This window comes from Centruroides sculpturatus, unplaced genomic scaffold, assembly GCF_000671375.1.
Source record: "Centruroides sculpturatus isolate CEXI.00-Female unplaced genomic scaffold, Cexi_2.0 scaffold1126, whole genome shotgun sequence".
Taxonomy (NCBI): domain Eukaryota; kingdom Metazoa; phylum Arthropoda; class Arachnida; order Scorpiones; family Buthidae; genus Centruroides; species Centruroides sculpturatus.
The window spans coordinates 301,185-365,677 of record NW_019385768.1 but is presented as its reverse complement, the minus strand read 5'-3'; the positions used below and the strand labels follow the sequence as shown (position 1 = coordinate 365,677).

The window sequence follows — 64,493 nt, the reverse complement described above, 5'->3', positions numbered from 1 at the left end:
TGCACCGATAAATCGGTAAGTAATCGGTAATCGGCCGTATCGGCCACTTCGCCGATTAATCGGTATCGGCCATTTCCCCGATTAATCGGTTTCGATAATCGGCCAATTTTACATTTTGGTATTTTTGTTAGAATGTTACGTACAATGCTAGTAATAAAACCTAATAAATTTCTGTTATATACTTATTATTTATTACATGACAAACTGAATATTAAAAAAATTTACAATTCAAATTATTCCTTTCATCGATACATATTATTAGTATAATATAACGTATAATACTGTATAAAGTTTAAACTTTAAATTAAAAACAGCGTATTGAATATGTTAAGAAGATAAATTATATTTTTATTTGTTTTATATTGTTTTAAACATATAAAACAAATAAAAATTTAATATTCAAACTGTAAAACCCTTAAATTGTAATGCAAAAACATGAGAATTTCACCATTATCAGGGCATAACCTATTTTTTGCCGGCTCATAAATGTTACCTCCAGTGCTGAAAATTTTTTCACTTTCAATGGAAGATGCTGGGGCTCTTAAATATTTCATAGCTATTTTGCTCAAATTAGGAAAAAGTTCTTTTAAACTTTTCCACCACAAAAATAGGTCACTATGTCTTTGTTTAAAGGGTAAATATAAATATGTTTCTAATTCTTGATCGAAACGTTTGTTCGTCTCTTTCGTTTTTTTTTTTTCTTTCTTTTTAAAAACATGCTATTCTTCATTCTTTTGTTTACCAGAAGCTAATTCATCAAATAAATCAGAAAAAACTTAGAGATTCACCTCCATCTTGATCACCTCCAGAAGTAGAAATTGCCCATATTTTTATTTCCTTTACCATATCCTCTTTTTGAAATTTCATTTTGAATCTAATAAAAATAACAAGCATAAAGACTTCTTTTCTATATATGCTGTAAATCTTTTTTTTTATTATTGAATTTTCTAGTTCTTCTGTTGTGGTATTAATGCCACTAAAGGAACTACTGATCTTTGCCTTTGATAAGAATAATTTAAGTTTTTATTATGGGAATTATTGAAGATAAAGTGGCTTCTCGTTTGCTGGCTTTCCACAGTAATTTCTTTGAATGGTTTTACAAGTAGAACAATTGTTTCAACGAGAGACTACTGATATGAGCTCAACGTAGGAATTTTATTATCTGTAGCATATGTGACAAGGGCCTTTTGCTAAAGTATCCTAGATGTTCCTACTCGCTGGAATTTTACATGTAGTGTGTAGAATTCCAGCGAATAGGGACATCTTGAATTAATTTGTGTTTCTGCAAATCTAACTTTTCTTGCAAATCTTCCAATTTGATTACAGCTACATCAGAATGATTAAAATCTGTGACAATATTTCTATTAACTGTGATTATAGTTTTTACATCTTGTTCAGAAAATACGCATTCGTTTAGTGTCAGCTGCAGCGTATATATAAAGCATGATAATGCTTCTAAGTTGCAATTCCTAATTCAAGCTACCAGATTTGCTGCAGAAGCTCTTAGTACTAAGAATATCTTATCACTTGTCAACTTATACTGTTCAAGAACAATTTTTAACTGTTCACTGATACGTATAGCTGTGTGGGAACCTTGAATGGGAACAACTTGCAAAACAGCTCTTTCCTGCTGAGAATCATCATTCAACCAGTGGGCTGTTACACTTAAAAAAAAAAAAGAATTGTTTGTTCTTGCTGTCCAAATATCAGCGGTTAAAGAAATATATTTTGTTTCTGTTAAACACAGAAACACTTCAGCTTTTTAATATACAATGTCGAAGTTTCCATGCATCAACAATTAAGTGTTGAGATTTATTTTAGAAACAAAGGAAGAGATTGTTGATTTTACGAGGATATTCGATCGTCTCTTGTTTACCTGACCTGAGGGAGATGGAAATACCAGGTGGAGAAAAATGGGTTTTTTCCACATTATAATTAACTGTATAATTAACTCCAGGATCTCACACTAGTAATGCAATAAATTATTAACACTAATCGGCCGATTAATCGGTATCGGCCGATAATGCATGGCCGATTAATCGGTAATCGGTAATCGGCCATTTTGCTTATCGGTGCATCCTTAATAGTAACTTAAAATACTGTTGTAATCCTATTTATAAAATTTTAATTTTGTATTTTTAAAGAATGATTCTAAAGCTATTTACTTAATTAGATAGGATAGGATAAGTTTAACTCACCAAAGATGTAAACCGAGATATTTGGAAACTCACAACCGTAGAACCGAGGATCATAACTAATAATAGAATAGATATTGCAAAACGCATGAAAGCATCAAGTTCGAAGAAAAACAATGCGCAGAAGAAAAAACTTGTCTGATATATTTCAAAACAATATGCAGCTGGAAGATATGCTTCAAAAACTACATTTATTTCTTGTATATAAGTCCATAAATCCCAATGAGTTTGAATCAATGTTTCGATTTTAGTTTTGAGGAAATTTTCTTCTTTCGTCAGTTCATCAACTACACCAGATAAATACTTGAATCTGTTCGAGAGCATAACGACACCTACACATATTACAATAACCCAACAATCTAATTGTCCAATTACGTAAATGCACATTAATGTGATATTCAAATTACAAAATGCGAGCTCAAACTGTGATTCAGTTATTCGTTTTAATGCAGGATACAGAAAGAAATCAATTATGGTAATAACTGTGATTATTGAAAAAAATAGATCTGTAAAACCGGCTATAATAATCATTTCAATATTATCTGCTATTTGTTCCTCTTTTTCATATCCACTGTTGTTTCTAGGAAAATAAAGTCTCTTTCTCCTAAAGTAACTAAATTGAAAAGCTAGAAATATACCAAACGTAGCTATAATAAATTTTACTAACATTTGATTATTAGAGAACATTTGGATCCATCCGACACAAACCAAGTTGTCTGTTATCTCTTGAGCAGAAAGAATTAGGTTAGTCCACATAAATACCTCTATAGCAGATTGGTACAAAGCATATAACTTTGACAGATATTTCGACTTTTCGGCAGACTTCTTACAGTTACAATACACGACGATAATTCCAAATATCTGTAAAGTCGCGAGGATTGGTCTTAGAAAACACACAATGCATAAATTACGTTTCGCGTAACCTGAATACATGTTTTATTCTTAACTATCTGAGAACATACAGAAAATATGAAGAATTTTAGGCGTCGATTAAGATTATATTTCGTGGTTTTATTGTACAATATTTCGTTAGAAAACCTGCATTTGGTTTATGTTAAAAGAGAATATTTTGAATAAGATATGACGTAAACAATTGATTTCAGTGTTTGTCTTGAAGTCACATGACTGAAAGTGCACCAGCGACCTTCACTAGTAAGTGTATTATGTAAATTGCTTAAAAGCATCTGCTTTTATTTCTAGGATTTAAATATTTTGTTTCAAATTATTCTTTATTTAATATTTTTCTTGATACAAGACAATGGAGTCAATTACAAATTTATTAAAGCTTCGAAAATTATACAAAAATGTATTAGTATTTCAAATTTATTTTTAATTGTAGAATTTCGTCGAATGACAAATTTTATGAAAAGTAATTTGAAGACACAGTCTGTTTAAACCTGGAAACTTGCATTTATTTACTTATAGTGCTCCAGAATATGAACATTTGACGATTTCTCTTTTCTTTTTAGGCTGCTTGGCCGTGAAGTTTAAAAAACATTTTTTAAGAACTCTAAAAAATATTTAATTAAAATTTCAAGATTAAAATTCCACACTTAAAACTTTTGAAAAGATTCTCCACCAGGGAGAAGTTAAGAAAATGTACATTTACCCCGCTTTACTTCAGTAGATATAAAGCTCAAATATCCCAAGTGGTAAGGATTCGTGTCGGAAAAAGAGCCTACACGGATAACATCTTCGTATTAAACTATTAAGAAGATGAAGAAGTGGTAAGGATGACAAGAAAACGAAGATATCCTAGATACGTCAGTTCCAATTTTAACTTTGGAAAATATCAAATTAAAATTACAATGTTTTTTCAACTTGACGGCCAAGCAGTTTGAAAAAAGGTTGGGTCGTTAAACACTTGTATTCGGAACACTGGAAGTAAATTCATGGTAGTTTCCAGTTTTGGACAGATTGTGTCTTCAAATTAATTTTCATAAAATTCATTTGTAATAAAATTGCACTCTCTTTGTTAAGTACTGCAAGAAAACTCTCTTTGTTAAGTACTGCAAGAAAACTATAAATGAGCTTCTTGTCTGGAAAATTGTCGAAACTGACATAGTAGCGATAACAGAGACTAATCACACTGCTACTGGTAACATTAAAATAACACTTCTATCGTCAAAATGCAACTCGATTACTGGTAGGCATTTCGGTACACAAGTTTCGCATTAGCCATGCATTAAAATATACAGGTATCTAAAAAAAATATATTTTGTTTACAATTAAAATAATATAATAAGTGTAAGATTTCATTACAAAATAAAATTTTTCTATACTAACTTGAAGAAACAATTTCGCAGAGAAACCGACAACAATTACAATCTACAATTTAAATTTACTGTAAGAAAACTTTAATTAAAATTTCAATCGTTGATTCGTTTTAATTGATTTATAACACGATTCATCGCGGACTGATCTTGTAACGTCTAAATGTAAGCAAATATTTTTGTGATTATCGCATTATTCATAGAAATTTAACTTACTTCTTAAATAACTGCTTGTCTTTCGTCGAATTATTGTTAGTTTTAAAGCTATAGATTTATATTTTAGATTTCCCGATAGATATATTGTTTTTATTATTGTTTTTACTAAAAATGTGGCTTGAATACTTTCAAAACTGAAATTATGTTCACTGCGTAGTTGACCCTTTTCCATAGTATCGATATACGGTAATAGACAAGTCGATACTACTATATACTATATACAGTATAATGACCGTACATTCGACTGCCTGGTATGTTGGGAGAGGGCGACTCTGCCCATCACCCTTTGTGTCAATGGGCACATAGTNAACATTTCAGACATTGTTATAAATATTTTTATGTATTTCGATTTTAAAAATGTTCGATCCGTTTTAAATTCGAATTTGTTATTGCATATTGGTTCGATTATAGAACGATTGTAAACGTACCAGAAAATTGATCAAATCGAAAATAGTTCATTTGATTCTCGGCAATTTTCATCATTCTCAGCGGTAGGTGTTATATAACAATTACTATGGTTGTTGAAATACTGAATATAAATGGGGTTTACTTGCAAAATCCGAGCGGGCAAAGCCATTGGTAACAGCTAGTCTATATATAAAAATGAGAATGTTTGTTCGCTATAGACTTCTAGGCCGTTTAACCAATTGCTACGAAATTCGGCAGTTACGTTTTATATACACCTAACTTACATAATGTCGTACATTTTATCCCAAAATATGTATTCGATTTCTGTAAAACAATTAATTTCTTTCCATCTTTGAAATGCTGATTTACACAAACCGTTATCTATTGGCAAAAATTTTAACAACATAATAAACTAAATATATTTCTTATGAAAAGGATATAATTTTAAAATGTATATATTATATTAAATTAATTACTGCGAGAATGATATAGCGCGAAATAGACGCGCTATATAATTACTGCCACAGATAGCATATAGCACTTGCCTGCGTGCAATAAAGTGTTACCCTGTGAAAAATCTGTATTTAATTTTTCACATCTAACGACTCGGCTTTTTTCATTTTTGAAGGGTACTTTCTTAATTATAATAAGCTCCTTCCAGTAGCCGAATGCATAAAACCACCGAACTCTTGTAGATAGATAGTCGTGGGTTAAAACATGGAAAAAGAGCTGCCCACTTGGAGTTTTCCCGCTAAGTAGGGTCAAGCTTCTCATAATAGTCTTCCTGGGTTGCATCCTCCCGGTAGATCTCTCATCTGTGGCGTTGCCGTAACCAAATAAAGCAAACTAATTCTAACGAGCGCCATTAGGAACGCGGAGGGAGGCATGTGTGGTGGAGTGGATCCCCGCCACACAGAAATCCCGATTAACGAAGAGGCCGATAAAGAGCCGAATGGACCGGTTTGGAAAACGCTGATGCCGAGGGACGTGACTCGCGTTGAATGGGCTCGCGTAGTCCGCAGGTTGACGGACATTTGGTCGACCGAGTTAAGGGGAAAGGGCAGGGACTATTCCGTCCTTTTGCCTCTTGGTACTACCATTACGCATCGAACAGGAGGATGGAGACGTTACTGGCCCGGTTGAGTAAGGAGACGGCCCCATTGAATAGTTTCCTATATTCCAGACGGCTACATTAACATATTCAAGTAATAAAATGGAAGTTATATGTATTAAAGATATTGATTTTGTAAGTTGTTTTTCTCTTATTGAAGGCCTCAGATGCAGTTTTCCGCTACGTGACCTACAATACAAACTGAAATCAATCGTTTCGTAATATCCTATTCAAAAATATTTCTCTTTCAAGAAAATCTGCATTCGGTTTATTTCAGGCTGCGGATATTAGCGATATAAATCTTTAATGAAAATAAAGCTATTTTGTTGTATTAAATCTCTATTTCTTTAAATGGTTCAGTGTTGTTATTGCTAAATGCAGCAAATAACATTGTACAGTTAAACGCCGGGTTTTTTGAACTTAATTCGTGCCTAAAAGTTGTTCGAAAACTAATTTGTTCTAAAATTGAAACAAATTTTCACATAAGAAACAATATAAAATTTATTATTCCGTTTCCGACCCAAAAACAAAGCCATTTTTTTACTTTATTTTTTGCTATACTTTATGCATTAAAATGCATACGAATGTAATATATTGTATTGCATTCTATAATATATACATATAAAATTTTATATATACATTAGTAGTATATTTAAATATATAAAATTACTTGTGATTCATCATCGCCCAGAGCAAACCGCTGAATCTAAAGAGGTGAAATTTGGTACACAGTTAGGGTACATCATGAAAACGCACACTAAGAAGGGATTTTTCAAAATTCCCCCCAGGGGGGAGAGGGAGAGCATTGGGCATAACTGGAAAAACGGCTTCTACTGTACTATTTTAGATGCGATTTTTTGTTTTTATCTGCGTTTTAGTAGGGTACGTCATGGCAATGCACATTAAGAAGGGATTTTTCGAAATTCCCTTGTGAGGGAGAAGGAGAGGATTAAGGCTTAACCGGAAAACCGGCTTCTACTGTACTATGTAAGATGCGATTTTCTGTTTTTATCTGCGTTTTAGTAGGGTACAGCATGGCAATGCACACTAAGAAGGGATTTTTCGAAATTCTCCCGCGGGCGGGAGAGGGAGAGGTTTTAGTCTTCATCGAGTACTTAGGTGTATTAAATTAATAACATTTCAGACATTGTTATAAATATTTTTATGTATTTCGATTTTAAAAATGTTCGATCCGTTTTAAATTCGAATTTGTTATTGCATATTGGTTCGATTATAGAACGATTGTAAACGTACCAGAAAATTGATCAAATCGAAAATAGTTCATTTGATTCTCGGCAATTTTCATCATTCTCAGCGGTAGGTGTTATATAACAATTACTATGGTTGTTGAAATACTGAATATAAATGGGGTTTACTTGCAAAATCCGAGCGGGCAAAGCCATTGGTAACAGCTAGTCTATATATAAAAATGAGAATGTTTGTTCGCTATAGACTTCTAGGCCGTTTAACCAATTGCTACGAAATTCGGCAGTTACGTTTTATATACACCTAACTTACATAATGTCGTACATTTTATCCCAAAATATGTATTCGATTTCTGTAAAACAATTAATTTCTTTCCATCTTTGAAATGCTGATTTACACAAACCGTTATCTATTGGCAAAAATTTTAACAACATAATAAACTAAATATATTTCTTATAAAAAAGGATATAATTTTAAAAATATATATATATTTTGAATTAATTATAATTTATTTCGCTTCAAAATTAAATAATAAGTTAATAAAACATATATGTGTTCAACACATATTTAACAGATTATCAAGCACTTGCCTGCGTGCAATAAAGTGTTACCCTGTGAAAAATCTGTATTTAATTTTTCACATCTAACGACTCGGCTTTTTTCATTTTTGAAGGGTACTTTCTTAATTATAATAAGCTCCTTCCAGTAGCCGAATGCATAAAACCACCGAACTCTTGTAGATAGATAGTCGTGGGTTAAAACATGGAAAAAGAGCTGCCCACTTGGAGTTTTCCCGCTAAGTAGGGTCAAGCTTCTCATAATAGTCTTCCTGGGTTGCATCCTCCCGGTAGATCTCTCATCTGTGGCGTTGCCGTAACCAAATAAAGCAAACTAATTCTAACGAGCGCCATTAGGAACGCGGAGGGAGGCATGTGTGGTGGAGTGGATCCCCGCCACACAGAAATCCCGATTAACGAAGAGGCCGATAAAGAGCCGAATGGACCGGTTTGGAAAACGCTGATGCCGAGGGACGTGACTCGCGTTGAATGGGCTCGCGTAGTCCGCAGGTTGACGGACATTTGGTCGACCGAGTTAAGGGGAAAGGGCAGGGACTATCTCCGTCCTTTTGCCTCTTGGTACTACCATTACGCATCGAACAGGAGGATGGAGACGTTACTGGCCCGGTTGAGTAAGGAGACGGCCCCATTGAATGGTTTCCTATATTCCAGACGGCTACACGACACGCCGAACTGTCCTCACTGGTCGGAGAGGGAAACGGTAGCCCACTATTGGCTACAATGCCCACAGTACGCAGAAGCCCGCAGAGTCATGGGCGAAGCTCTGAAGGTAAAATTGACAAATAATAGCACACTGATGTCGATATATGAGCCGTCGACGAAGATAGCTCCCCGCCACTTAGTGGTGGCGCTAGAAACCTATGTCGCTCGAACCGGACGGTTTGCGTAACCATCCCAGAGCGACGCCGCATTGGAGAAAGAGCCTAAGAAAAGCTAAACTCTCCATTTAAACTGAGAAGAAGAGTGCCATTAGGATATTTCTACCAGAAACAGGCGGCAGCACTGTCCATAAGAGTCATTTGGCGCCAAACTTCGTAAAGTGTGGTGCGCTCCTTTTCGATAACTGTGAAGTTAGAATTTGTTTCAGAATATGTTACTTTATAGAAACAAAAGTTGAGAAATATTTTATTTTCGGCAATTACCGAGAACTGATCTTTGGATATAATGCTTATAAGTCAAGGTATGTATTATACTTATTCATATGTGCATACACAGTATAATTATGGTAAGTGTCTATCCTTTATACAGTACATGGGGCGTGTTTTTCTAATTTTGCTTTCTTAACGAACTCGATTTTTAAGGTTTTGAGACCTCACTATAACAATAACTCCGGTATAACAATACTGTTTTCCTGGCCCCAAAATATCGCTGTAGTGAGGTTCGACTGTACTGTATACCTAAAACGGTTTTCGGTAAATGAGAGGTGTCTTAAGAGAGCAAAATTAGAAAAAACGCCTCATGTACAGTACAAAGGATAGACATTTACCTGCTTATAAACAAGGAAATTGTATTACATTCTTTTGAACTTTAAGTTGGCTTAAAAAGTTTGTCATTTTGCTTTGACTCATTTTTTTGCAAGCTGTGGTTTACAAATGATTAACGAACTGCATCAAGAGCAGCTAGTTGCTTGTTTCCAATTCCAGGAATTGTGTTGAATTATTTCCATTTGAGAAATAACTTCCAAGATACTGGGGAGTTTACATAAAACTGATTCTTCTTCCTGCTTCCTCATCTTGGACATTGGTCCCTAACTCTGCCAGAATTGCCTCGTCTGTGCCATCTGTAAATAAATATAGCTTTTTGTCAACAGAAATGGATTTTTCTGCCATCATGTCTACTCTGTTGCCTGTAATACTGGAATATTTTTGGCATAGTTTCTGGAGATCTCCACTTTGTGACATCAAAAGCACATTACCAGTCTCGCTGTTTGACACCAGGTCATCATTCTCATTGTCAGATAACATAGGTATATCATTCCTTGAATGAAGACAAGTTTTGCTTCATTTCAGCAGTTCCTAATTGTAACAGGTTGCGAATTCCACCAGCTGCTGGCAACCATCTCATATGCTTGCTTGTTAATTGAAAGGAAATTAAATTCATATAACAGCTTACTAAATGGAATATGTATTGATACTTGGCTTTAAAGCTCCAAATTATTCCCATATCTAGTGGTTGCAACATTGACATACAATTGGACAAAAATAGCATATTTCAAACTGTGGTACTCATTCCATGTTCTGTAAATTTGCCCCAAGTTTTCTGCAGAAAATTTTTTAAAGTTTTGATTGCAAATTTGTTCTAATTAAATGCAAATTAACATATTTGAGGATTCTAATATGCAAATCAACATATTTGAGGATGATTCCATGTTTACTACTTCATTCATTATAATAAACTTTATTAGTTTATTGCGTTATGGTTTTGAGAGAATGAAATTACTTATTGGTTTTTTGAATATCTTGATGGTAATGCTCTGCGATCAGAAAGTATATGAATGGTGTTCTGTCACCTCAGAAAAGTTGAGAACAACTTATTGTAGAGTGGTGTTGAAGCCAATGAAGTTTTTATTTATTTTAAATTTAAGAACGTTATTTAAATCATTCATTTAAAATAATTTCAACTCACTGTATTTTATTATACAAAATTCCATTTCCATCATTAAAAAATATATATATTTATTTTTTCAATAATTAAACTTTACAATAAATTATTTAAGTTAAGTAAATTGATTGATTGGTGATGTCATGCACCACTACATTAATGTTATATGGCCAATCACAGTTATAAACATAGACAAGCCTAACTTCACCAGTGTGATCAGCATCGATGCGGAGTTGAGGAATAATGTCTTGATCTGTGCCCATGGGCCAGATTCATCAAAGTAATTAAATCTATAATTTTATTATTATATACAAGTTTTTATTACTGCTATATAATCTTTCATCAATCAAAATTTCTTCAAATGACTTTGAAATTTTGATATCACACAGATTAAAAATATAGAAAAAATATCAAAGATTTCATCCTTTTCTTTATTTGCTAATTATGGAAATATTTTTATGAAATAATATATCGCATTTAGCCCTTAAAACTATTTAACAATTAGTCTAAATCAACAAGAAGACAGACACACAGTATCTTGTTGATTTAGACTAATTGTTAAATATTTTTATTTTTATGTCAAACTGATAGAAAAATTCCATAATATTAATAAAGAAAGGATGAATTAACCTCAGCAGCCAGTTACTATTGGAGATTTACCAGATCTTTTTGTAATATTTAATTTAACTATCTCTTCGGCAGTTGTCGGGTGAATTCCAACTGTTTGATCCAAGTGCTGTTTTGTCATACCACATCTAAAAATTAATACATTAAAAAATTCAGATATTTCCATTTCAGTTCAATTAAGTTAAAACTTCTTACTTCATTGCTGTAGCAAAACCTTGAATAATTTCCCCTGCATGTGGTCCAGTAATATGTAGACCCAGAACTTTTTGAGGAGCATCTCTTAGACACACTGCCTGAAAAACATCTTGATTTAAGAAATACAATACATAAAATAAAATAGAACAAGAAAATGTTTTTTATATTTATTTTAGAAAATTGTTCATTTTGTTAAGAGCAATTTATATATAACATGTATATACACTCATGTTTGTGAAAATTGCAACACCATGAAGGAATTGTGCAAATTGAACTAAACTTACAGGAAATGTAAAGTGAGGTAAGATGTGCAAATGAATAGAATTACAAAGCGATTGCACATGCGTGGAACAAGAACCAGCTCCTTATCATCTGCTTGATCCAGGTATATAAAGGACTGTAAGGATGCATTGAAATCCGTTTATCTTCCTCTGTCTGCGGTAAATGTTTCATTGGTGGTCAATATGCCTCGTCAAAAGTGGAGGAAGCCATACCAACGATTAACGGAGTTCGTACAAGGCCGCATTGTCAGTATGCGAGAGGGTGGATTTTCGTATCGCGAAATCACAGCCCACACGCAGTGTAATGCCACAACAGTGATGCGTGTTTGGAAGAAATGGACAGAGGAAAACTAAATAAGGCAAAAACCTGGCAGTGGGGAAGCAATAGCACAATGGCACAGGACAACAGACACCTCATCCACATGGCTGTGATGGACCGTACAGCATCCTCTCATGTGTTAGGACAACATTGGAGCATGGCTACAGGTGTTTTGTTGTCTAGCTCCATGGTTCTTCGCCATCTGGTGCAGCATCAACTGCATGCAACGATTCCTCTGTGCAGGATTCCCCTCTTGCTGATTCACAGACACCTTTGACTTTAATGGGCTCAGCAACACAGCGCATGTCATGCCCAGTTGCAACAAGTTGTTTTTTCCGACGAATCTCACTACAATCTGCAGTACAATGATGGAAGAGTACCTGTCAGACGTTACAGAGGGGAACGTCTGCTCCCACAGTGTGTTATCCCACGTCATACTGCACAAACGCCTGGCATCATGGTGTGGGGAGCTATTGGGTATAATTGTCGATCCCATCTAGTGCACATTGCAGGCAATCTGAACAGTGATCGCTACATATGGGAAATTGTGGAGCCAGAAGTTCTCCCCCTTCTTTGATGCATTCCAGGTGCTGTATTTCAGCAGGATAATGCCCGTGCACATGTTTTTCAGACTGCACAAGTCTTTTTCAGTGCACAACAGGTTTCATTTCTTCCATGACCTGCTTATTCCCTGGATATGTTGCCCATCGAGCATATCAGGGATTTCATTGGTCGGCAACTCGCTCATACAGCTAGTGGGACACACAATAAGACTGAACCTTGGCATCAAGTTGAAGCCATCTGGAATGTCATTCCCCAGGATTACATTCAGAACCTGTATGATTCAATGCCATGACGTGTACAGGCTCTCATTGCTCAGCGTGGCAGACACACAAAGTACTGATTTCTGACGTTCTTTTTGTTTTTTTGTCTTGTAAATTTGATCATTTATTTGTATCACTATCAGTAATATGTGGAATAAATTTCATTAATTTCTGACAATTCCTTCATGGTGTTGCAATTTTCACAAACATGAGTGTATTAAAGACTGTATGATTCAAGAAAGGTACCAGCAGATTATAAGCATACTTTCCACCTTTAGAATGGAAAATAGTAAAACATTGGTTTTTAAATAAAAATGCTGGCAGCATAAAAATCAAAAAAAATTTTTATTGCCATAAACAATGTCAAGAGTATGGCAATAGCTTTATACTCTTTAACATCACAATTTTAAAAAATCTAGCAACAAGAGTTGCATAACTTTCCAACTGTTAAGAGTTTTTTTAAATAAAAATTTTTATGTAATTAAGCAAAAAAATAAAATTGTGTGGGGCACCATCGGTTATCAGATTTTGTTATAAAAACTTTTTATATTTTAATTACTACAGAGTGGCAAAAAGCCTAATTTTTAGGTAGGAATGAGTTTTATAAAAAAGTGTAAATGTTAATAATGAACAAAATCTTTGTTAAGTCCCACACCTCTACATGACTCCCACTCAACCTTTCACTACCAAAATTTAATAGCATCAATGCCCCTCATACAAGCCACTTTGCCAAATTTCAATTCTTAATCTTTATCTCATCCTGAGATATTGAATGAAATAAATGCCAATAGACACAATCCATGGAATTTTTTTTGCTGTTTTTTTGACTGTTTCAGGTTCAAGGGTCTCAAAATGTAGAGACTTGCAAAAACTTGGAATTGTGTTAAATTTTATCTTCAAATACTTTCCCTTGTTATGTATACATAACAGCCAGGAAAGTAAACAGTTAAGTATTTATGGGATACATCATAAATCTACATCCAGATTTATTGGGTGTTCGATTTTGATGTGTCATGAGTTGATATTACATGATGAGTGCCTCTTGTTATATGCCTTTGTGCAATGTTTTATTTTGTTAACAATTTCTTTTATTATAGTGTACTCGTGACAGTTGCTATCAATCAGTCTATTGACTTTCACTGAAATTATTAAGGACAATAATTTTTCTAGTTGTGATTTATTTCCTATCTCTGTCTTACTTTTCCTTATCATACTGAATACCTTTTCTTTTTGCTACACAGCAATGCAGAAGAAGCCTGCAATGCTGTGTGGCAAAACCATGAAACACAAGATGGTAACTTTGTGTCATGAGGAAAACTTTTGTGTAATAGTTTTATTTTAAAAAATAGTATAATAATGGAACCAGAAATGGAAAAGTTTGAAATTACTGATTGTGATTTGGAGAATGAATTTAATCCAAATAGGATAAGACCTCAGTCTAAACATAAGCAGATTTATGGAATTTGGGCTAATGATGACAGTGATGATGATTGACCCAGTTTTAGTAGTAAAGGCAAAAATGCTGTTTCTGCTCCAATTAGTTTTATTAGTGGAGGTATTAAAAAATCTGGTCAAAAAGAAGAAAAAGATGGCAATGATGATGAAAATTCATCTTCAGATGAAGTACCTCAAAAATCTAAATATTATCAAAGAAATTTATTTTCTGGAAAATCATTAGCAGGAATGAGAGGTGTTGACATATCTTATAAAGAATTTGGAGGTTGGAAAAAGTATACTAAAGGAATTAGAGTTAGACTCTTATTGCAGATGGGTTATCAGGTAAAGTTTAGGAAAAGATTTGAAAAGGATAATAACTCCAATTGAAGCAAAACAAAGAAAAGGTAAAGGAGCAATTGGACTTTATGGGCCTGAACATAAGCAGAAACCTACAGCAGCTGCAGATATTGAAGAAAAAGAACTAAAAATATTGTTACATCAGTGGAATAAACAAGATGGTGAATCACATAAAACAAAATATGTTTATAGAACAATTGATGATGTCAAATCTGACAGTATTGGTAAAAAATTTCTTGGCAATCCCAACAAATTGAGCAAGGTAAAAGTAATATATATGACAGGCCCAGAACAGAGGGTGTTTGCAGGTTATCATCAAATTCATCAACAGCATAGTAAACCAAAGGAATGGGAAGATACTGATAAGATAAAAAAAAGAGGACATCATTTTTCACTCCCAGAACAAGAAATTATTCATAATGATAGACAGTTATCTCATGAAAATGATTATATAGTTAATTTGAAACATGAAAAATTAGCAAAAGTTATGAAAGATGAAAAGAAACAAATTGAAACTTTAAAAAGTGTAATGTTGGTAATTGATGAACTATATGACAGAAATAAAAGTGATTGTGCAAATCCTTTAACTTTTGAATCAACTATGGAAGCTCTTAAGAAACTTCAGCAAGAATTTTACAAAGAATATGTCAGGTATGGTTTAAATGATATTTCAGCTGCAATTGTATATCTCCTAATGAAGAAACATTTGGAATCAACAGATCCTTTGAGGGATCCTTTATTTTCAATATATTTATTTAAAGAATGGCAAAATTTATTACAGATTCAAGGTCTTCATTCAGGAAAATTATCTGGTGGAATGGATGAAGATTGTCATCCATATGTGGATTGTATGGATGCATTGTGTACGTAAAGCTTTCCTTTCGTGGAATGTTTGACAATGTGATTCTGTGATCGAACTACTTGAAAATTGGATGCAGCTCTTATCTGCCTAGATAATGGATAACATTCTTGAGCAGTTCTTTCTGCAATCTTTGAAGAATTAAGTTGAAGATTGGAATCCTTTAACTGATACCATACCAATTCACACTTGGTTACATCCATGACTTCCTTTAATGGGAAACAAATTACAACCATTATATGCTCCTATTTGCAATCAATTAGCACATGCTTTGACTAATTGGCATCCTAGTGACTGCTCTGCAAAATTAATTCTTGAGCCTTGGAGAGCTGTTTTTCCACTTGGGACAATGGAATCATTTGTTGTTGCTAATATTGTTCCAAAGTTAGCTTTAGTTTTACAGAATTTTATCATAAATCCACGTCAACAACATTTAGATGTTTGGCATTGGGTAATGGCATGGGAAGATATAATACCTTTACCAATCTTGGCAAATTTATTTGAAAAAAATTTTTTCTCCCCATTGGCAGCAAGTGTTCTCTAACATTTTGGCTTGAGAATAAGCTTCAACTGTAAAATTTTGGAGTGTATTTACAATATATGCTATAGGTGATGACCCAATGGAGCAGGTTCTGAAATTTAAAGCTAAGAATTATTCTTAGAAGCATGCTTCATTAACACACAACAAATTACGAAGTTACAAAATGGTATATGGGATGGAAATCAATATTTTCAGAAGCTCTCTTAAATTATCCATTATTAAATAACAGTTTAGACATGCATTAGATATTATGAACAGAGCTGTAACATCTCCACAAGGATTACTCAGTTATCTACCTGGAGCTAGAGAAAGTATTGTATATTTAAAAAGAGAAGAAATGGATAACCTACCCGACAGAACCAAAAGAGATTAAGATTCAATTGCTCAAGCAATTTGAGGGTCATCGTGCTGCTTCTCTCTCTATGAATTTTAAAGATCTTATTGAAAAGAAAGCAGAAGAAAAAAACATTATATTCATGCCTGTACCCAATCATTTTCAGGAAGGAAAACAAGTGTATCGATTTGGGCAAACCCTTTTATATCTCGATCATAGTATAAAATTTGTTTTTAATGAAAAAACATGGGTACCAACTTCACTGCAGACATTACTGGACACTAATTAAAAAACTTATTGATGTCTTTAAAAAGACAGACAAAATTATTTAATTTTTCAACATTATTATTTTACAAGACTTTAAATCTTTGTAAGATCTCCCAAATCTCAAAGAATCATCTGGTTTCCTTTCTTCATAAAGTTCATACCATATAGCATGTATGAATCAGTTGTTTCTTCATTTTGGGTGGAGAAATTATAATGCTGCTCAATAATTTGGTCTAATTTTGTGAAAGTAACTAGTTTCCTTCTGCTGATGAATCTGCCATGATTGATTTAACAGCCAATGTGATGTCACTAATGTTGTCAGACTAATGTTGGCAATTTATCATATCTGCCATTTAAAATTATCACATTTGAACTGAAATTCTCATACATAAACCAGCATGCATATATATAAACATATCAACCTTGGTTCTTTTGCAATTGAATGAATCTGAAAATGTTCTGGTTAGATTCATTCATTCATAATAAAATACATACAATGTCTTTGGCATGTATATTGGTATTAGACTCATTAAATAAAGAGTTTGTGATAATATCAGATTCTTTAAAAATGCTGACAAAAGGAAGAAAGAAGCCTGTTCACTGACAGAGCAAATAAATTGCTGCTGGTCAATGCCAAATGCTGATGGTTGGCAATTATGTTTAAGCTATATAGTTGGCCTAATTATAACTATTATAGCATTGGCCAGCATGAGTCCAACCCAGAGATAGGAATGGTGTCCTGACCTGTATTGTCTGTGTATGTGTTGAAAAATATATTAACATTTATTCAAAAATATACATAAATATTTAAAGAAATATTATAGAGTATAAAAATGCTATAATATACAGGGTGGGTGGAAAGTAATTAGGCATTGAGAAATAGTTAAGTTTTGTAATAATAATACAATTATAATAAAATTTGTGTGTGCATGTACATCAATCAATGGAGTTTTATAATTCATGCATTGATGGTGTCTCAGTTACTATGGGCTCAATAGTAATTGAGACAGGCTGCAGTGGTAGAAAAGATGGCTGACTGCTTGTCTGTTCAGGAGTGAGTTCAGAGTGCTGCATGCTATGAGATGTGGAAATAACCAGTGGTTGCTGTTGCAGAGATGGTGATGTATGTAAAAAAGGACATCATGCCACAATCTGTCCAGAAACAATCAAGAATTGCCATTCAAACTAAAGACTAGGTTTGGTTGTGGACACATAAAGAAGTGACTTTCCATTCACATCACAATCCTTGGTCATTTGAGGAAGTTGGTAGATACCACTAGTGCCTACATTTAATTTTAAGGTATGCATCTGTATTTCTATTTAATAAAGACCATGAAAAGTGTGCAAAATTTTACATGTGAGATTTAAATGAATATACAATTTATAAAACTGTGACATTATCTTTGGATAATTCAGATAATTACTATAATTTTGAGATCAAATTGCTAAATTGAGAAGAAATAAAGAATATAATTTTAAACAAGACTATATGAAAGTACTCATTTTGAAGAAATTACATCATATATAACAAATATACAATATTTATAAAAGAAAATGAACCTATGAAAAGGAGAGTGATATTTTACTTTTATTACTGAACTAGCAAAGAATGCCCTGTCTGTGTTCCCTGAGAACTCAGGAAGAGCATTGAGTTGTCCTTGTTATATGGTGGCAGAGAGTAACTATGCAAAATTTGGAAGTTTAATAAAGCCCACAAGGCAATGAAAGAATTGACCTTGAATGGAACAGACAAACTGCAAAATTTCTCACATCATTGTATTGTTGTAAGAATGTCTTTCTTGTACATTTTCCTTTTCTAATATGAAAACAGTATACAGGTATACCTCGCCTTACGTCGGTAATTAGTTCCAGGAGAACGACGTAAGTCGAAAAACGGCGTAAGTTGAATTTACTTGTCTCTGAATCTACTTATCACTAGGCTAAACCGTAAATTACCATTCCCGGTTCTGTATTTTATTTATTAATGCATTTTTAATAATATATGGTTAATAAAAANTATTTTATTTATTAATGCATTTTTAATAATATATGGTTAATAAAAATCTATTTTAAGCTTACAAACAAATAAATTTTAGTTTTTAATATAGTACAGAAAAAAAGTAATCTAAATTTACGAATGCATGTACTGTAAATACAGTACATACTTGTATATATTTTAATATGATTTTATGTGCTTTAAACGTTTTTCTAGTGATATTACAACTTCAATATTTGTAGCGGAAAGACGTAAAGTCGAATAAAATGACTTAAACTTGATTTTTATTTTTCCATATACTTTTTTGACAAACGATGTATAATCGGGAACGACGTAACTCAAAACGACATAAGTCGAGGTATGCCTGTATAGCTTATGTTCATCTGAAAAGAATAAGCTTTCCAGTAGTGAAAGAATTTAAAAAATTGGTTCAGTAGATTCAGAGATTACCTCTAGCAAACAAACATTCTCACTTTATAGATTAGTATAGATTTAGGAGAAAAATTAAGGTTTCAAAAATTATCTGTGTGAATTCATTTGTCAGATGATGACATAAAATCTTATCAAGTATTTGTTAAAACCATAACAATTATTACAATATTTGTAAACAATTTCAAAGGAGACGAATTTCTGTTAAAATTCAAGAAAAATTTATATTTAAAAATTTTAGTTCAGATTATATATGCTTGTAAGCATTAACAATTATAAGCTCTATATTTTATTGTTCCAAATTAATTTAAAAGCTAATTTTTAAGTGTTTTTGTTACCTAAGAGAAGTACTTAACAGTTACTTCTCTTAGGTAAATGATTACATCAGTCAGTCTAAAATACTTACTTTAATATAACAATGAGATGTTTCCTCTCCTGTCACTACGCTTTCCAATGGTTTGTAAAAAGCATGATATATTTCAATTTTCTCCTCTTTATGTAATTTAACAGCTGTTTCTTCTGAAAAACCAACACAACCATATTCTAAAGGTGTAAAAACAGTTGTTGGCACCTAACAAAAGTTTAATTAATATCTTAGTAACAAATAAATTATATTTTGTATTTTCTAAAAGAGCAAAAGTTGAAAAGTGATTTTATAAAGTGAATAATAATATATTTACATTATTATAATCCATTTGAATGGTTGAATTACTAAATAATCTTTGAGCAAGTAATCTTCCAGCTTTAATTGCAACAGGAGTTAACTCAGGTTTATCCTAAGTTAATATTCAAACTGTGAGATAAGATATTACAGAAACATACAAATTTTATTATTTTAAATATATATTATATAATAATAGCTGAAATTAAAAATATCGAAACAAATTGGATTTATTGTTATATTAGACATTATCAAACAAATCAGCAGGTCTCTAGGATCAGCAAATGTTGAATTAAATTCTTCAAGAATGGAAGTGTAAATTTCTTACATAACATTTGATTAATTAATCAATATGAAGCATCAGCACATTAAGACTGTATGACCACTCACAATTATTCTCATTAAAGAGAGCCAATCCAAAATGGTATCAACCAGCATGTATGACAGATGTGGAATGATGCTTTAATCTGTACTATTCATGATAAATTGTCTTACTGAGTTCAAATCAAGTTCCTCATATCTGCAAATTGTCATCATTTTGTAACCATTCAAAAACAATAGTTAAGTTTAAGCTAAATGGCCATGTTATAAGATATAATATAGTAAAACTGTTACTGTTTGTACAGAAGTTTATCAATGTTAAATATGTAGTCTATTATTAGTTTTTTGTATTAAATGCATTAAATAATTTGTTAAACAATTTTATAGATAGATAATGCTAATTTCTAGGAGGCAAATTTATATGAAATGGAAAATTGAACAATTTAATATTTTTATAATGGCTGCTTTTCTACTAAATTGACTAAAATGCAAGATTTAAATAAAATTATTATTAATTGCACATGCTTTTGATGAATTCAGCAGTAAAATGAGCTTGTTTCAGGTCTGTAAATTTGTTTGAAAAGTGTCCTAAAGTTTGTTGTAGTAGTCATAAACAATATATTGGCACTGTGGGCATGTTACTGTGACTGGTGACATCTTAAAAATATCAATTTTGCAAATAATAATAATAATAATTTTTCTATAAATTCTCATTGAATAGCAAACTTTAAACTAAATTTCATGAATTTCTAATATCATAACCACAGATAAGACCAGTTAACTGAGGCTAGGTTATCATTTGAACTTCTAATAATTTTAAATTTTTTATCCAAGTTTAATCATCTCAAGATATATTTTAGACATAAGGTGTCTACTCTAACAGTTATACTACAATTTTTACATAGGATTAAAATATGTTACTTTCAAGCAATCACCAATAGCATAAATGTTATGAATTGATGATTGCTCATTTTCTCCTATAATCTTTCTGCTTTCCTTGTCTACTTTTACTCCTATTTTTTCAAGATTCAGATTATCAGTCTGTGCTTTTCGTCCTATAAAAATATAAAAGTAATCATAAAATGTAAAATGTCTTTTTATTTTTGTTTTTATGAGTAAATATTTAAATTTGTCTACCAGTTGCAAAAAGAACTGTATCAAATGTATCTTTTCCTTCTTTTCCATCTTTATCTTGCCACAAAACTTCTAATTTTGAATTTTCAAGCTTGTTAATTTTTTTTATGTTATAATATTGAAAAATGTGTGTTCCTTTAGATTTCATATTATCAGCAACAAGTTGTGCCATTTCCTAATTAAGAATTAATTAAAAAACTTCTTTAAACAGAAAATTTTTATTTAATATTAAAAATGAATTATTGAAATAATTTTAAAGATGATAAAAAAATAAAAAATAATTCAGAAAAGAGAACAAGTCTTACCTGATCAAAACCTCTTAAGAAAATAGATCTCACAAGCAGTGTTGTATCGAAATTTAAGCCAGTAAGAAATCCTGCACATTCTAATGCCACATCTTGGTATAATTAAGTGCTTATTTAAATAATAATGGTACAGAGTGTTGCAATTTGTATATGTTTAAAAACACAAATTAAAATACTGCAATAAAAAATAAATACAGTATATGCTTAAGTATATGTACTTTTTGTTCTTGTTTCCTCCTTTTTGTTTAGGAGGAGTTTCCTGCCAAATGCAAAATATCATTGCCAGACCTGGTGGATATAGAAGAAAATAGAAAAAAATTATAAAATCAGGTATTATATTTCACTAATACTGTAAGCTCTCTCTCTCTTAAGATAGATTTAAAGGAATTTAATATTAGATTGTCTCACTTGAATAGATTGTTGAATGGAAATTTTGTTTATTTTATATTTTCATTATATTTGTTCATGTAGATATATATAGAGCAGTGGTTCTCAATTAGTTTTTCCTGTGTACCACTTTAAGAAACAGCTCAAACCCACATACCCCTTATAGCAGAAATTCATATTAATCCACACTAATATTATAAATTTGATGGTAATTCTGTCTGTCTGTCACCTTTTCATGTCTAAACCACTGAACAGGTTTTAATAAAATTTGGCACAGAGATAGCTTACATGTTGGAGATGGACATGGGCTACATTTTACTGCGAGAAAATATCTTACTTCCATGAGAAATTTTGATAAAATGCGGGCAAAGCTGTGGGTAGACAGCTAGTGATAAATAGAATAAGTTTTTTTTACATTTATTACCCTTAAAATACTATTCTAATAATAATGAAAATAACATAAGGTTATTTAATTTTAATGTGACAAATGTGCATGATTTTCTTTGCACAACTTTGAAAAATCTGGTTGCTTTTTGGCCAGCTTCAGTCTCAAGTCATCTTCGAGTTGAAGTCAGTGACGATGTTTAGTTTTCATGTTTGTTATGGCCAAAAATCCTCTCTCACAGAGGTATATTGTGCAGAATGGTAGTAAATATTTTATTGCCACTTCGTTGATATGATAATATTGTTAATTGTACAATTTTTGTTTCTTGCGTAAGAATTTCATTTAGGTATTGTCACAAATGCATTTTTTTGATGAAATTTTGAGAATATTTTTAGTTATAAATAAACAAATTTGTGCATTCAACATCATGTTGTAAATTGCCGAATTTTTGATGGTCCACCCATTATTTTTTTGATTGCTTCATCTCATGCATTTAAATTTTAAATCGACCGATTTTAGATTGCCACACTTACCCCTTCACGCAATTTCACATACCACTAATTGGGAACCATTGATATAGAGAAAAAGAGAAACCAAAACATGTTTTAGAAAAAGAACCAGTAGAACAGATACCAGATGACAATAATAATAATGCAACAATGACTTTTCCACAAAATAAAATGGGAAATGGAAAGATCTGAAATTGGATCTCGCACCTTTTGAAAATAGTGTTGTATGTTACTTGGCAATTGTTGTTTGTCTTCCATTGATTTCAGAGGTTAGCTTTGAATATGACATGAAAAATAAATTGATAATAGAACATTATCCAATAAGGAACATTTTAGAGTTAAAACCTTAGTTTTAATTTAAAAAGTAAAGATAAAGTAAAATTACAATAGAATTTTAACAGAGAGTGAGTCACAATAAAATGTGTGTTTGTAACACCTTTATTAGTATAATACCTCGTAGCGCAAAATGATAACCTGTGAAATTTAATAATGCATGAACATTCACATCTTAAAAGAACTCTAAAAACTTTCTTGAAATATTCCAAGAGGAACTGTCCAATAGATCACCTATCTACAGACAAGTTCAATTTCATTTATGAGAAGACTTGGAGCAAGAATCTAGAAGCAAATGTTCAGTCATGATCCGAACAACTTCCCTTCAATCCAGGATACTATGACCAACATCTATTCTGTAGTAAAAAATTGTACTTCATTCATCATTGAAATGTAAGAACAATGCCAACTCTGTGCCAATTCAAAAATGTAATTTCACTGTAAATTATATAATTTAATGTTTGCATTGAAATTTTTGTTAAATAGAATAATGATTAGAACTTTTGTTTTGCATGGTCAAGAAAAATAAGTTTTATTCTAAAGTTAGAGGGAAGAGAGAGTCAAACTAAACTTTTAAATTTTTCTGTTTGTGAAAAATGAAAAATCATATGTAACACCTATAATTTTTGGAAAAGGGAAAGCTATGTGAAAACCTAGGGCTAAATAGAAAAATTTTTAAATTTGACAAAACAGGAAACATTAGAACTCATCGTAGACTGCATTTCTTACTAATTAAACACACACAAGAAAACCTTTTAAATATGCAGCCATATTTATTACATTCTAACGTTTTCGGTCATATTCAATGACCTTTTTCAAGAATAAACGGAAAAAAGAAAAAATCAAACTCCTAACTCTAAAATTTGAATTAACGATACAAGCGTTTTGGAACGTTTTTAAACAGGAAACATTTTTGTTAGTAATCACAAGTCACAGACGAACTTTCTTTAGATTTGAAAGGAAGTTCCTGAGGAGAGATGTTGATTTAGATATCAGCTTCTTTCCTCAGCTGAGTTAAATAACCCCAAATGATTGTGTCAATCCTATTTATAGGATATTCATCTGACCAAATGTCCCAGAGCTAGAATTGGAAATGGAACTGTAAGAAGTTATTACTCAAACAGAAAGGAATTTCCTGCCAAATGCAGGATACTATTGCCAGTCCCTGGTGGATATAGAAAAAAAAATTATAAAATGAGGTATTATATTTGACTGTAACACTGTAATCTTTCTCTCTCTCAAGATACATAAAGAAATTGAATATTAAATTGTCTCACTCAAGTAGATTGTTGAATGGAAATTTTATTTTATATTCTCTTTATATTTGTTCATGTAGATATATTGTATAAATACAATTTATTTATTTAAATACAAAAACTATATTTTATTATTGTACTGTATTTTGATGGCCTAACTCCAATGTCAGTTCAAAACTCTCTCCTAGATTCATTCGCCACTCAGATAAAAAATCAGACTAATTTGAAATAATTCAATCACTATTGTGAGTTAGAATGCAATATAAAATATTTATTCTATCAATAACTGGTGTCAGGTTCCTGACATTAATAAGATTCTGACAATCTTTCAGGCAAAATATAATAAAACATTTCAATCCCGAGTCCCCAATCTCACATATAGTTCAGTTCCTCATAATTAAGTAAAATTATTAAAAATTTTCTAAGTCCACACCTCTTAAAATTCTAAAATAATAATTATCGAAACCTCCTAGGAAAATAGAACTAACAAACAATCTGCATCAAAATTTAATCCTTTTACTGAGACAAATGAGAACTTTTCATATCTGCTATTTTTGGTAATACTCATACTTGTTAACCTTGGTAGTGCCTAGCAACATGATAAAATGCCACCAGGCTTCACACAGCAAAAACCAAACCTACTTGTGAAAAGGTTAAGTCACTAAAACTGTTCACTGTTTAAAATAATAGTTTATTGCAAGATCTTTCTATATTTCTGCATTTGTTATCTCTATTATTAATAGTTATTTAAAATGCTCTTCAATATATATTCGATATGTTTGCGAGATATTTTTCAATCTATAGCAAATTCTTACTGCTGGATAAGAACATAATTTGTCTTCTGTTGATATCAAAAAATACAGTGTGTCTGAAAAGTATAGATAATCAACATTTTAGTACTTTTTCATAATTGTTAGGAATTTAAGAGAAATGAGAATGATTTCATTTGTAGATTTAAATTACTTTACTCTGATTTTTTGATAATTTTGAAATTAAAGATCATTATGTTAATTATTTTTACAACAAAAATATATATTTGGCTGTCCCAAAAGTATAGATAATAAAACAGAATTGTAAAATTTCAAGCATAAGAAACTTAAAATTATGAAAATAATTATAAATAATGTCAAGTAACACTTTAACTTCGTTGTTAAGTAATAATTTAATATTGAATCAAAACTTTTCAAAATGCCACATGGAAGAGAGTTTAGTATGGAAGGAATTGCAAGAATATGAAAATGAAAAGCAAAAGGCTGTTGTATCAAGGAAATTGCTGTTTTAATGAACAGAACTCCTGGAATTTATAAAATTTTGGGAAAATCATCACGAATACTTTATAAACGTCAATCAGGAAAACCTAAAATCACATCTCAAAGGGATGATAATTAAATTGTATGCCTTGCATCACAACAGGATAAATCAGTTCATCAAATTTTGTTTGAAAGAGAATTTAAAATATCAAAAAGCATTGTTTATCAAATAAGTTCAGCAGTTCCATGTATAAAATTTCTGCCATGATGAAAAAAAAAAACAACACAAATTGGCAAGAATGCAGTGGGCTAAAGATCACATGGTGTAGAATGGCCAATGGCTTTACCAATGGAAGTGTCAGTCTAGGTGTGGATGACTTTGGGTGATATTGTTTATGCTTAGTAAGTGTTCATGTTTTCCTTTGGAGTTACACAAGATCTGTCCAGTGTATAACTTCAAAAGAATAAGTGAGTACAGGGACAACATACACATTAGTAGCTTTAATAGTATGTTTTGTATTTAAATGTGTTTTAGTATTGCATTTAATCTGTTCTGGTATTCAAGTGTTAACCTTTCTTTTATCTGTGCATGTTCTGTAAGTTTGGAATCCAAAATATTTGTAAAACTCGCCCTCTTCCATGGACTCAATAATATCTCCACTTTTGAGTACAAAGTCTCCTTTTTCAATTGGAGTGTTTTGCATTTGTCTAGACCAGTGTTTTTCAACCTTCTTGAATACGTGACCCCTTTACAAGTTAAAAAATTCTGGCGACCCCCCATGGCCATATTAAAACTATGTCAGTGATTTTAAAAACTACTGTACGTATTTAATTTTCTTTCTGTAGAGATTTAAATATCGATAAAAAAACAATTGTATTGTAAAATAAACAGGCACAGCCTTCTCACTGAAATTGTAGTGTAATTTTTTTTATTGTAGTGTAGGACCTACAAACACTTGTCTTTTTCTTTTACCCTCAACCCCCTGTGTATGGCTTTGCGACCCCCCTGGGGGTCATGACCCACAGGTTGAAAAACACAGGTCTAGACCAAACTCCATTTGTATATCATTTGAGTGTGTGTTAGTAGCTTGTAAGAGATGATGCTGATTCTGTGTGGATGCATACAGTTTGATATCATCCATGTACTGTACATGTGGTGTGATAATGTGAACAGTGTTGTTTTGTTGTGTTTGATATTGTAGCCATACACAGCCAATTGCAGAGACAGCGTTTATGTTAAATGACATTTCACAACCCAACGACCTATAGATGTCAGCTGGCTGAACTGTGATTTAAAATATGTTGCAAACACGATGATTGTCTATTTCCGAACACGATCTAAACGAATCTGGTCAAAATATTGGCTCTTACTTTCTTTGCCATTACTCCCCTTTTAGGAGTCGTTCAGCCAATCAGATTATTCATATGACATCAGAAACATGGCAACTGTGTCAAACATGTAGGAATTTTTCAGAAGAAGAAAAGAACATCCTGGCTAGTGAAGAAAAGAACATCCTGGCCTTTTCAAAATCATTAACCCAGACGGCAGATCAGGTTTCTTCAAACAGAAGTTCCTGACGCATGCGCAATGTCGTTTTACAATGCGAAGAATAACGTGCATGCTGGTTCTAAATCAGTTACAGTTAGGGACTAGGGACTTGCATAGGAGTAACATAAGTAATCCTAAATTAAGAAAGAACAGGTAGAGATGACTTAGCTCTATTGGATATTGGAGACATGTACGATAGTACATGCGAAAAAAAAAAGGTTGACAGGTTGCATGCCACACGTCAGTGTAAACAGACTAACATGGCAGAATTGCAGATGAGTTTCAGAGAGTGTGAGTTCTTTTGTTGTTAAAATAGTGTAAATTTGTAAAAATATTTGCAAGAACTTTGTTTCATCGTAATTTCACAATTTATACGAAATTCCCGGGCAAAATTAATAGTTCACCCAGACAGTGAATTAATTCCCGGACTGTCCAGATGAAAATCATATGGGTGGTAACACTAATCCTGGTGAAAATTATTAAAAATTATCCTGTAGTCGAAGAGAAGGGATATGATAACTGTACTCTAGAAAAAAAAACCACATGGAAGATTCTAAACGAATTCTCCTTAACATTTCCCTGTAGAGCAGCTCATACAATAGTACAATTGAAAGGCAAGTATGAATGTAAAACATTCATTGAAGATTATTTTTTTAGTTAATATTTTTAACATTAGTGTTAAAAATATTAACTAAAAAATGTTAGTTAATATTTTTAACATTAATAATATCAAAGTAGAATAATAATTCAAAATTATAATAAAAATAATGTAGAAAGTTATGATTAATATTTACCTAAATTAAATTTATTACAATGAAAATTACTTTGTGAAATCTATATTTAAGTGAAAGAGTAAGGGAAAAAAAGCTGCAGTTTAATTATAATTTCAATTGGGAAAAGATTTAAATTTTACAATTACATGTCCAAATTGTAGAACTCTATTCTGAATCAAGATTTCATATCCTGCTAATCCCTACTTCTATTTATTAGATTAACAGATTATATGAATATACAAATATTAAAACAGCATATTTAATTTGAGAAAAGTGTATTAGAAAAGTATATCTTATGATCTATTTTATAGGTTGCTGGAAGCAATTAAAACTAGATGCCAAAAAAGAGGCAGATAATAACCAATGAGCTGCACATAGGACCGTTATCGTCGAATCCCTCTACATAAGTAGTTTTATCTGTTTTGGATTACAGTATTGAACCATTGTCCAATCCACATAAACCACCATCACCACTTATCATTACATATGAAAATAAAATACTGAATTACTTACATCTATAAATGAATACTCTAATTCAGGATTATTTTCACCTGTAGTGATAAGTGATGCCAAGGAAAATATGGAAGTGGCAGATGATCCACCACCATCCAAAAGACAATGGTAAATAATATTCAGATAAAATGATACTAAATATTAATAATTACTTTCTAAAACATAATTATTCATACTATATTTATAGCATTAACTCTAGAAAAATCCCAAATCCAGCTAATAGAGGATGGCATAAAAACAGAGAAAATGAAACAAGATACAGAAAGGAAAAGGCTAGAAGCAGAACAACATAGGATAGAGGTATTCAGGTTTAAAAAGTTGAAACTTCTGCAAGAACTAAAATTATCACATAATAAATAAATTTATTTATTATAAATATTAAAACGGCCCTTTTCTAGGCCAACAACTTTAGTTTAGTGGTCATATCGTATTAATAAACAATTAGATGATGGAAGAATATCAAAGAAAAAATGTATGAAAATAAAGATTATAATTTTTAGTGTAAAGTGAAATCTGTAAATTTTTTCAATAAGTTGTATTGCATAAAAGAAAGACAAAAGTGAAGCATAATTCATATGTAAAATATATATATATATATATGCTTTTTTATCAAATAGCTATTTAGCTATTGTTTGTGATTACAGAATCATGTTTAACATNTACATGCAACTCCTCTCACACTTCAGAAGGCTGGCTTCTTATACGACTGCCTGTTTTGCATATTTCAGGACACATAACCATGATTGATAGTAACGTAACATATTTGCATACTTCCACCTACCTCTGCAGTGAATTGCAGCCTCTCAAATGCCGATTGCTTTCCAGACATGAACATTTTCTGCTCTGTGCTTAACTTTTGGCAGTGAGTGTAATATGTTAAGTCCAAAATGTAAGTTTTGTTAAGTCCAAAATGTAAGTTTTAAACAAATTTTGAAATTTGTAACTAAAATGAAGACATTAATTATATTTCTAGCTCAGCTTTCTATGAATAAATTCTATAATGACTTTAAAACTGTTTTTAACCACATCAAATACATAAAATGTCAACATAAATCTGATAATTTTAGAGTAAAATAACCAAATATTTGGTAGAACAAACATTAAATTAAATATATTTCCAAAAGAAATTTGAATTGAGAAATCATAATTTAAATCTTTTTGAGGAAACATGGATGAATAAAACAGTTGTATGAATGTTTATTTAATTTGTTACATAGGTTATGTTAAGTAATATTTTTATTTAAAATGAATAAAAAGAGAATTATTTTATCTGTGATAGGTTCACTCTTTATCAAAATTGTATGGTCCTGAAAGGACCTTTTGTCATAGTCCTAAAATACTGTTTCATTCAACTAAAATGTTGCAATTCAATAATCTTTGAAGAGCAGATCCTGAAATTGATCACTTATTCACTGTTGATGTTTCTTCCTCTCTTTCTTCATTTAAATGATCAATAATAAACTCCTCCTCTTTAAAATCAATGGCGCAATTATGCAAAATGCAAAATTGCTGTGGCTATTATTATATTAAGTGTGTTGTCTAATTTAGTTCTCAGACAACTTCCAATGCATGGAAATCATCTTTTTCAGACCCCAAATAATCTCTCGATGATATTTCTTGCTCATGAATGAGCTTTATTACACCATCTTTTGGCATGATTCTGTGGATGTAGAAATAGGTCATTAAATATGGCAAACAAGGATAGCCACTGTCACCAACCAGATATCCATTACAATAACCTTAGTAAAGTTTTTCTAAAAATACTGCTATTAGTAAAAGTTTTACTTTCATGTTTTGAATCTGGCCATCGAGTAACAATATTTCTAATTTTCATTTAATAAAAAAATTATTAAAATAAACATATGTTTATTAAAAAACCAGTAAAATTAAATTCAATTTAAGGATACAACTGGCACCAATTATTAACCTGAAAAATATAATCAAACATATTAATATTTAATATTACATTTTCTACAGATAAAATTTTAAATAGTAATTATATTTATTATTATTCTAATTATTATAATAACTTAAATATATCTTCATTGGTATAGTAGTTCAGATATAACATCAAATATTAATAGATGTTTTGGGCTATTTTAAATTATGAAGTAATTTATACAGGATGTATTAGAATGATGTTTTAAAACTTTGGGGGATTGTAGAGGATTTTGAACATTTTGATATAAGGAACATATAGCTGGAAATTTGAACTAAAGTGTCTACAGCGGTAGGAAGTGCTTGACTGCCCTTCACTTTGGAAGCTACCCTTCTGTCCATTGACATCATGTTATTGCTGCTGATGAAAGACAGTAAACACACAACTGCAGTGGTCTAACTGAGCCTGTATACAGGACGTTGTGTACTTAGTGCTTGTCATCTTTCAGAGGGGAGTGTGGCATCTTAGAGAGTCAGACAAAACATGGTTTGTCGTTGCACATTATGTAACAAAGTTGGTGGTTGTCACATTGACACATTTACTCTAAAGTAGTGCAGCCACTGATTCTATGTACAGTACTCTACTGTTTTGTCAATAAAGCTTGTCATAAATACTGTATTCTGCTGTTTCATTCAGCACACCAACTGCATAGAACGTGCAAAGTGCTATAGAAACTTTATATCACATTTCCGACTATAGGTTCCTTATATCAAAACGTTCAAAATTTCATCCTCTACAATCCCCCAAATTTTTAAAACGTCATTCTGATACACTCTGTATATTATTCAATTTGAAGAGGTATGTATGATGATAAATTAATCAAGAGCACTTAAATATGACAAAAATAAAGAACTAAAATTTATCTTTCATTAAAATCTTCAAGTTTTAATCAATTCAGCATCACTATAGTTCCTACATCACTTAGTTTTTAATTAAGAACAGCTTTTTCCTTTAAACTTTTTAGAATAATTTTCAAATTTTTTAATTAAATCTTTTCAAAAAATAGTATTGCTGTATATCCAAATACATATATATATAATTTTTTTATTTCTGTATTAATTAAATGTCCATTTTTCTTCTTTGACTATAGACAAAATATTAATAAATTTATTGTAAATACTACTAATATTTTTCAAAAACTATTTCAGTATCAATCCATTCAATATTGTTTTATTTCTTTGTTAAAAACATATTCAAATAATATTAGTCTTTTATAGATAAATATGTGTATACAAATATGAAGATATTAAAACAAAGAAAAAAGAGCGCAAGAGAGAAAAATAGAATTATAAAAAATACATTTTTAATAAAAAAATAAACGTCCTTTATATTCTTCAAAAGTTAAGTTTTGAAGAATATAAAGAACTATCACTGTTAACTTCATAAAAAGAATACTAATAAATGTAAAAAAAAGAGGGTATTTATTTAACATAAAAATAAAACAAACTTCTTAAGCAAAGAAAGCTGAATGACTGAGTCATCATCTTGTGACTCTCTCTCTTGGTATTTTAACTTAAAAGCAACATATTCGTGATTACAGAAGTCCTAGAGTAGAAACTCAATAAACTTTTTTTGAGATTTCCTTCATCTTTGGATTGTTTTCATATGAACTGAGCAAATTTAAAAGTTGAAATGATAAAATAATTCATCTAATTCAAATTGCTTTTCAAAACAAAGGTAGCTCCTTTATTTTTTGTTATTTATCTGTACTTATAATGCCTTAATTACAACAATCATTTTCTCCTATTATTAATTTTAAGTACCAAGACTATTACTGCATCATCATTAACTATACTCATATGTGAAATATGTAATTAAAAAAATTTTTTTTTAATATTTAAATCAAAGATTTTGATTGTTCATTTTCTTATAATGAAATGGATACAGAATTTATTTGGGATTTGTTCCATTGTAAAAAATTGACAGTTGATAAACAATAGATGGAATGAGGGCCTATTCAGCAAAGATGTCAATCTGCCACTCTAGAAATCAGGACCTCAAAAATTGTCATGAATGGTTTGATTTCAAATGTCATGCTTCATCCCTCAACATCTAGTACTTCACTTGGCTCAATGATGGAAAGAATTTATAAATAAAATAAAAGAAAAAATAGATAATACAAGAAAATGATATCTATTTCATAATTCTACCACAACAGTTATATACAGTAGTGTCACATATATTTCTTAAGATTAATAACTTTTATAAGTGGTAAGTTAAGACATTGCTAAAAATCATATATTTATTTATTTAAATATTAAAATTAAGCTTACGTTTTACCAGGAGGTTTTTTTAATAAGAATATATCATCACTTGTAATTCCATATTCTTTAGCACTTTTAATGTCTGGATAATTTGGTCTTCCTCCAACCGCTATAACAAAGTTATGGGCAGTTAACTTTTTCTATGGAAAAAATTACAATATTTAATGTAAAATTTTATTACTTTATTTATTTTACATATGTAACTAGCCTAAGTAGTCAGCATTTCCAAAGAATTGTAATGAAGATGCTGAAATTAGCTAAAATTTTGTTCAGTCAGTTAGATAATGAGTGGACTGTAATGTACAATGAATATAGTTATATCTAGTGCTAACAGAAAATCTTATTGGATGGTTGTAACACTTAGCATGAATAATCTCCCATAGAAGTTTCAAGAATATACACATATACAATATAACAAAACCCANTACCGTGTTTCCCCGAAAATAAGACAGTGTCTTATATTAATTTTTGCTCTGAAAAATGCGCTAGGTCTTATTTTCAGGGAATGTCTTATTTTTTCCTGGAAGAAGAATTCACATTTATTATTGAACAAAAAAATTCCCAAGTTGAACTTAGACAAGAGTGACGTATATCCGGTGTGTCGAACTGTCACCTTTTTATAGCGTCAACATCGGACTCGATGACCAACCGTTCTTACTGAACCGTAGCACTATGAAAATGTAATGTGGCGTGATTCCCGGCCGACCAATTAGCCATCACCAGCCGTAACGTTATGCAAATCTGTGATTCCTAAGCCATAGTCTTATGCAAATCATGCCGTGTGGCGTAATTGTCTGCTGACCAATCTGTAGCTGTACTTTCAAAAAGCTAACGGCCACTTTCAAGCATCTGTCAATGACTGTTACGAGTAAAAAAAACTTTGCTAGGTCTTACTTTCAGGGGGAGGTCTTATATTTCGCAATTCAGCAAAACCAGTGCTAAGTCTTATTTTCTGCAGATGTCTTATTTTCGGGGAAACACAGTAGTTATATCTAGTGCTAACAGAAAATCTTATTGGATGGTTGTAACACTTAGCATGAATAATCTTCCATAGAAGTTTCAAGAATATACACATATACAATATAACAAAACCCAAATTGTTAGCCAAACTTCAGCTTAAAAAGGCAGATTATTTTTCTGGCTAAGTATCAGGACTGTCAGCTCTAAGCAGAAGTTTGAATTATGTTTTGATTCAATCTTTCTTACTTAAAGTTTCTAAATTGCTTACTTAAATTCTGAATTAAATTTCTAATTATTAATTTAATCTTAACTATAGAAAACAGAATTTTTCAAAAAAAAAATTGAACCAGACAGTTTTTAAAGTTTTATAAATTTGTTCTTAAAACCTCTGATGACCAATGAGAATGATTTGTAAATGAAACCAAAGCTCTACTTCCAATATGGTATAGAAAATATAGTTTGTCTTATTTTTACTTATTCATATGATATGAAGAAAATTATACATAAGGTAGTTCAATTAAAAGTAAATGAAATAGCATATTTACTCATTAGAAGAAATACTTAAATCAGTTAATGTTAGTTACAACTATCAGCAACACTGATTCTTTTTCTGTGCTATTAGGTGCTGATTTCTGAAGACATAAAATGTCGAAAAAATGGAACTGTACTGATGTTATTAATTTTTTAGTCATGAACAATATCCACTATTATGGAATATAAAACATCTTGATTATGTAAACGTTAAAGTAAAAGAGGATATGTAGACATCATCTACTCAGTTTGTTATTCTTGCACACAAGAACGAGTTTCTTAGTCAGACAATAAACTTGAGAGTCAGTAGCAACATAAGTACCTCAATCTTCAGCTTTACTCACTCAAATACATCATCAAGCAATTATACTAAATAAATTACTTACATTGATTGAATACTCAAATTTAATATTTGTGAGTGGCCACTAAACTCACCTAAAATAATTGAGCCGTTCAAATGTTATTCATTTTATTTAATATGTAATGAGTTTTGTTTAAGAACAATTTGTTTATTAAATTTTAAAAAAAATTGATAATATATAAAATAATTTCTTGATTATAAATTTCTCTATATGTTTAGAATATCATTAATTCAAACTTTGTATTAAATTAAATGTAAGTTTTTAAGCTTAGTTTTAAGCCATGGCAATAAGTAAGAAAATAATTTGTTCTTGTCATTAATTTTAAAAAATTCTTTACGATTAAGAGATTAATTTTTTGACATTAAATAATAGTTAAGTTTAATAATAGCATTTAATTAAAATACATTACATTTATCTTATCTCCAACAGCAGTTATAGTGTGTTCATCTACAAAAGATCCTTTAGCGTTAATATAATCAACATTTCTGTAAAAATAATATGTACGAAAATACTGTAGAATGAAGAATTAAAAAGTAAAAATATTGTAATTAATTATTATAATAAGAAAAATAATTATATTTAAATTTATAAATACCACTAAATTAAAATAAACTTGTATTGATCAAGATAAGTAAAGAAATGAGTGACCTAAAGAATCTAATAAGAATTTTACAAAGAAATCCTAAGAAAGAAAGTAAAAGGAAGATCATAGAATGATAATTCGTATAAGCAAGNCCGAAAGTCAATCATCCGAAAGAATTCCAGTCGGCAAATTTAAATTTTCGCCAGTGCTGTGGCGCTTCAATCTTTGGCTACGTCTTGGGCTACTCAAATATTTTACGTTTTTGATACTAAATTAACATCTGAAGTATAATTTTTTATTATTTTTATATTTTTCAACATATTTATTTTGTTTGTACAAAATAAAAATAATTTTTAACGATACAATAGTCTTTGTTAGGCTTAACATTGACGAAAGTTCACGCAAAGCGACACGCAACGGAGAAAAATTTCGACATTGGATATGTTAAACCACTGTTTTTCAACCTTTTTGAATACGTGATCCCTTTACAAGTTAAAAAATTCTGGAGACCCCCTAGGGCCATATTAAAACTATATCAGTGATTTAAAAATTATGTATTTAATTTTCTTTCTGTTGAGAGAAATTATTGTTGACTAAAATGGAAATTTAAGAAGAATCGTCAATAACTTACAACACGTATAGTATGTTACTTCCTTCTTATAATAACAATGGGTTCACAGTGCTGTTGACCTCTTTTGTTTTTTTTTTTTACTTATCACTTCTTTTTCCAGGTCACCTCGACACTTTTTCGGCTATCATTTTCTAGGGTGGGCTGTACCCCCCATGCCCCTACCGGGCGACACCCATCATTCCGACCTAAATGTCAATCAAAACACCAACTGTACTGCATGATAAACAGGTACAGCCTTCTCGCTGAAATTGTAGTTTTTTTTAATGTAGTGTAGGACCTACAAACACTTGTCTTTTTCTTTTACCCGCGACCCCATGTAAGGCTTCGCAATCCCCAGAGGGATTGCGACCCACAGGTTGAAAAACACTGCGTTAAACTATTTTTTCGTACGTAAATCAGTTATCCGGACAACCCCAGTCCCCAATTGATTCGGAAAATCGACGCTCTACTGTAAATGTAAATGAAATAGCATATTTACTCATTAGAAGAAATACTTAAATCAGTTAATGTTAGTTACAACTATCAGCAACACTGATTCTTTTTCTGTGCTATTAGGTGCTGATTTCTGAAGACATAAAATGTCAAGAAAATGGAACTGTACTGATGTTATTAATTTTTTAGTCATGAACAATATCCACTATTATGGAATATAAAACATCTTGATTATGTAAACGCTAAAGTAAAAGAGGATATGTAGACATCATCTACTCACTTTGTTACTCTTGCACACAAGAACGAGTTTCTTAGTCAGACAATAAACTTGAGAGTCAGTAGCAACATAAGTAGCTCAGTCTTCAACTTTACTCACTCAAATACATCATCAAGCAATTATACTAAATAAATTACTTACATTGATTGAATACTCAAATTTAATATTTGTGAGTGGCCACTAAACTCACCTAAAATAATTGAGCCGTTCAAATGTTATTCATTTTATTTAATATGTAATGAGTTTTGTTTAAGAACAATTTGTTTATTAAATTTTAAAAAAAATTGATAATATATAAAATAATTTCTTGATTATAAATTTCTCTATATGTTTAGAATATCATTAATTCAAACTTTGTATTAAATTAAATGTAAGTTTTTAAGCTTAGTTTTAAGCCATGGCAATAAGTAAGAAAATAATTTGTTCTTGTCATTAATTTTAAAAAATTCTTTACGATTAAGAGATTAATTTTTTGACATTAAATAATAGTTAAGTTTAATAATAGCATTTAATTAAAATACATTACATTTATCTTATCTCCCACAGCAGTTATAGTATGTTCATCTACAAAAGATCCTTTAGCGTTAATATAATCAACATTTCTGTAAAAATAATATGTATGAAAATACTGTAGAATGAAGAATTAAAAAGTAAAAATATTGTAATTAATTAACATAATAAGAAAAATAATTATATATAAATTTATAAATACCACTAAATTAAAATAAATTTGTATTGATCAAGATAAGTAAAGAAATGAGTGACCTAAAGAATCTAATAAGAATTTTACAAAGAAATCCTAAGAAAGAAAGTAAAAGGAAGATCATAGAATGATAATTCGTATAAGCAAGAGATTTAAGGTCGGGAATTGAGAGCAGGCAAACAACATATAGATAGGAAAGAGTGGCAGAAAGTTTACACAGGGAATGTTGGGCAAGACAGAATACTGAAGCAAGATGATGTATATCCTGCATTGAATTTAGTAAGTGATGTAACTTAGTAATAAATATTGCAACTAAATCTGCACATCAGGAGATGATAATGATAAAATTGCTGTTGTTGTTCAGTGCCTATTGAGGCAAAAATGTGTTTACATTAACATGTAATTTTTGGCTATTAATCTATTTTTAAAAACACCCACATGTAAGTAATACAAAGTTTCTTAATTTTTTTGATTCCTTCTACTCAGCAGAAAATTCTTTCAGCTTCACTTGACTACACAAAATCTTTTATTAAATACCATTAATTACTAAGGAGTTTAAACAAGACTTCAAAATGACATCTTGGGACAAAATGAAGTTAGTTCATTATGTTTCTGTTGATCCTGAATGCCTTTACTACAGATATTTGTACTTTGTTTCAATGGAAGATTTGATATGCTGAGTACTATGTCACCAATGAGCACATTGCTCATGTGCTGGTGAAGATCAGGATGATGAGGTTTACCATATTTGCTCATTATATCTTTGAGAAAAATAAATTTCTGTAGCATAAAAATGTAGCAATAAATCTTAAATATTGCTTAATTGCTAGTTTGTGGTTGTTTAATCTTTTTAATCTTTCTGTATATCAAAAACCCCTTCAATCCCTACTTCTTACATTTAAATGGACTCTCATTACATTTTTGGATTCCTCATTGTAATTAATGAAAAATGACAAAGTTTTATTAAAACTGGCCCATTAAATTTTGAGAACCAACTCAACTATAGTGAAACCCATAGAAGATGTGCTATCACATCTTCTATGGGCTTAAAATGGGGAATAAAATGCTAAATGTTATCATATGTCATACTGGCCTGTGAAAATTGGTATGACATTATTAAAGTGGCTGACAGCATGTAACTAGATTATATCTTGGTACTCCTGTACGAGTGTTCAAATTGTGTTACTTTGTGTTTCTGTATTGCCTATTGAAGAAGTGATTTGAAAAATATCATTTGAAATGCATATAGTGTAAGTAAATCTCTTTAGTGTAATAATAAAGACCAATGAAAAGATCAGAGTGATTGTAGTTTTTAAAAGTACATTCCCTTTAGAAGGTTGTAAAATTATATATGTATTTTTAAATATATTTTAACTGACCTCCCACAATACACAACTAAATTACTTAACCAAAAGTTATTAAAATAATTCCATAATTAAGAAACTAACAAATCAATGAAACAGTGAATGTAAACAAAATTATTGTATACAAAATATAATTAATATAAGTAATCATATATATAGATATATATTTTAATAATAATTAACAGTACTAACTTTTCTTTCAGCTGAACTCTATGCCCCCAATTTAATGATTTAATGTAGCTATTCACATTTTGTTGCAGAATTTCCCAATTGTGCTCAACTATTTCTGACACATTCCAGCCATAACTTCTTGAATGTTTTATCATTTCTCCAAGCAACGAACCATGATGAAATAATTTTTTAGGGATACATCCAACATTGACGCATGTTCCACCTAATCCCCATTTACTTCCTAGTTAAAAAATAATAAATAATTTTATACATTTTCTCAGAAATAAATTATAATCAATATTAAAATTATTTAGAATTTCTTAGTATTTTTTAAACTAGACACCAATAGCACTTAACATCAAGAAAGAACGTAACTAAAAGAAGAAATCTGACCTTCGATGGTAAACAGATTTATATTGAAAAAAGTTTTTTAAACTATGCAAAAACTTTTGAAAACTTTCATTTTTGTCATCTTCAGACACAAACATTCAAATATTGAATGATACTTTGTTCTCAGCTATTTGACTTTTGTAACACAAATAGAATTCATTGATTTAAATACAAATCAGATAGCCTCAAAATATAAAATTTGCATTCAAATACAATATGACTTAACAAAATAACTAAAACTAACTAAAAAACATTTAAAGAAAATTTAAATTAAGTACACATTTATATCATTTTTATATGTGATACATAAGATGCTATCCAAGATATTAGAAAATGTACTATCAGCTGGCTGAATTAATACTGATAACATTATCATAAAATCTTAACAATTTCTAAATTATAGTGAGTTAATTATTAGCTTTTTTAAATACTTTTTGCCCTGCAGATTCTAGAGAGCCTTTTCAAAGATCTTGGATTCACCAAGACCTATAATAGAAACATCTGGGTGGTAAGGGACAAACACTACATATCTGTAAAAGATTCCTGAGGTCTCTGAATCAACTTAAACCTGGAGTACCAGAGTAAAGGTTATGTTTTTGTTGTCTTAGATATCCAGCTGTCAACTTTTAAATTATTTAATTGTTAAATTTATTTTTTGATATTGATGCGTAAGTTATCATCTGTTCATTAATCAGATTTAGAAAAATCTAGAAGCAATGGTTTAGAAATCAAATTAGAAGTATTAATGTTGGCTAACATACAAATATGAACACTAAATTAAACTCCTTCCAGTTACATACATATTCATTTAAAATTTTTCATAAAATAATCAATGACAACCAATGCATTTACATATTGTAAGGTCTATATTACCTGAAACTTGATATTAAAGTATGAGGGCTGTTCAAAAAGTATCTGACCTTTGGTCGGCAAAAATACATTTATTGATTTTGAGGTACAAAACCTTAATCCCCTTCAAAGTAGTCTCCTTGGTAATATATACACTTCTCCCAGCGTTCCTGCCATTGCTGGAAACACTGCTGGAATGCATCTTTTGGAATGGCCATCAGCCGGTCCGTCGCATTCCGCACAATGTCTTCTCTCGACTAAAATTGGGTTCCTTTTAGCGGCATTTTCAGCTTGGGAAATAGCCAAAGGTCACACGGAGCCATGTGGGGCGAGTACGGAGTGTTGTGTTTGGCAATGAAAGCCCGAATCAGATGCGCAGAATGGGCGGATGCGTTATCACAATGGAGCTGCCAAGTTTTGATCGACCACAGATCCGGTCATTTGCGTCGCACAGCATCGGAAAGATGACAAAGGATCTCCTGGTAGTACTCCTTTGTGATGGTTTGGCCTTGTGGTGTGTACTCACAATAAACCACCCCACAAGAGTCGAAAAAACTGTCAACATGACCTTGATATTGCTGCGGACCTGACGCGCTTTTTTTGGCCTCGAGGATCGTCCCCGAAAGCCTGTTGAATCTTGCGAATGATTTACGCTTGGGTATCGCCAAGGTTTTTGGCAAAATTTGATGTAATATCGCTGCTCACGTTGTTCAGTCATTTTCCAACTTAGTGGAATCCGATGAGAGCTCACTACATGTCCTCACTCATAGGCTGACTGCCAACGACTGACGCTTCATGCAGGCGGGAAAAAATTCAGGGCTGTGTATGACTGTCCCCTCCACAACTCCACCAAAAGAGGCCTCCCGCGCATCATTGGTTTATGTGGAAAAAATAAAAGTCCTATACTTTTTGAACAGACCTCGTATATGATTCTAACCAGTACTAGACCAAAACAAATGCATATTTTTGTACCTAACTCTCTAAAAGTAAACACATGGCCCTAGACAAAAAGCTAGATTGTGTATGTCTACCACCTACATTGAGCCCACATTGAGAACATGACTAGTTACTGTATTTATCATCACATCAAGCGAGGATTCATTTACAATTCCCAGATCTTCAACTGGCAATCAATTCATTGTAATTTATATATTCCAACATGGTATTCCTAGTTCCTAATAATAAATATTAAAATATATTTATATACTAATCAAACATTAATATGCTGTATGTATGGAAGAACTCCAATTAAAAATATTTGTATAATATTAAATATAACTGGCAAATTATCATATATTAGGGAAAAACGACAGTTTGAATTTCATGCAACATTGTTATTTTTTAGATTTATCAAATTATTATCAATTACCGTTCAGTTTGTTTTATGAACTTTGATAAATTATGTTAAAACAAAATTTAGCATTTACCTTGAGGAGTTGGCTTCACATAATCTAGAACTGCTACCTTCTTTCCTAATTCTCCAGCTATAAAAAAATGATATGAAATTTACAATTCTTTAATAGTAATTGTTACATGTATTAATAAAACAAAAAACTGTATTGCATATTAAATAATTACTACAAAAATTGTGTCTGTTGAAATATTATCATCATATTTTTATAATTTTTAAATAAAAATATTTTAAAATCTTTATTTGAATCTGTCAAATGTAATAATTGCTCTTAATTAAAAATATAAGTAATGGCATGTCAAAATCTAATAACTAAAATAGTCTATAAAATCAAATTATCTTCATATTAGAAAACTTGCAACAGAATGCATTGAATGAATTCATACAAACATTAGCCTTAATTTAACACCAGCACAAATTAATCAACTTTGACAAACATTTTGATATCCTGATAGATCTGTTTCAGGTCTATATAGCTTACATTCTATTTCAAAATGTAAATGTTACAATAGTTAAATTTAGGAATAAATTTGAAATTCAAAGATTGTTCTATGTTTTTACATCTAGAATTATCTTTGAATTTCAAATTTATAGCTAAATTTAAATATTGTAACATTCCAAAATAGAATGTAAGCTATATAGACCTGAAGCAGATCTATCAATACATTGAAAATGTTTGCATTGAATTAATTTGTGCTGATGTTAAATTAAGTTTAATATTTGTATGTGTATATGAATAATTCATCCAACTTTTGTGAATGAATGAAATGTACAATAAATGAAAAATGCTAGGCCATTATAATTACTCCTATTCAACAAGCAATTATTTATTGTGACATCATCACCTTGCTGGGCTGTAATTTTAAATCACATTTTTAATTTATTTAATTTAAAATATATGCTCTCTACCTCAAATTAGTAGTGGCTTGCCACTATACATCATACTTTTCCTTTAACAATAAAGTAATGATAGTCATCTAACTAACATCTTTCTGAAAATAATTTTTGAATTGAAATAACATGACTTCTGGTTTGGATTGGAAGTTCATATAGTTAATAGGGGCCACCTACACTAAGGTTTCCATATCTGGTCGCGTCTTTCATTTAACTCCATTCTCAAGATTTAGGAAAGACGAACATCTGGACGACAGTGGGAATTTATAGGTCTACAATTTTTTCAAATTGCAGCCTAATAACGTCTAAAGAGATATTTAGCAGTTCAAATGTAACCAAACTTAGTATGGTGACATTTCAAAGCAAGCAAAAGACATTTCTATAAAAAAAATTAGTTTCACTCACCATGAAAATGACACCATACTAGATGTGGTTGCAATTGGACTGCTAGATTTTTCTGTAGTGTTGAATGGGAGTATTTTAATTACAATCACTAAATACATTAAAAATAATAGAAAGAATCATAAATATCACAAAGTTAATTATGTTTCAGTTTAAGACATCACAATTAATAATGGAAGCAAATACAGTTACATTTACAAAAAGTAAAATATTATGAATCTGTGAAACAAATAATTTGGTGTAATAATTAAAAGTGTTTTTTACATTCTTCATAATTTCAATTAGCTATTAAAATTCTCAATTAAATATTTTTCTTAGTTTGGAAAATAGTTGAAAATTGTATAATTAAAACAGAAAATTGTTAATTTTTAATATTTGAGTTGATGGTCATCAAGAATTGTAACAGCTTAGTAAAATTATAAATAATGTAAAAAAAAATATATTTTTGAATTATAATATTAAATAATTTGTTGTGAAGATTCATATTATTCCATTTTATCAAAAGGAAATGTTTTTATTAGCAGTGATAATCTATTCAATCCAAACATAAGTAGGTATTTTCAATATTTATATTAAAAATTATACTGTAAAGTATAAATGAGTTAATTCATTATATTCTGCTGCAATTTTTTCATATTACAGTACAAGGAAACAATTTTATTTTATATAATATAAAATCTATATTCATTATCTATGATTTTATGTTAAAGCTGTAGCAATGATTTCAGTCCAGATATATAGTTTTATATATAGAAATTCTGAAAATAGATTTTTGAGGCAACATTATAACATCATAATATATATATTTATAAGAATAAATTAAGTTTTTATGGTATGCCTACAATAAAATTACCTTCTTTAGCACAAGCTAATCCACCAGAACCTCCACCAATTACAATAAGATCATAATCATAATTTGCACCTAAATAGAAGAAAGTTAAATATTGGTCAATATTAGGAAATTAATTGTAAAATGTTAGTTGTTTTAACTATATTCAAAAGAATTTATTTATCTAATACAGTGATTCCCAACCTTTTTCCACTTGCATATCCCTTGGCAGCTCATTTTCCTAAGTTTTATTTCCCATTTCAGCTAAGTTTTATTTTGTGTTTGTTAAACAGTGGTTCTTTGGTCAATTACACAGCACGTACAATTACATCTAAAAAGATCTTTTTTTTAAATGGAAAATGTTGGAGGAAGGACACAGATAAATATAATATAAAATATTTATATTTTANATATAAAATATAAAAGATATTTTTATTTAAAACTAAGCATCGAACGCCATGACATTACCAAAGGCCTCAATGCAAAATCTGAATATTCTTTTAGCACAGTGTTTCTCAATGGAGGTGATATCGCCCCCATATGAGCATTTTTCCATGTTGAGAGGGTGATTAGTAACAATTTATATTTTGGAGGGCAAAAAACAATTTTCTAGGCGATATAGTAAAACATTATATTAAGAATAATTAGATATTTTATTCGTTATATTGTACAATAATTAAACAAATAACATTACACTAGTCACTAGTCTATTCAATGCAGTACGAATTTGGTGTTAACCTTGGCCCTCGACATCAGAATTTTGAAGTGAAGGGGGCGATACTACATAACGATTTTACTGAAGGGGGCGACGATTCGTTAGAGGTTGAGAAACACTGTTTTAGTACATACACTATTACTAATTTCTTTTCGCACACCCCTAATTCACTAAGTGCATACTCCTGGTTGGGAATCACTGATCTAATACAAAACATTGTAAATAAATTTTACCATAATTGTTTATGCACCATATTTACTAAAATATAAGATGAAATTGAATCTAAGATGTACCTTAATTTCTACATGATCACCCATAGATTTTTTTTTATTTCGAAAAAATAAACAACTCAAGTTGTACACATTAGCCCAGGAGTTATAGTTAATTTGAACATTTAAGATTATACAAATAACAAGTCCTTTTTAATTCCAGCTTAAATGCGATTATATAACAGGAACGCTGTCGTTAGGAATTTGGTTTTAATGTTTGTAGACATCGTAGCCTACAAAAAAAGGGTCGACGTCGAGATAATTTTTAATTGTGAATTTTTTAATAGTATTTGTCTGTTTTAGAAGTTTTACTTCACATTGCCTATTGTTTGTGGTTCCTGGATTGGAATTAAAAAGGATGTGCATAAGAACAAAAAGGACTCGTTGTTTGTATAGTCTTAAATTTTCAAAAAAAACAACTCAAGACAAATAGAACTGATTCTGTTGACATACAATTTGTTCCATATTTACTGCACAGTAAAGTAACTTATACATTACTGTCTTCCATATCATAATTGTAAATCTCTTCACTTTCTGTGTTAGGCTGTTGTGAATCAACATTAGATTTGATGCACACATCTTTCCACATACAATGTTTGTCAGTGTCATTTGAACAAGTTCTTCAAAAAATACATTTCTTGAAAGAGTGCTGCACAACTTTTCTATAATTTTTATCCAAGTAGGTATGATGTTACCATAATAGACTAATGAGACTAAGCTAAGATGATCTTTAAATATTTACTGTTATGAATATTGATCTAATAAAATTCATTACAATGATACAATGAAATTAGTGACAGAGAAATAAGATACATAGCACTAGAGACCACTAATATGACATATTACATAGAATCAATACAGGATGCAGTCTATTTTCAGAGATATTAAAATTTGAAGAATATATTAGTTTCTTTTTAGATTAAATTTGGATAACTTAAAGCTAGTATATTTTAAATTTCAGAAATGAAGTTTGACAAGAAATAGTAACATATTGTCAGCCAATTTGAAGAATGCATACAATTAAGGAAATCTGCAAAATGCATGTTACATAAACCTCTGGGGTATGGAAAAAACTGTTATATGTCTTACAGTTTTAGTAACATTTATAGTGGAAGTTGTTTAGCTAAGTTTTCACAATGTCTAAGTATGGAATATACACAAGTTTAGCTTAAAAATTTAAAATGAAAAAGAAAGTAAAGCAAAAAATGTGATATTACCAAAACTACAGAATACTGGGGAACACTAAACTAGCAGAAACAAATTTTCAAAAATGTATAATTAGAACTTTTTGATTCACCTGCTATTCAATTTAAAAAGATTAAATTTTAGTACAGTTTATTATCTAAAATTTACATAGTAATTTGGATTTTAATGCAATTATTATGAGATAAAATTATTACTTATTCTGTCTACTGATGAGATAGAGAATCTGAAGATGAGAAGTTCCACTAAATTCCACTAAATTTCATGTAATAAATAATTAAATTCCTATGTTGCAGGATGTTTCTCTAAATTCTTCTCTCAACTCTTTTTATTTAAAAAAATATATTAAACTATTTTAAGAGTCAAACTTTTCATTATGTCACAAATAATTTTGAAACTATACAGAACTTCATCTTTATACTGTTTTTTAAAAAGTCTAAAGTATAAAAACTGAATTCCTTCTAAATAAAATAAAACTAATTTTAAAATCCTATTAGAAATAATATTTAACATTAAAATTTCTGTTGACTTAAAATACTAATGTATCAAAATTAATTAATTAATCATCAGTAAATGACTGAATAATTATTTTTGTGAATAATAATAAAAAGCTTACGTCATACATCATGTAATGCAGTGTAAACAATGCAAAAGAACAAATTAATTTGTAATCATTGTAAATTAATTGTATAAAAATGATGGTATCATATAAACACATGGTCATTAAATCTCTATGCATATTAATTTAAAATACATAGCCTTCTCTCCATTCTCTACGCAAATTTTCATTTTTTCCCTAAGTTCTGGATATTTTCCTCCAACTTTCTTTTGAAAATTATTAAAATAGACTTTTGATAATCATATTTCAGACTTCAACTATAAAGCTAAATTTAGTTCAGAAATTCTTTTAGAATGCCCCAAAGAAAACTCACATAATAACAGGATTTCAAGGTTACATCATATCCATTTTCCACCAAATTACTGTTTATGTGATTATTATTCATATCTCATCTGCAGTTTATGGTTGTTACTAAATGATATACAGTTATTTTCAAATCTGGATCTTAAAATTAACATTACTTTAATGAAATCTTTTCAAAATAATAAATTTTTTAAACATGATAATCATGTGGAGTATTTAATGTAAGCAAGCAAAACAAGAAATACCCTTTGTCAGAAAAGTTCCAGGACAAAAAATAGAAAATTGCAATTACCAAGTAATGTTCCTAGCTCATGACAAAGTAATCCCCTCAGCTATCTATACAGAATTGCCAACATTTCAGGAAGTCTTGGAAGCAAGCAGCAGAGAAAGCTTCAAATGTGATGCTTGTTAGCTCATTCCTCACAGTTTGTTGGATGTTTACGATATCTTGACGAAATGTCCTTTCAGTTGCTTGAGGAAACGTCCCTTACAGTTTCAACCCTGTCAGAAAAGTGTGATTTTTCTTGTTTCCACAAGTGAAAAAGCAACTGACATTTTGTCAAGATATCGCAGACATGCAATAGACTGTGACAAATGAGCTAACAAGCATCACACTTGAAGCTTTCTCTGCTTGCTTCCAAGACCTCTAGAAATGTTGGCAATTTTGTATAGATAGCTGAGGGGACAACTTTGACAGGAGTTAGGATCATTACTTGGTAACTGCAATTTTCTATTTTTTACGAGCTTTGTTCTGGAACTTTTCTGACAAAGTGTGTATCTTTAAAAAAATGAGTCTAAACTGTGGCTTATCTGGGTACAAAATTATTATAATTCAAAATCAAAATTTAATGAAACATTATTTAAAATATTACTCTCAAAGAATTCAGGTATGTGAACTAAAAATCCAGAATAATTTCCTCAATTTTTTTTCTGCACAGACATTTGAAAAAATCACATGTATAGCTTTTCTGTTGCACATTTCTGTTATTTATTCAATTTTATTTTTTTGGAATTGTTCAATATAGGGAAATGGAAGACCTAAAAGAAGACAAAAACACCATTAGAAATTTTAGGTTCCAATTTGGAAATTTCAAATTATATAATTTCAGACCTGAAGCAGGTTTATAAAATAAATCAAAAACATATTTTATACAAACTCATTGTGATGGAAAATTATGTAAACTGTGATTTTCTTACTAGTTATCCATTCTAGTTGTAATTTTGAACTTTAGTTATAGCTGCTGTTGATAGGGTGGACCAGCCTCTCTGTAAACTGGGTCAAAAGTTTACAATATTTCATTCACATGTGCATGTGATATTAAAAATCAAGCGTATTCTTGTTAGGAAATGATTTCTGCACCCAATATACTGTGAAGCAGTTAGAAAATCAAAACAGATTACTGCAATGATTGAACAAAAACAATGTTGTTCAATCATTGCCTGAATGTTGTTATGGACAAGTCTTACTTTACAATGGATGGCTCTGAACATGTGAGAAATAAAAGTTTTCTTTGTGAAAAGGAAAGGATGGTATGCCAGAAGTGAAGTTCACTGTTACTGATGAAGGTTTTGGTTTGAGTGGCCATAAACCTTTTATCTTACCATGTAAATTTTGCATTAACATTAATTATATAGTGTGGAATGCATCAAAACGAAATTAGTATTGTTCTTGAACAATGCTTGACAAAATTGCTGCCTTTAACCAACACAAAATATGTCACATTCCTTATGAAAATAATGTACAGGTATCTAATATAATCCAACTGAGACCAATGAAATGGTTTTTGTACCAATATACAGATTCTCCGTTATACAGATTCTGCTTTACAGAATCTGTATAATGGAGGGTGGAGATAATTCCACCACAAAACTTTACAAAATAATTTAGAACAAGTTCCACCAATTTAAAACATAACGTGTGAAAACAAATGTTCGAAAGGCAGCGATGATGTAGATTCGATTATATTAAACTGACAAACTGCTTAAATATGTCTTTTTATTTTACGTCATTTTGTCACTTCCAGAATAAATTCGTTTTCCTACCCCAGATTTTTAAATCCTCATTCATGCAAAATCTTAAAGAAATAAAATACTCATTATTTATTGAGAATTATATCATACCCACAGTACTGCTATATCGTTTTGCAATTAAGTATTTCTTTGTTTTTAAAAGTATCTTAAACCTTCTAAAGCTTATCATTTCTAACCAACAACCACGTGCTTCTCAAGCCGGAAGTTTGTTATCGTACTTCCAAAAATTCTCACTAGAGGCAGTAGTCACAACTGCTCCTGATTAAGTAGATGATTAAATATGTATTAATTAAATAATTAAATAATAGATAATTATCTATCTAAATTTAAGGAATATAAATTTCAGAGCTTTTTTTTACCTTGTGTGTCTCATTCATTAAATTTAGATTTTAAATATCAAGTTAGTTCTTTGCTATACTGACATTAAAAATCATTATTTTAGCTTTTATTTCTGCCGATACGTCTATATCGCTCTTCAACTACCACATAAAAATATATCTTGCCGGCGTGTTCAAACAGATGCTAAAATTCAAACTATATCGGTTTCCTAGTAATGAAGCTAGGAAAAAAATTATGGGCGATTAAAGTATACAGGCTTGAATGAAAATGAGAAATTACGGATTGCTGGAAAACATGCCGTACTTTGTGAGGTAAGAATGTAAGAATCAGAAATTTTATGAAAAAAAAACCTCTGCTCTGCCGGCCTATTTAATTGTACATTGCACATTAATAAATCAAGGCTAAAGTATATTAAGTCTGTTAATACATTTTAGCCATTACAAATTTATTGGTTTAGTGAAATGCGGATATTTACAATTAACTCCCATACTGATCTTTCTCATTTTGAGAAAGATCAATATGAGAATCACAGGAAAGATGGAAGAAGATTGCTGAAGCGTGATGCCACGCCTACGTTATTTTCTCACAGACCACCTAAGAGAAGAAAATGCTCTGGACCAAAAACAGGACATGGAAACAATTCTGATCATATAGATCCGGCCTTACACCACAATTATGTTACAAATTTGTCGCCTATGACATCTATGCAGGTTAGTACAGGTATATTTATAATATAAATTTAAAATATTCTTAATTAAATATTTTGTTTTTTCTTATTAAATACAGAAAATGGTGATGAATGTGAATGCACGAATTAAGATGAAGATAATGAGACATCTCGTATAGTGTTTCGGGACTCCAGTAATCTTGTTAGCCAGCCACTGTCACCAACATCAAAACAAATTAATGAATTTAATTCCAATTGCATGATGCATTACATAGAGTTAAAAGAGTGCAGGAAAGTAAGAAGGATGTCTATGAAGAAATAACAAAATTAAAGTCTAGAGTCAACATACAGAGTATAAACATGAAATAATTTTCAATCCAGATCAAATTACAGCCCTTGGAAACGTATCGACACGGGAAATAAAATGGCAAAATAATACAATAAAAAATACTCAACAGTTAGGATTTGCTTGTGGAAGATCAGGATATAAAATGATACATTTAGGAATTACTAGATTAATCCATGGTGTATCGTATTATAAATCAATTAAAATGAATCAACGATTGAAATGTGGATTAAAATTTTCTTACAGTAAATTTAAATTGTACATTGTAATTATATTAAGTCTCTCTGCGAATTTGTTTTTACAACAAGCTATCAATAGTTCTGAGAAACTTTTATTTTGTAATGAAATCGTACACTTTTTCTATTATTTTAATCGTAAAAATAATATATTTCGTTGTGGATACTTGCACATGATTATATATGGCTGATGAGTGTCTTGTGTACCAAAATGCATACTAATAATAAAGTCTCATTCTGATGCTAGAAGTGTCATTTTAATGTAATCAGTAGCAGTGTAATTAATTTCTGTTATCTCTACTATTCCATTTGATATATTGATTTGAACAATTTTCGAGAGAAGAAGCTCATTTATGGTTTTCTTACAATACATAACCAATTAAATTTATCTAAAAACAATACAATCTTTAATAAAAATAAATTCGAAATAATAATATCTTTTTGTATAATGTATCAAAACTTTTATAAACTGTACTTGACTAATTTGTTTTGTATCAAAGCGAAATTTTAAATGGAGAATACAATCAAAATATTTAAATCTTATAAATAAAATAAGATGCTTTTAAGCAATTTACATAATGCACATACTAGTGAAGGTCGCTGGTGCACTTTCAGTTATGTGACATCAATACACTTAAATCAATAGTTTGCGTAATATTCTATTCGAAAATATTCTCTCTTTTAAGAAAATCTGCGTTTGTTTAACAAAATATTTCGCAATAGAACCACAAAATATGATCTTAATCGGCACCTAAAATTCTTCGTATTTTCAGAGTGCTCTTCGATAGTTAAGAGTAAAACATGTCTTCTGGTTACGCGAAACATAGTTTGTGCTTTGTGTGTTTTCTACGACCAATCCTCACGTCTTTACAGATATTTGGAATAATTTTAGGAAACTGTGATTGTAATCAATCTGCTAAAAAGACGAAATATCTGTCAAAGTTATATTCTTTGTACCAAACTGCTATAGAAATATTTATGTGGACTAACATAATTCTTTCTGCTCAAGAAATAACAGACAATTTGATTTGTGTCGGATGGATCCAAATGTTCTCTAATAATCAAATATTAGTAAAATTTATTATAATTACATTTNAATCTGAATATTCTTTTAGCACAGTGTTTCTCAATGGAGGTGATATCGCCCCCATATGAGCATTTTTCCATGTTGAGAGGGTGATTAGTAACAATTTATATTTTGGAGGGCAAAAAACAATTTTCTAGGCGATATAGTAAAACATTATATTAAGAATAATTAGATATTTTATTCGTTATATTGTACAATAATTAAACAAATAACATTACACTAGTCACTAGTCTATTCAATGCAGTACGAATTTGGTGTTAACCTTGGCCCTCGACATCAGAATTTTGAAGTGAAGGGGGCGATACTACATAACGATTTTACTGAAGGGGGCGACGATTCGTTAGAGGTTGAGAAACACTGTTTTAGTACATACACTATTACTAATTTCTTTTCGCACACCCCTAATTCACTAAGTGCATACTCCTGGTTGGGAATCACTGATCTAATACAAAACATTGTAAATAAATTTTACCATAATTGTTTATGCACCATATTTACTAAAATATAAGATGAAATTGAATCTAAGATGTACCTTAATTTCTACATGATCACCCATAGATTTTTTTTTATTTCAAAAAAATAAACAACTCAAGTTGTACACATTAGCCCAGGAGTTATAGTTAATTTGAACATTTAAGATTATACAAATAACAAGTCCTTTTTAATTCCAGCTTAAATGCGATTATATAACAGGAACGCTGTCGTTAGGAATTTGGTTTTAATGTTTGTAGACATCGTAGCCTACAAAAAAAGGGTCGACGTCGAGATAATTTTTAATTGTGAATTTTTTAATAGTATTTGTCTGTTTTAGAAGTTTTACTTCACATTGCCTATTGTTTGTGGTTCCTGGATTGGAATTAAAAAGGATGTGCATAAGAACAAAAAGGACTCGTTGTTTGTATAGTCTTAAATTTTCAAAAAAAACAACTCAAGACAAATAGAACTGATTCTGTTGACATACAATTTGTTCCATATTTACTGCACAGTAAAGTAACTTATACATTACTGTCTTCCATATCATAATTGTAAATCTCTTCACTTTCTGTGTTAGGCTGTTGTGAATCAACATTAGATTTGATGCACACATCTTTCCACATACAATGTTTGTCAGTGTCATTTGAACAAGTTCTTCAAAAAATACATTTCTTGAAAGAGTGCTGCACAACTTTTCTATAATTTTTATCCAAGTAGGTATGATGTTACCATAATAGACTAATGAGACTAAGCTAAGATGATCTTTAAATATTTACTGTTATGAATATTGATCTAATAAAATTCATTACAATGATACAATGAAATTAGTGACAGAGAAATAAGATACATAGCACTAGAGACCACTAATATGACATATTACATAGAATCAATGCAGGATGCAGTCTATTTTCAGAGATATTAAAATTTGAAGAATATATTAGTTTCTTTTTAGATTAAATTTGGATAACTTAAAGCTAGTATATTTTAAATTTCAGAAATGAAGTTTGACAAGAAATAGTAACATATTGTCAGCCAATTTGAAGAATGCATACAATTAAGGAAATCTGCAAAATGCATGTTACATAAACCTCTGGGGTATGGAAAAAACTGTTATATGTCTTACAGTTTTAGTAACATTTATAGTGGAAGTTGTTTAGCTAAGTTTTCACAATGTCTAAGTATGGAATATACACAAGTTTAGCTTAAAAATTTAAAATGAAAAAGAAAGTAAAGCAAAAAATGTGATATTACCAAAACTACAGAATACTGGGGAACACTAAACTAGCAGAAACAAATTTTCAAAAATGTATAATTAGAACTTTTTGATTCACCTGCTATTCAATTTAAAAAGATTAAATTTTAGTACAGTTTATTATCTAAAATTTACATAGTAATTTGGATTTTAATGCAATTATTATGAGATAAAATTATTACTTATTCTGTCTACTGATGAGATAGAGAATCTGAAGATGAGAAGTTCCACTAAATTCCACTAAATTTCATGTAATAAATAATTAAATTCCTATGTTGCAGGATGTTTCTCTAAATTCTTCTCTCAACTCTTTTTATTTAAAAAAATATATTAAACTATTTTAAGAGTCAAACTTTTCATTATGTCACAAATAATTTTGAAACTATACAGAACTTCATCTTTATACTGTTTTTTAAAAAGTCTAAAGTATAAAAACTGAATTCCTTCTAAATAAAATAAAACTAATTTTAAAATCCTATTAGAAATNGAGTCTCCGTAGATATAACAAACAGAAATAAATTACACAAAATAAATTGTAGCTATGCGTCGATTCCGCGCGACACGTCCGAACATTAAGCTGAACAATAGTGTGGGGGGAGTGAATAATCGAGAGTTGCGTGCGCTGAAACAAAAGACGAATCGACGAGATTTGAAAATCGCGTAACTCCGGGTTCGCGTAAGTCGGGGTATGACTGTATCTTGAAATCAAATGATATAATTATTTTTCATTTCTTAAAGTTAATTTAATACGTTCTGCAACCTCCAAAATCATAATAATAATGCTATGTAAGATATATATTAAAAATTACCTTTGAATTACGTGGAAGTTTTCACAAATAGAAAAAAATTATTAAAGTTTGCTATAAACTGCCTACAACAAAAAATGTTTTGAATTGAGTTGAAAACAAAAAAAAACTTCTAACTTAAAAGGTAATTTTCGTTTTTTAAATAAAACATAATACTGTACAAATTATTATTGTAAATTTTTATAATAAGATTTTAAAACACAAAGATGGTCGATATTCCGATCACTCAATTTGATTCTTATTCTAGTAAGGAAAAGTCCTGCTACCGAGAATGCTTTTTACGATTCAATTGATGTGAGTGAAATCCTGTCTGCTCTTAAATGCGTTAAACACATGTCATGTGTTTTTTCGCCTGTAGCCTGGAAGATTTCTAGTTTGTTTTCGAAATTGTAGTACCTCTTTTGCTCTCTAGCATTCTTGATTTGTCTACCTTGGCTGCTTTAATAGAAACATCAAACTTATTGCCCAATAATTCGGCAGTTTGTTTGTCTTTAATAATCACGTTTATGAAGAAAATATTCATGCTTTCAAACTTCATACTCGTTTTTATCCTTGCCCAATTTGCACAACCTGGCAGTTATTGAAGCTACTGAGCATGGTTAAAAATTAAGACAGCATAAGCACAATTATTCCAGATCTTACAGGTTCTCATAAGTAAAGAATTTTCAGAGTCCTGCCACAAATAGGTATTGATTATTAATCATTTGTGACATGCCACAAAGAGCAAAAATTTAAGAAACTAAATATGTTTAAGCGATAACCTTCATATTCTAGCAGAGGAGGAACATTTCCACTTCTACAAGAAACGAATTTTTATCGTTACTTGCATACTCATACCAACTGAAATGCAAATACTCAAATACAATATATATATATATATATATATTTATTTATTTATGGGTATTGGATACGTGACGTAAATATATCCTGTATATTAACGTCGTGTATAAGTTGGCCACTGTAGATCCTCTTCTTTGGTAACGCGGACCTTCGTTTCATACTGAATGCAAAGCTCATTGAATAATAGGGCAGATATATTGAACATATTTTGATATAAAAGGTTTGAAATATTCATTTAGATAATATTTAATTAAGTAATGTTTTATATCTCATTGTTTCTTTCTTCTAAAGCAGCGGTTCTTAACCTGGGTGCGAGAGAAATTTCAAAAAAAAAAAAAAACGAACAATGCGACCGTGTTTTCTACAAACCGTGGTACCCAGCAACATGGTACCCATTTCTTCATTCTCTACCGTCTCACTTCTACGCTCTCTACTCTACCGTCTCTCAGCACATAACGCTTGTCATCAGTCCTCAGTACATGCAGTTAATGTAGTCAGATTGTCACGTTCAGTACAGAACTAGTTGAGACATGTTTGCATACCTTGAATTCAGCACTTTTGCACATCGAAACAAAAGCTAGAAATCGCTTAAATGCATCTGATGACTTACGCGTGGCTCTTTCAAAAAAAGTCTCTCCTTTTAATATAATTATTATTAATAAGCAACAACAACAACCTAGCCATTAAAATTTAAATATTGCTTTTTATGTTATACAGTAATATATATTGTAAATAAACACGGCATTTGTTTATGCAATAAATGTTTTCCTTCAATAAAAAATATACACAAATTTTTTAAGGGGTGCAAAAACTTATTTTCAGATTCAAGGGGATGCTGACCACTAAAAAGATTAAGAACCGCTGTTCTAAAGAATTAAACTTGTTAAGCATCTCTGTTTTCACTTCGAACATACTTTAACAAAAGTATTTAAAAACAACAAATAACGCGATATTTCACTTAGTACAATATTTGAATCTGATAATCATACTAATTGAAATATACAGTAGTATCATTTGCTTACATAAAAAGATTTTGTCAAAGTATGTTCGAAGCAAATGTGAAGCAAATTTATCAGAGTAAACGTATCGAAAAAATTTATTAGGTTTGCATTTACAATCACATTTGATTTTTTAAAAATAAATTTCAATATTATACTCTATATAACAATTTATATGCGAATTCTGCAATTGTTCTTTATGACATTAATTCTAATTTTTGAAGTTTTATGAAAAGTTCATTGAAGTCAATAAATTGTGTTCTGCTGATCTACCGTTAGAAACAAAACTAAAGGTATTTCAAATAAATTTAAACTTTTCAATTGGCCTATTAATTTCATGTGTTAAAAATGATTTTATTTCTTGAAAAAAGATGCTGAATTTTATGAAAAGATATGGTAAAACTCCATTTGGTATAAACGCCGGCGGATTCTTTTATGTTAAAAAGAACTTCTTCATTCGAGTAAGTTCATTTAATACATTCTGTTATACTTTATTTAACTTGTAGAAATATGATTTATAACTGCACGTACAGAAATTAAATTCGGATTCCTAAAAATCGTATTAAATACAAAATCTCTTTCGGTAAATATAATAAATTTTTAATATTCTGTTACAGTTTATGAGTGCCATGTATTCAGCGCTGTCTGTCTTCGTAGAACTTTTAGCTGCCAAGAAGCCATCTTCTTGTAAAGTTAAGATTGAAGATCTAATACAGTAAACTGTTCTGTCTCATTGATTGGTTGACTCACAGGCGTCAATTTTTGAATATTTTCACAGAAAAATGAGGTATTTCGTTCGAAGAAGGACGTGGAGTGTGTGAACTTTTACAAAACGTCAAGATTCGATTCTCGATTCTCTCTCTAGTAGTATATTAAGTCATTTGCCTGTATTATATTCTGTTGTTATTTTTATATTAATTTAGTCTTCACTATTTTAGAAATAAACGGCATCTTAATTTGTTTCGTCATAGATTATTTTTTGCTGTATTTTTAAACTATTATTTATGGATTGCTTATTTAATATACATATAGAAATCGTAGTATGTAAATAAATAAATATATAGTCTATATATTACTCAGCGCTTTCCAAACTTTCCGCACTCACGCCTACCAATATACATGTTTGTTATGGTTTTGTGAATTAATCGTTTATAATATAACATTTTTAAAAACCTAATAAACTAGAGTCACTGTATATTATATAACAAAATAGAATTATGAATTATTGATGATAAGTTTTATCTATTAAAACATAATATTTCAGAAAGTGTGGATAAAGTAGTTGTTGTCCGTCTTAATAGATATAGTTATACTGTATTTCATCCAGGAAGAGTGCAGTTTCTCTTTATACCACTTTTCTGTAAAGAGTTAGGTTGGGTTTTAATTTCGGTTGGCGGTGACAGAACATTTTAATTTTAAAATACAGTAGACTATATAAATATTATAAAATGCAGTCGAATATTATATGTATGCATTATTATGCATGAAGTTCAGCTAAAAAGATACAAAAAAGTCTTTGTTTTTGTATTCGAAAACAGATTAATACATTTTATATTGTTTCTTATGGAAAAATTTTGTTTCGGTTTTAGAACAAATTGGTTTTCGAACAACTTTTAAGACGAATTAAGTTCGAAATCCTAGGTTTAACTGTACTATATTATTTTCTGCATTCAGCATTACCAGAACAAAGATTTAAAGAAATCGAGATTTTATCGAACAAAAGAACTTTATTTTCATGAACCTTTATATCGTAAATATGCGCAGCCTGAAATAAACCAAATGCAAATTTTTTTAAAAGAGAAATATTTTTGAATAGGATATTACGAAACGATTGATTTATTTTGCATTGTAGTCACGTAACATTAATCTGCATCGGTGGCCTTCAATAGCCGAATAATAACTTCACAAAATCAATATCTCCAATACATCTGACTTTCAGTTTATTATTTGAATATGTTAATCGAAAGTTTTTAAATTACAGTATTCCTTATGTAATATCTCATTAAAATACAATTTATTTGTAAAAATTCGATAAATTACGAGAGTTATCCCAAAAGAAATGCACAGTTGGCTCTAACTCGAGAAATATTTATTGAAGAAGATACAAGTTATTACAGGTCTTCAAAATAACCCCCTCCGTTATCCATGCCGCTTGCCAGCGGCGCGGAAGTGCTCGAATTACTTTCAGCGTCCCCTTCTTATTGAGCATCCGAATCTGTCGAGTTCCTTCTCTTCGGTGCTCGTCCATCGTCGGAAAACGTACCTCCGAAGGGGTTCCTTCAGCTTGGGGAAGAGATCGAAGTTAGGTGGGCTCAGATCAGAACTATAAGCCGGGTGGCAAAGCTGTTCCTAGCCGTAATTTTTGAGAAGTTCGATTATCGATGCACCGTTCGTTTGCCTAGCACCTGTGTTAAAATACGATGCGCTCTCGTTTACGAAATTCCTCTCTCTGCCTCAGTTTCGCTTACCGCGATTCTCCGGTCTTCGTCGAGCAACGTTGCAATAATTGAAATGTTTGTGTTGTTAGCTGTTACAGTAAACGGTCGCCCGCGCACGGATCGTCTTCGATGCTTGTTCGACCTACTCGAAACTTCGTGTATCACCTCTGTACTGTGCTACGATTCATAGTAAACCTTCTACACGCTTCTTTTAACGCGGCATGAATTTCGAGCACTTTTTTACCACGTCCTATTTCGATGAGAATATACGCGCGTTCTCTATTGCTGAAATCCGACCCGACGTACTGTTCTCGTTGTCTTTTCGAATTTTTGGCATTTTTCCTTGAAACGAATCCCACTACCATATGATACCAAGATGTTCGTAAGACTTCAATTTACACACTGACGCTTCGATCGTTGCCCGCTAGAGCCGCTATGCACAGTGCCGTCTTTAGAACGTATGGAGCCCTGGGCCAGGACCAAGATGAGGCCCTCTTAATGAAACAGAAACAATAGTATATTACAGACCTAGGGATGCATTATTTGTTTCCTCCCGTGGAGTGTATACGATTTTTCACCTCTCTCGGCCAAAAAGTGGAATTTTCTTTTCGCGCAGCAGGAAGAAAGTACCGTTTTCGGCTGAGGTGTGGTGAATAAGAAGTATCAAAAATTTTGTATGTTTGCTTAGTTTTAAGATCATTTTTAACTACGTATAGGAGAAATAAAGTATTTGATATTTTTAATAATTTGTTTATTTTAATTAACCTATTTTTTATTTGTAACTTTATTACTTTCGGATTAGAGGCCTCCTACGGCCTGGGGGCCCTGGGCCAGGACCCTGTAGGCCTTTCCCTAAAGACGGCACTGTTTGTGCATTACTTTTGGGACTATCCTCATATATATAAATTATTTTAGTACTTCTGATTTAGTTTTATTCCAAATTTTATATTATTTGTTTTCAAGAAACACTTATCTCATTATATAATAAAACTAATCAAGTTTTCGCTGTTTGTGATTAATTTGTATTCATTTCAATTTACTATTCTCGATTAATTTTAAATTTGCCACTTTACTCATCGAAAGGTCTACGAATTCGAATTCAGCTTCTTCAACCAAATCTGCATCAGCACAGAAGCAAGAAAGGAGAAATTGCTTTTTCCTCAGTCCAAGTTCTAGAAACATTCAAAACTCTTGAATATTCAGCCAATCGAAGCCGAGTGCGTTAAGACGCGGCTTAACGCGGGGAATGCGTTCCTAGACGACAAAGCGCGAAGCGAAACAGCGTTAAACGAGACCATTTTAACATAGAGTAAATAGGGATGGGGAACACGCGACCAAAAGATAAGCACATTTTACTGTAATTTTAAGTTATTTTTTATATAATAATATATGTTAATTAAATAACACATAAACATATGCGCACAGAAATGTAAAGTTAATTTTTTGTGACGAAGGTCCAGGCACTTCTGAAATTCTTGTTTTTTGCGATGAAGTCGTGTAATTTCATTGGTCGCTTTCTTATTCTTTCCTTAAGCAAATGTCGGTAGCAGAAGATCGCTTTTTTTTAACACTTTCCGCCCTGTGGGCACTAAGAGGGCCTCTTCATGCAAGCCCATTATGGGTTCGGCCAGGCCCACAACGGGGCTGCCGGATGGTGAGGGGCGGAGCCCGACATATCCGAACGGACCACCTCCCATAAAATTTGTGGAGATTTTTCGACTCGTTCGGATTCGAACTCGGGTCCCCCAGAGCGGTAGGCTGCCACCTTGACCGCTCGGCCATCCGGCCGCATATTTAGGATTTAATTATTTCAGTCGAAGCGGTAGGCTGCCACCTTGACCGCTCGGCCATCCGGCCGCAGAAGATCGCATCCAAAACGCCTCGTTTTGCTTTGGCACTCCTATTAAAATCTGGATCATTCGCTATAATTTGAACAACGATTTCGGTTATCGTTACCAAACTTTTACTAAGAAAACCTGTAGAGAAATTTTTTGGGTTCTTCGTCTTCAGAATCTCTATTTTCCAGTTTTACATGAATTCCTTATTCTGCCAGTCCTTGAACGTCGTAATTAGTAAGGTTCTTACCAGAAACCTGCAGTAACCCCAATATCCTACTCGTCTACATCTCCTGTATCGATAAGTTGAAAATTTGTCAACTTAACGATACAGTGATAGGCTCTTCTCGATGAGAATTTTTGGATACCTTCAGCTATAACTACTTCCACAATCCGTTCATACATTTATCAGTTAATTCTTGCCAAGCGAAGTCGATATTTCCTATGGCATCCATGATGTTATATTTTTTACAAAACTGTACAAAACAAACATAGATTTAAGGGATGTACAACGCTACGTCGAATTGACACCTTTTGCTGATTAATTCGTGTTTGGGAATAATCGTATTATATACGAATCAATGAAATACTTCGTTGATTTGAATCAGCGTAAATTTTGAGCGTTTAGCAAGAGTTGTCAAGCAGACCGCGTTATATTGAATCAACGTTAAGAAAGGCAGCGTTAAGCGGGGTATTATTGTATTTAAGAGCAGCGATTATATGTTTGACCAGTTTTTATATAAACATAAAATTTCTGGTACAAAGACAAAGAATAAATTTTCATTTATTTCAATGTAATAAATTTCCATGTACTGTATCTATAAAAACAATACAATGATAAAAATAAATTCGAAATACTAATATATTTTTGTATAATTATCGAAGCTTTAGTAACTTCGTACTTGATTCAAATGTCCTGTATCAAGCGAAATATTAAATGGAGAATAATTAGAATCAAAATATTTAAATCCTAGAAATAAAATCAGATGCTTTCAAGCAATTTACATAATACACTTACTAGTGAAGGTCGCTGGTGCAGTTTCAGTCATGTGATCTCAAGACAAACACGGAGATCAATCGTTTACGTCATATTCTATTGAAAATATTCTCTCTTTTAAGAGAACCTGCATTTGGTTTATTTAACGAAATATTTTGCAATAGAACCACGAAATATAATCTTAGTCTTCATCTAAAATTCTTTGTATTTTCATTATACTCTTCGATAGTTAAGAGTAAAATATGTCTTCTGGTTACGCGAAACGTAGTTTGTGCTTTGTGTGTTTTCTACGACCGATCCTCACGTCGTTACAGATATTTGGAATAACTTTAGGATATTGCGAATGTAATGAATCTGCCAAAAAGACGAAATATCTGTCAAAGTTATATTTTTTGTACCAAACTGCTATAGAAATATTTATGTGGACTAACATAATTCTTTCTGCTCAAGAGATAACAGACAATTTGATTTGTGTCGGATGGATCCAAATGTTCTCTAGTAATCAAATCTTAGTAAAATTTATTATAATTACAATTTTGATTTTTGTAGCTTTTCAATTTAGTTTGTTTAAAAGGAAAAGACTTTATTTCCCTAGAAATAACAGTGGATATGAAGAAGAGGAACAAATAGAATATAATATTCAAATCATTTTTATAGCTGGTCTTACGCTTTTATTTTTTACAATGATCACAGTTATAACCATAATTGATTTATTTTTGTATCCTACTTTAAAGCTAATAACGGAATCAAAGTTTGAGCTCGCATTTTGTAGTCTGAATATCACATTACTATGCATTTACGGAATTGGACAATTAGATTGTTGTATTCTTGTAATAGGTGCAGGTGCCGTTATGCTGTCAAAGAGATTCAAGTATTTATCTAGTGTAGTCGAAGGACTGACGAAAGAAGAAAATTTCCTCAAAACTAAAATCGAAAGTTTAATTCAAACTCATTGGGATTTATGGACTTATATACAAGAAATAAATCTAGTATGTGAAGCATACTTTCCAGCAGTATACTGTTTTGCAATATATCAAACATGCTTTTTTGTCTGCGCATTCTTTTTCTTCGAACTTGATCTTTTCNAAATCCACTTTTTATATTATCATTAACTTATTTAACCCTTTCTTATAATTTACTTACAGATTGTATAAAAGTTTTGTCAAAGACATTTTGTATATTAAAAAAACAATTTTTACAAATTACTTATTGATACACTTGTGCAAAAATTCAATTGTTATTTTATTTTTAAGTATAATAATAAACCTAAGATCTTTGAACAAACATTGGAGTGTTTTAAAAACCATTGCAACTTAAATCGCTTTATAAATACAATATCCCCTTACCCTCTGATTTATAAATACAAACGAACCCTCTTCTGACCCGTCGGACCGCATTACAGCACTCCAACACTCCAGTTTTTGTCGCAGTCAACGTATGTATATTCTTGTCGTTATAAAAAGGAAAATGTCACGTCCGAGGGAATCCCACCTCTTACCCATCGCTGGCCATTGTCGGCCTTAGCGACACTCCAATGTCCGGTCATACTTTATATATGTGAAAAAGTCTAGTCCTCGGTATAGANATATCTTCTTTTTTTTCCTCTAAAGCATTAAACTTTTTATGCATCTCTGCTTTCACTTCGATCATACTTTAACATTATTTTTTAAAAAGACAAATAACGTGATATTTTACTTAGTACAATACTTGAATCTGATAATTATGCTAATTGAAATATAGTATCATTTGCTTTCATAAAAAGATTTTGTCAAAGTATGTTCGAAGCAAATGTGAAGCAAACTTATCAGAGTAAATGTACTGTATTAAACAAAATTTATTAGGTTTCCTTTTACAATCACATTTGCTTTTTTTAAAATAAATTTCAATATTATATATAACAATTTATATGCGAATTCTGCAATTGTTCTTTATGAAATTAATTCTAATTTTTAAAGTTTTATGAAAAGTTCATTGAAGTCAATAAATTGTGTTCTGCTGATCTACCGTTAGAAACAAAACTGAAGGTAATTCAAATAAATTTCAACGTTTCAATTGGTCTATTAATTTCATGTGTTAAAAATGATTTTATTTCTTTAAAAAAGATGCTGAATTTTATGAAAAGATTTGGTAAAACTCCATTTGGAATAAACGTCGGCGGATTCTTTTACGTTAAAAAGAACTTCTTCATTCGAGTAAGTTTATTTAATACCTACTGTTTTGCATTATTTAAGTTGTAGAAATATGATTTATTAGCTGTTACCCGCGAATTCGCACGCGCGGATTTTGCAAGCAAACTTCATTTATATTCAGTATTACGACAACCATAGTAATTGTTATATTACATTTACCGCTGAGAATAATGAAAATTGATGAGAATCAATCGAACTATTCTCAATTTGATCGATTTTCTGGAACTTTTACAATCGTTCTATAATCGAACCAATATGCAATAACAAATTCGAGTTTAAAACGGTCCGAACATTTGGTTAAAAAATCGAAATATATATAAAAAAAAAAATTTAGGCCTATAGTAATGTCTGGGCGATGATGAATCAATCACTCAGTCAGTACAGTAATTTTATATACAGAATGTATTTTTTATCTCGAAACAATGAAATAACATAATTGGATCTCATTATTTTGGAAAAAATATGAACAAAAGTTGTAGGGTGTTGAGGGGGCCAATCAATTGGTGACCTCAGATATGACGTTGATTTTTACCTTCAATGTCATTGGAGATCGTTTGTTTTTTTCAATGGAAACACATATTTTTTGCCCCGGAAATGGAAAGAGTAGGAAATTTCACAATCGGATGTACCTTTGACCGTATTGTCTAGGTCAAAGGTCAAGATTATTTTAAGGTTAAAATTATAAGCTTTTTCTAATGGGAAACCATACTTTTTATTACTGGAATAGGCAGGGAGGTAAAAGTTACTTTTACATGGAAACAACGGGAAATTTCACAATCAGGTATGTGCTTGAGTATCCCAAATTTGATGTCTGAAGGTCATCTGAAACGTGATAATTGTAAGTGCGACTCAATAAATGCATTAAAATGGAGGGCATCATTCTGAACATTTGTTATAAAATTTTCCCCCAAAACCAACATCTCAAAAATGGTAAGAATTAAAGTGACTCACCAAAAACAAGCACCATGATAGTGAGAGGCAAGGAGACTCACTGAAAATAAACACCTTAAAGGGAGCAGAAAACTACTACATCCACATCGTTACTCCTCAATAGTGCTAAAAGTAGTGAATGCTTTTAAAGTTCAAAGTAATAAGGTCATGAAAAAATGTAACTTTTACTTCCCTGCCTATTCCAGTAATAAAAAGTATGGTTTCCCATTAGAAAAAGCTTATAATTTAACGTTTGGATGACCAGGGTCCCGATCTGTCGTTACCCCCCCTTTATCATAAAGATTACAGGGTATCGATTAATCGTTACCCTAATAAAAATCGGTTCTAATGAAAATTTTTGGCAACAGATGCCACCACTTGACGGTAGTGTGTTGTCTACCATCTGTTTCACATATTTGTGTCCAGGTGGTGTTTTGTCGACTGAAAAATTTTTATTTAGCGATTTTTTTTTTTTTTAAATATTTTTTCATTTATTT

General features: G+C 30.8%; 2 protein-coding genes, 1 long non-coding RNA gene and 1 pseudogene across 5 annotated transcripts; 3 read left to right on the top strand and 1 right to left on the bottom strand.

The window, feature by feature from the left end:
• The first annotated feature begins 8,339 nt into the window (after positions 1–8,339).
• LOC111641938 lies at positions 8,340–8,876 on the top strand. The gene has a single exon (XM_023388191.1). It carries the CDS (start codon positions 8,340–8,342, stop codon positions 8,874–8,876), a length of 537 nt encoding a protein of 178 aa, XP_023243959.1.
• Positions 8,877–10,644: 1,768 nt separating this feature from the next.
• On the bottom strand, positions 10,645–48,753 carry LOC111641940 (thioredoxin reductase 2, mitochondrial-like). Of its 3 annotated transcripts, none has more exons than XM_023388193.1 (14): positions 48,653–48,753; positions 43,447–43,515; positions 41,314–41,370; positions 38,669–38,888; positions 36,936–37,011; positions 32,643–32,773; positions 30,338–30,357; positions 21,476–21,567; positions 21,174–21,345; positions 20,958–21,091; positions 19,735–19,830; positions 19,461–19,625; positions 11,411–11,508; positions 10,645–11,343 (listed from the first exon to the last, which is right to left on the bottom strand). In XM_023388193.1, exons 1-14 carry the CDS (start codon positions 48,729–48,731, stop codon positions 11,220–11,222), a joined length of 1,533 nt encoding a protein of 510 aa, XP_023243961.1. In that variant the 5' UTR covers positions 48,732–48,753; the 3' UTR covers positions 10,645–11,219. The 3 variants fall into 3 exon arrangements, with proteins under 3 accessions (XP_023243961.1, XP_023243962.1, XP_023243963.1); XM_023388194.1 differs by lacking the exon at positions 36,936–37,011 and adding an exon at positions 34,896–34,971; XM_023388195.1 differs by lacking the exon at positions 48,653–48,753 and adding an exon at positions 42,597–42,648 and having other exon boundaries at positions 43,447–43,516.
• LOC111641939 lies at positions 14,152–16,142 on the top strand (annotated as a pseudogene).
• On the top strand, positions 21,604–28,989 carry LOC111641941. The gene is made up of 3 exons (XR_002759495.1): positions 21,604–21,805; positions 28,229–28,538; positions 28,618–28,989. It is a non-coding gene; the product is annotated as an uncharacterized LOC111641941 (long non-coding RNA).
• Positions 48,754–64,493: the final 15,740 nt, after the last annotated feature.

Coding starts and splice junctions, on each gene's coding strand:
- LOC111641938 (XM_023388191.1), top strand. CDS start 8,340: ATGTGTGGTGGAGTGGATCCCCGCCACACAGAAATCCCGATTAACGAA.
- LOC111641940 (XM_023388193.1), bottom strand. CDS start 48,731: ATGATAAGCTTTAGAAGGTTTAAGATACTTTTAAAAACAAAGAAATAC. Junction 30,358..32,642: donor AAAAAACCTCCTGGTAAAAC/GTAAGCTTAATT, acceptor TATATTTTTCAG/GTTAATAATTGGTGCCAGTT. Junction 11,344..11,410: donor GGTTTTGCTACAGCAATGAA/GTAAGAAGTTTT, acceptor ATTAATTTTTAG/ATGTGGTATGACAAAACAGC.